Below are 72,089 nucleotides of genomic sequence, written 5' to 3' on the forward strand. Positions count from 1 at the left end.
TATAATCTGAGAAGCCTTGGCATTCAGCAATCTCTTACAATCAAATTACAGGCCTGGATTTAGCTGAACGATCCAGGGGTGGTTGCACATTAAAATCTGATATCTCATTGTAAACAAATTATTTTCCACCAGCCACATGAAGGAGTTTGTACTGTGGTCATTCTAACTGGAATCCACCTGTTGGGACTGAATCAAATCCATTCTCAGAAATTCAACCACACATCTCTCCACTCCCTGGTAGCATCAACAGCCTCTGCCATCAACCCATCTCTTCCATCCAATCCCTTCCACCTCCACCTGATTTCCTCCTCCTCCCCTTGGTCGTTTCTTGGCCCAGGAAGGGGGTCAAAGGTCGCCAGCACGAGTCAGGTGATGTTAACACATGACGGCGTCGACCAAGCCTGCTGGCGGCTGAGTTTTGATGGACGTGTGAATAGGCCAATGATAGCACGTGACGGGTGAGAGGGCGGGACACGCGGTGGGGACGGCCAGCCAATAAACGACGAAGTAAGGCCAGGAGGAAGGTGAGGTGAGCTCGGTTGCACGGTGCGGGAGGCTGAGCGCGAGCAGCGCCGAAACTGAGTGCGGCATCGGGCGGCTTCCTCTCTTTCCTTCTGCCTGCCCGAGCCGTGACATGTCCATCCAGTACGTGGACGAGGAGCCGCTGGCTAGCAGCTATGGAGTGGTGGACTCTTTCCCCAAAGACTTCGGCTACGGAGTGGAGGAGGCCGACATGGAAGGCAGCGAGTCGCAGTCTGACAGTAAGCCCCGCATCCTGTTGATGGGCCTCAGACGCAGCGGCAAGTCCTCTATCCAGAAGGTGGTCTTTCATAAGATGTCCCCCAATGAGACCCTCTTCTTAGAGAGCACCAACAAGATCTACAAGGACGACATCTCCAACAGTTCCTTTGTCAACTTCCAGATTTGGGATTTCCCAGGCCAGGTGGACTTCTTCGACCCCACCTTCGACTATGAGATGATCTTCAGGGGCACCGGGGCTCTCATCTTTGTCATTGACGCGCAGGTAAACTGACTGCAGCCCCAGTACTGACTGAGGGCTTTCCCATTGCACAGAGCCGCTTGAAACCAATGATGTCATCTGTTTAAGATGGAGGGGAGGGAGCTGATAACTTGTTTGGGTTTTCATTTCTGTCCCTCTGGTCGTTTTTCACTGCACAAATCTGAACATTTTCAATCAGGTTGTATTATATTGCTTTTAAAAACATCTCCCTCTTGAGCTGTTTGCCTAAGTCACCAAAACATTGAGGCACCTTTTTTTAGCCCAACCATCTTTTGAAGTGACCTAGGATGACCTAACCAAATTGAGGGGGCTTTGCTAGAAGTAAACCTTAAATCTGTTTTTTCACCCAGTGTGGCAGCACATGCTACATTTAGTACAGGTCAGCTTTCACCTATTCTGTTCTCCCATTTGTAAAGGTGATACATGTTTATCTTGTGATTTCCATCAGCTTTTTGGAGGGTTTTGCTTATTTCTTTTAAAGTGGCTTCATTGGTGCATAGATAAAACAACAGGGACAAGGTACACTGTGTGTGAATCAAATTCAGCTTTGTGTTGTTGCAAATTGTGTTGCAATGCAAGTGTGGAATTGCCAAATGAGTCTTTTTATTCATTCATGTGATGTGGTGTTACTGCCAATTTGTTGCTACATCCCTAATTGCTATTGGGCTGAGCTGCTGCCTTGAACTGCTACATTCCAAATGGTGAAGGCACGGTGCTGTTAGATAGGGAGGTCCAGGATTTTGTCCCAATGATGATGGAGCAGCAGTACACTTCCAAGTTAGGATGGTGGCCAAGTTGGAGGTGGTGATGTTCCTGTGTGTCTGCTGCTGTTGTCCTTCTAGGTGATAGAGGTCATGTGCTTTGGGAAGTGCTGTTGGAGAAACCCAGGTAAGTTGCTGCAGTGCATCTTGTGGATGGTATATACTGCCAGTGTTGGAACCTCTGAAATCCAGTGCCTTTGCCCATTTTTGACCATGGCAGAAATAAGGAGTGGAGCTGAGTGGCCCTGGCAGGATACAGGCTGAGCATTGATGAGCAGGTTATTGCTGTGTAACTATGACTTGAAGGCACTGTCGCCACTCCCTTTCATCACTTTTGCTGCTGATTGGGAGTAGGCTAAAGAGGAAGGGCTAGTTATCCCCATTGGATTTGTTGTATTTTTTGTGGACAGGGTATACTTAGGCTGTTTCTTTGTGGATGGGGGTATGCCTGTCTAATTTTTCATTTGTTGGGTAGATGTCAGTGTTGTAGGTGCACTTAAACATCTGGATTTGAGGCTTGGCTAATTCTGGAGCATAGATCTTCAGCCCTACAGTCAAAATGCTGTAAGGGGCTATAAACTTAGCTGTAACCAGCACCCTAAGCTATTTCTTGATATAATATGGGGTGAATTGAATTAGTTGAATTCTGGCATCTGTAAGGTGGCGACTTCAGGAGAAGATAAGAGAGATCATCCATTTGGCATATAGGCTGAGAGAGGTTGCAAATACTTCAACTTTGTTTTTTGTATTCATGTGCTGGACTACTCCATCAGTGAGAATAGAGATATTCATGGAGCCTCCAACCCCATTAGTTGCTTAATTATCCACCACTATTCACCATTGTAGGGCTGATCCATTGGTTGTGCGCCCTCTTAGCTCTAACTGTTACATGCTACTTTGGCTGTTTAGCATTCATGTAGTTCTGTTGTAACTTCATCAGGTTGGCATCGCATTTTTAGGTGTGCCTAATGCTGCCCAATCTATCCTATTTAGCACAGTAGTAGTGCTATGCTGCACAATGGAGAATATCTTCAGTGTGAAGAAAGAACTTCGCATCCACAAGGATAGTGTGGTGGTCAGTTCTACTGATGCTGTCATGGAAGGATTCATTTGGGACAGGTAGATTGGTGAGGACAAGGTCAAGTAAATGTTTCTCCCTTGTGTTGGCTCTCTGACCGCCTGCCATAGACCCAATCTGGCAGCTATGTCCTTCTGGACTCAGCCAGCTTGGTCAGTAGTGGTGCTACCATCCCACTCTTGATGGACATTGAAACACTCCACCTGGAGTGCATTTTGTCTCCTTGCTATCCTCTGTGTTTCTTCCAAGTGTGTTAAACATGGAGGAGTACTCACTTTTATCAGCTGAGCCAGGGCAGTAGCTGCAATTCAGTAAGAGGCTTCCTAGCCCACATTTGACCTGTTGTTATGAGATTTCATGGGGTCTGGACTCAAATCTTGAGGACTCCCAAGGTCATTACCTCCTGAATGTTAACCACTCTTTCAGCACCTGTGGTGGGTCTGCCCTGTGTCCCAGTGATGGGGAGGTATGGTGGAAAGCTATGATTCGGTGAGTGTGATTATGTTAGGCTGTTCCTTAACTCGTCTTTGGGACAGCTCTCCCAACTTTGGCCCCAGTTGTTAGTGAAGAGGGCTCTGCAGTGTTGACTACTCTGGGTGTGCCTTTGTGTCTGAGTCTATTGGCTAGGTCAAGAGGTGTGAGACATCCTCAAACAGATAATGTTTGCACTATAATTGGAATGAAGCAAATTTAATAGATTATTTGTAAAATATCAAATTGCAGAGAGATCCTACCTATCAGCTCTTTAATATTAAAACTGGGAGATCTTACACCCTACACAACGATGACAACTTATTTTTATATAGCACAGCAGGTTTACATTAATAAAATATTCCACGGTGGTTCACAGGTGATTTATAAAACAATGATACTGAGCCACATAAGGAGATATTAGGCCAAATGAGCAAAAGCTTTGTCAGACAGGTGAAGCAGTTAAAATCGGATGTTCAAGAAGCCAGAATTAGATGAGTGTGGATATTTTGGAAGGTTGGTGTCAAGCTTCTTGAATGCTACAAAGATAGAGGGGTGAGGTGGTGGAGTGATTTGTAAACAAAGATGAGAATTTTAAATTCAAGATGTTGACTGTGAGCCAATGTAAGTCAGCAAACATAGGGTTCATAAGTGAACAAGATCCAGGCAGCAAAGTTTTAGGATGAGCTCAAGTTTATGGAGAGTAGAATATGGGAGACCAGCCATGAGTGCATTGGAATAGTCAGGTTTAGAGGTAACAAAGGCAAGCATGGAACTCACTCTGTGAAGATGCAGAACCTGGTTGTATGCTGTCTGAACAATACTGGTCTCATTGGTGCCTGTAGTGTCCTGTGTTAAGCTAAAATTGAACAGCTGCATCCATTCTTTTTGTATTTAGTTGCATCATGGAAACCCTCTTGCTGTGAGGAGAAAAAAAATGCTGTTAATCTATTATGTAATTGTGAAATGCCACATTTTTCACAACTGCTTTCATAATAAGTGATCCATTACTGTGCCACAAGAGGCAGAGGCTGAGAATTCTGTGACAAGTGACTCACCTGACTCCCCAAATCCTGTCCACCATCTACAAGGCGCAAGTCAGGAGTATGATGGAATACTCTGCACTTGCATGGACTAGTGCATCTCCAACAACACTCAAGAAGCTTGACCCCATCCAGGACAAATGCAGCCCACTTGATTGGCACCCCATCCACCGCATTAAACATTCACTCCCTCCACCACCAACGCTCAGTGGCAGCAGTGCAATCATCTACAAGATACATGACAGCCACTCACCAAGGCTCCTTCAACAGCATCTTCCAAACCCAAGACCACTACCATCTAGAAGGACAAGGGAAGCAGATCCATAGGAACACCACCTGTAAGTTGCCCTTCCAGCCATATGTCATCCTGCCTTGAAACTATATCGCTGTTCCTTCAAAGTTGCTGGGTCAGAATCCTGGAACTCCCTAACAGTACTGTCAGTGTACCTACACCATATGGACTGCAGTAGTTCAAGAAAGCAGCTCACCATCACCTTCCAAAGGGCAGTTGGGGGTGGACAATAAATACTTGCCTAGCCAGCAACACCCAGATCTCACGAAAAAATTAAAAAATGTTGCATTACTGTTGGTTTTACAAACAAAATTATATTTCACATTTGTCAAGTAGGATGTGATCAGTCCAGTGATATATCATTTTGAGCATCAAATAACCAGAATATGTCATTGTCTTGTCCTGACACGCATGTAATTTCCTTTTATTACAAATAACCACCTGCTTATTGCAATTTTATTCTTCTGTACACGTCAGCAGCATGTAATCATGGAGCATTTCCCCAAGATGTGTGCTGTAAGTTGGTGGAACAGATGGTAGATAACAGATTTAAAAGGTTTATGCAGCATTTTGTTGGGTTTTGCATATATCTTTGGATTACTCATGAAGTTCAGTCATTCCACTTGGCTTGCATATGCTAATTACTTTGACCTCTTTGTAGCAATGCAGCATTTCATTTAGTTTGTTAGATTTTTTGTCTTTCTCTTGGCTTGCATATGCTAAATACTTTGACCTCTTTGTAGCAATGCAGCATTTCATTTAGTTAGATTTTGTCCTTCTAAGTCCTAAAATTCCCATTTCTTTAATTTTTAAAGAATGGGACATTTAGATGTTTTTAGGAAAAAATTAACAGAAGTTAACACCTTGGCCTTTACATTCTCTCCTGGTTTCTTTATAATAGATGTTGTGTTGCCATAGCAGCAAAAGCAAATCATTAGTTTCCACTTGCACTGATGACACTCAGCTTTACCTCACCAGCATCTTTCTTGACTCCTCTGTTGCTAAAATATCAGACTGCTTATCTGGCATCCAGTGCTGGCTGAGCAGAAATTTCTTCCAATTAAATATTAGGAGGATTGAAGCCAACCTCCAAACTCCATTTGCTAGCCACTGACTCCATCCCTCTCAGCAACGGTCTGAGATGAAACCAGTCTGTTTGCAACCTTGCTCATGTTGTTCTTTCCAGAGTACTTACCCTGGTCCGGCCATTATCGCACTCTGCTTTCTACTCTTAATGTCACCATTAGCGCTTCCTTCAGCTAGTACCACCACCATTAACACCCCTTTGACCTTTTTGTTTGACATCTTTTGCAACCTCTCCTTTGCCTCCACCTATCGCTGGCCTTCTGTCCAGCTCCACCTGCTCCAACCCCCTTAAACAGTATATATTTCACTGCATTTCTACTTCCCTTTAGCTCTAAAGAAGAGTCATTTGGACTCAATGTTAACTGTCTTTCTCTCCACAGATGCTGTCAGACCTGCTGAGCTTATCTAGCATTTTTTGTTTTTGTTGCAGATTTCCAGCATCTGCAGTATTTTGCCTTTTTATCTTTATGTTTGCAACCTTGATGTCTTGTTTGACTGAGATGAGCTTCTGACCACATTCACACCATTACTGAGACCACCTATTTTCACTCGCAACATTGCTCATCTGCTAAAACACTCATTTCATGTCAATATTACTTCTACATTGACTATTTCAATATGCTCTTGACTGGTCTCCCACATTATACACTGTGTAAACTTGAGATCATCCAAAACTCTGCCCATGTCTTAACTTGCACCTAACACCCCTTTGTTCATTGACCTATGTTGGCTCCTCGTCAAACAGTACCTCAGCTTTAAAATTCTTATCCTTATTTTAAAATCCTTCCACGGCCTGGCCGCTCCCTATGCCTGTAATCTCCTCCAGTCCCACAACCCTTCCAGAGATAAAAACAAAAAAACTGCGGATGCTGGAAATCCAAAACAAAAACAGAATTACCTGGAAAAACTCAGGTCTGGCAGCATCGGCGGAGAAGAAAAGAGTTGACGTTTCGAGTCCTCATGACCCTTCGACAGAACTTGAGTTCGAGTCCAAGAAAGAGTTGAAATATAAGCTGGTTTAAAGTGTGTGTGTGTGTTTGTGTGTGTGTGTGTGTGTGTGTGTGTGTGGGGGGGGGGGCGGTGCGGAGAGATAGAGAGAGGTGGGGGTGTGGTTGTAGGGACAAACAAGCAGTGATAGAAGCAGATCATCAAAAGATGCCAATGACAATAGTACAATAGAACACATAGGTGTTAAAGTTAAATATCTAAATGAATGTGCTAATTAAGAATGGATGGTGGGACACTCAAGGTATAGCTCTAATGGGTTTTTTTTATACAATGGAAATAGGTGGGAAAAGGAAAATCTTTATAATTTATTGGAAAAAAAAAGGAAGGGGGAAACAGAAAAGGGGTGGGGATGGGGGACGGAGCTCACGACCTAAAGTCGTTGAATTCAATATTCAGTCCGGAAGACTGTAAAGTCCCTAGTCGGGAAATGAGGTGTTGTTCCTCCAGTTTGCGTTGGGCTTCACTGGAACAATGCAGCAAGCCAAGGACAGACATGTGGGCAAGAGAGCAGGGTGGAGTGTTAAAATGGCAAGCGACAGGGAGGTTTGGGTCATTCTTGCGGACAGACCGCAGGTGTTCTGCAAAGCGGTCGCCCAGTTTACGTTTGGTCTCTCCAATGTAGAGGAGACCACATTGGGAGCAACGAATGCAGTAGACTAAGTTGGGGGAAAATGCAAGTGAAATGCTGCTTCATTTGAAAGGAGTGTTTGGGTCCTTGGACGGTGAGGAGAGAGGAAGTGAAGGGGCAGGTGTTGCATCTTTTGCGTGGGCATGGGGTGGTGCCATAGGAGGGGGTTGAGGAGTAGGGGGCGATGGAGGAGTGGACCAGGGTGTCCCGGAGGGAGCGATCCCTACGGAATGCCGATAAGGGGGGGTGAAGGGAAGATGTGTTTGGTGGTGGCATCATGCTGGAGTTGGTGGAAATGGTGGAGGATGATCCTTTGAATGCGGAGGCTGGTGGGGTGATAAGTGAGGACAAGGGGGACCCTATCATGTTTCTGGGAGGGAGGAGAAGGCGTGAGGGCAGATGCGCGGGAGATGGGCCGGACACGGTTGAGGGCCCTGTCAACGACCGTGGGTGGAAAACCTCGGTTAAGGAAGAAGGAGGACATGTCAGAGGAACTGTTTTTGAATGTAGCATCATCGGAACAGATGCGATGGAGGTGAAGGAACTGAGAGAATGGGATGGAGTCCTTACAGGAAGCGGGGTGTGAGGAACTGTAGTCGAGATAGCTGTGGGAGTCGGTGGGTTTGTAATGGATATTGGTGGACAGTCTATCACCAGAGATTGAGACAGAGAGGTCAAGGAAGGGAAGTGTCAGAGATGGACCACGTGAAAATGATGGAGGGGTGGAGATTGGAAGCAAAATTAATAAATTTTTCCAAGTCCCGACGAGAGCATGAAGCGGCACCGAAGTAATCATCGATGTACCGGAGAAAGAGTTGTGGGAGGGGGCTGGAGTAGGACTGCAACAAGGAATGTTCCACATACCCCATAAAGAGACAGGCATAGCTGGGGCCCATGCGGGTACCCATAGCCACACCTTTTTATTTGGAGGAAGTGAGAGGAGTTGAAGGAGAAATTGTTCAGCGTGAGAACAAGTTCAGCCAGATGGAGGAGAGTAGTGGTGGATGGGGATTGTTCGGGCCTCTGTTCAAGGAAGAAGCTAAGGGCCCTCAGACCATCCTGGTGGGGGATGGAGGTGTAGAGGGATTGGACGTCCATGGTGAAGAGGAAGCGGTTGGGGCCAGGGAACTGGAAATTGTTGATGTGACGTAAGGTGTCAGAGGAATCACGGATGTAGGTGGGAAGGGACTGGACAAGGGGAGAGAGAAGGGAGTCAAGATAATGAGAAATGAGTTCTGTGGGGCAGGAGCAAGCTGAGACAATCGGTCTACCGGGGCAGTTCTGTTTGTGGATTTTGGGTAGGAGATAGAAGCGGGCTGTCCGAGGTTGGGCGACTATCAGGTTGGAAGCTGTGGGAGGGAGATCCCCAGAGGAGATGAGGTCAGTGACAGTCCTGGAAACAATGGCTTGATGTTCAGTGGTGGGGTCATGGTCCAGGGAGAGGTAGGAGGAAGTGTCTGCGAGGAAGTGTCTACCCTTCCAGATACTTGTGCCCAGTCAATTCTGGTCTGTTGGGCATCCCTGATTTTAATCGTCTGTCTGAACCTTGTCTCATACATAAGCTCTCGAATTCCCTCTCTACAACTGTCCACCTCCTTTCTCTTTCAAGACAATCCTTTAAAATGCACCTTTGTCCAAGCCTTGTCATCTGACCCTATATGGCTCAGTATCATATTTCATTTTATAATGTTCCTGTGAAGCACCCTGGGATGGTTTATGTTGAAGGCACTATAAAATATTATTGGTTTTCTAAGGCTTTTCTTTCTATATGTATGTAAATCATTGCTTTTGTTATCAATGAGTTTCGCACCAAATTTTTTGGGTCTCCTGTAATTGAGATAGGGACTTGTATTTTGACTTTGAGTTAGGCCACATTTGCCATTTCTGTTAAGTAGCATCATTTAACATGTCATATTTGCCCTTCCAGTACCAAACTTTGGTCTTGATGTGTCTCAGCAAGTCATCTAGATTTTCTCTTTGTATTTAACTTCCTGATTAGTGTTGGTGCCCATCATGCAGCTGTGCAGGTAGGGGAATTCTTTCATCACTTTCAGATCCTCTCTTGGTTTTTGAAATTAAGGTAGTAGGAGTAGAAGCTGTCAGAAGTAAAACAACTTTAGCTGAAACGTGCAGTTGTTTTAATAATTAAACATTTTCAACATGCTGGTTCAGGCTTTGGAATATATCAGACTATCTGTGATCTGTTCCTAATTGTACTCTTGATCTCTGACATTCTATTTCTGAATATGAAATGTAGATGGTAAAGAGAGTTACCAGGTTTCATTGCAACTTAACGCTTCAACATTTTTCTGGTAAACTGAGTGATACATTATTTGGTTTTACAATTAGACCGTACTACATTTTTAAGTCATTTCATGATTCTAAATAGTTTCTTTACCAGAGCAATTTGAATTGTGCAGCAATTTGAACTAACTGAAGTGAATAGCCAGGAAATTGGGAACCTAGTGCTAAAAAGAATCATCACTTTGCATTAGGGTACTTGAATCAAGAGCAGACTATAATGTTGCCAGCATAAGTTTTTTTTTTTCTTCTTAATAGAAGCACCTTTTTTGTATCATCTAGTTTTCACTTAAGAGTTTGCTTGTACCACCATTCCATTCTGTCTCTGAGATAAGCTGATAATCAGAAGAAAACACTCTAACTGACTGTTTTAAGTTCATAAATGGAGGTCAGTGATGTGAACAGTTGTCTGTCTCTTGCACTGATTTGTAAATGGTGCCAGCAGTGTAACTGCCAATAAAGGGGTACTGGATTGGAATGCTAGGACAATGCATCCATCTGGAAATTATATTGGAGTGTTGCGTTCTCTGATGACTACATTGAATAAGTATAAGTAGCTATATCTAGCTACTTCTCTGCTTCCCCAGATTTGGTAAACATTTCTCGGTATAGTATCTTTATTCATATTTTATTACACGTGAAATGAGTCGTTGATTCTAGCAGCATTAAGTTACTTTATTCCTTTTACTCTTCATTTTGTTGCACCTGTTGTGTGAGTCAACATTACTCCAGTACTATGAATCTGAGTTTGTGGTTACATGAATCTCCGCTTCAGGAAGGATAGTTTATTGAATGAGTCAATTAATTCTCTTTGTATTTCTCAATCTTTATACTGTAGTTTGTGTTGCTGCACCAAGTTGCAGTATAACACTCCTGACTTTGGAAAGAAGTAGTGAGATCACTCACGAGGCAGTCGCACAATTATAATGCATTAAAATACATTTTCTGACCAAGTAGAGACCAGAGGCAACTTAAATGAAGGTAAGTGTGTTATCTTGTCTGAATGAGTTGAGACAGATGATGTCATTGGAACAGAGGACGTAGGAGCAGTCAAGAAAAGAACAAAGTACAGCACAGGAACAGGCTGTTCGGCCCTCTAGGCCTGTGCTGATCCCATTGCCTGTCAGCTAAAACATTTTGCACTACCGGGGTCCGTATCCCTCTATTCCCTCCTATTTGTGTATTTGTCAAGCTACCTCTTAAACACTGCTATCGTACCTGCTTCCACCACCTCCTCTGGCAGCGAATTCCAGACACTCATTACCCTCTGCGTTTTTAAAAAAAAAAACTTGCCCCGCACATCTCCTCCTTTAGTTTTCTCCTCTCACCTTAAATCTATGTCCCCTAGTAATTGACTCTTCCGCCCTGGGAAAAAGCTTCTGACTATCTACTCTGTCCATGCCATTCATAATTTTGTAAACTTCTATCAAGTCGCCCCTCAATCTCTGTCGCTCTAGTGAGAACAATCTGAGTTTCTCCAACCTCTCCTCATAGCTAATGACCTCCAGACCAGGCAGCATCCTGGTAAACCTCCTCTGCACCCTCCAACGCCATCATATCCTTCTGGTAATGTGGTGACCAGAATTGCAGGCAATATTCCAAGTGTGGCCTAACCAAGGTTCTATGCAGCTGCAGCATGACTTCCCAGCTTTTACACTCAATTCCCCTGCCAATGAAGGCAAGCATGCCATATGCCTTTCTGACTACCTTATTCACCTGCGTTGCCACTTTCAGTGACCTGTGGACCTGTACACCCAGATCCCTCTGCCCGTCGATGCACTTAAGGGTTCTGCCATTTACTGTGTAATTCCTGCCTGTATTAGACCTTCCAAAATGCATTACCTCGCATTTGTCCGAATTAAACTCCATCTGCCATTTCTCCGCCCAAGTCTCCAACCGATCTATATCCCGTTGTATCATTTGACAATCCTCTTCACTGTCTGCAACTCTTCCAACCTTAGTGTCGTCTGCAAACTTACTAATTAACCTAGTTACATTTTCCTCAATCATTTATGTATACCACAAACAAAGGTCCCAGCACTGATCCCTGGGGAACTCTAGTCACAGCTCTCCATTCAGAAAAGCACCCTTCCACTGCTACCCTCTATCTTCTATGACCAAGCCAATTCTGTATCCATCTTGCCGGCCCACCTCTGATCCCGTGCGACTTTACCTTCTCTACTAGTCTGCCATGAGGTACCTTGTCAAAGGCCTTACTGAAATCCATGTATATAACATCCACTGCCCTTCCATCGTCGATCATCTTTGCCACTTCCTCGAAAAACTCGATCAAGTTAGTGAGACATGACCTCCCCTTCACAAAACCATGCTACCTCTCACTAATATGCCATTTGCTTCCAAATGATAGTAAATCCTGTCATGAAGAATCTTCTCCATTAATTTCCCTACCACTGATGTAAGGCTCACTGGCCTGTAATTTCCTGGATTATCCCTGCTACCCTTCTTAAACAATGGAACAACATTGGCCATTCTCCAGTCCTCTGGGACCTCATGAGGATATAAGGATTTCTGTCAAGGCCCCAGCAATCTCCTCCCTTGCCTCCCTCAGTACTCTGGGGTAGATCTCATCTGGCCCTGGGGACTTATCCACCTTTTAATATTCTTCAAGACGCCTAACACCTCTTTGATCTCAACATGTTCCAGGCTATCTACCCACTCTCTTCCCTAGACAAATTGACTGCTAAGTCCTTCTCTTTGGTGAATACTGATGAGAAGTATTCATTTAGTATCTCTCCCATTTCTTCTGGCTCCACACAGATTCCCACCTCTGTCCCTGAGTGGGCCTACCCTTTCCCTGGCTACCCTCTTGCTTTTTACATATGTATAGAAGGCCTTGGGATTTTCCTTAATCCTGGTTGTCAGTGACTTTTCATGACCCCTTTTAGCCCTCCTGACTCCTTCCTTAAGATTCTTCCTACTTTCTTTGTATTCTCCACGGGCTTCAACTGTTCCCAGCCTTCTAGCCCTTACGAATGCTTCCCTTTTTCTTTTTGACTAATCTCACTATCTTTCGTTATCCAAGGTTCCTGAAACTTGCAATGCTTATCCTTTATCCTAGCAGGAACATGCCGGTCCTGAATTCTTATCAACTGACGTTTGAAAGCCACATGTCAGTTGTTTATTTGCCCTCAAACATCTGCCTCAAGTCTAGATTCCTTAGTTCCTGCCTAATATTGTTATAATTAGCCTTCCCCCCCAATTAAGCACCTTAACCCGAGGACTCCTGTTATCCTTATCCACCAGTACCTTGAAACTTACTGAATTATGGTCACTTTTTTCCCAAAATGCTCTCCTACTGAAACTTCGACCACCTGGCTGGGTTCATTCCCTAATACCGGGTCCAGTATTGCCCCTTCCCTAGTTGGACTATCTACACAGTCCATTTAAGCCTTCCCCGCCATTCAATAAGACCATGGCTGGTCTGGTTGGGCCTCACTCCACTTTTTTCTATCGATCTGTCTTCTCCGCACCCCCCCCTCCACATAACCCTGGACCCCCTTGTCTAAAAACTTGTCTAACTTTACCTTGAATAAATTCAATGACCCAGCTGCCACTGGTTTCTGAGGAAGAAAATTCCACCTAGTAACAACCCTTTTGAGAGAGAACATTTCTCGTCATTTCTGTCTTAGACCTTTTATTCTCAAACTGTGTCCCCTGGTTTTAGTCTCTGTCACAAGTGGAAACATCCTCCTGGTATCTACTCTATCAGATCCCCTCAGGGTCTTACGTTTCAATAAAATCACCTCTCATTCTTCTAAATTCCGATAGGTATAGACCCAACCTTTTGTCATATGATAAGCCTCTCATCCCAGGAATGAGTTGAATTAACCTTCTCTGAAATGCTTCTAACGCAATGACACCTTTTTTTTTCAAATAAGGAGATCCAAACTGTGCACAGTTGTAGTCTCACCGAAGCCTTGTACATCTGCAGTAAAACTTCCCACTCTCTTATTGCAAGGAGAATGGAATATAAGTGCCAACATTCCATTTGCCTTCCTAATCACTTGCTGTGCCTGCATACTAACTTCTTGTGATTCATGCACCAGGACACCCGGTTCTGTCTGTACCACCAAGTTCTGCAATCTCTCTCCACTTAAATAGTATACTGCTTTTCTATTTTTCGTGCCAAAGTGGACAAGTTTGCATTTTCCCTCATTATACTCCATCTGCCAAAATTTTGCCTGCTCACTTAACCTATCTAACATATATCCCTTTGCAGACTCTTTACCTGCACTTGACAACTACTTTCCTACCTATCTTGGTGTCATTGGCAAATTTAGCTACCATACACTCGGTCCCATCATCCAAATTATTGGGTTCCTCTGACATGTAAAAGAAACTGTATAAATTTTAAAATGTTATTGCTTATTGCTATTTTTTATTTTTAAACTGGACTTTTTCTCCAGAATAAAAGAATTCACTTCTCAGTTTCTGGAATGTCACACTTATTAAGCCTAGGGAACTACTAACAGACAACCTGGGACTGTTCAGACCAATTTCAAAGGGAGCTGCAGGAATCCCATTTGCATTTGGTAAGCTAATCTTGCTCGCAGAGTTATTGGTCTACTGAGAGCATGGCTTCCCAAGCGCCAGCCTCTCAACATAAATGGTGCCCCTTTCAACCCATAATGGCTGAGACATTCAGTCCTGAAATGAGAGCCAATTCCAGATGTTGGATAAATATCCCTTATGAAGTCATTGTGGAGGAGGAAGGTCACATGATCCAAGAATCTGGCCGCTGGAACAGTTTAATATTACATTTCTGGGTTGCACACCCAGTTTGCTGTTTTACCATCTGACTGGAAAGCCATAAAGAAGTAGGTTGTGTCCAGACAGGACAGCCGGCCCATCTAACCTGTCTCTGCTGGAAGATTTTGTACCATCACCTATAGAATCGACTCAATCTCCGCATGCCCAGTTCATCTTGCAATATCAACCTGGAAAGGCAAACCTTACAACACTGGTCTCCAGCCACCTGAGCACGAAACGTCTATGTGAAAGAATTCCTCATTGGACCCTACTTTTGGACTCTGGAACTCATGTGAGCCAATGTTTAGTTTTCTGTGGTCCTGGTACTGTAAATGTCTTTATCTCTCTTTTTCACCCCCCCACCACAGTGTGAATGTGAAATGGGATATTGTGGACAATTCTTTCGTGGATTTTGAACGTGTGAAACAAGTTAACTTGAGTTAACCCTAACTCAAGTTTGCTGTGGATTATTAGTTAAATTGGACCACACAAAAATTAAGAGGTTAGCAAAAAAAATGCCACTGCTTATTCTTTAAAATAAACTAATTCAAAACACCTGCTTATAGATAATTGATAAGAGGAAAACTGCTGTTTGAACTGACCTCCCTCCTGTCCGTAACAAAATCATTGATAGAGTCATAGTCATAGAGGTCTACAGCACAGAAAAAGGCCCTCTAGCCCATCGAGTCTGTGCCAGTCAAACGCTATTCTAATCCCATTTTCTAGCAGTAGGCCCACAGCCTTGTATGCCATCCATTGCACGTGCACATCCAAATACTTTTAAATGTTATGAGGGTTTCTGTCTCTACCACCTTTTCATGCAGTGAGTTTGAGATTCCCACCACCCTCTGGGTAGATTGTAAATAGTTTGAGACCCCAGCACTGATCCCTGTGGCGCTCTACTTGTCATGGCTTGCCAACCCAAAAAAGACCCATTTATTTCTACCCTCTGCTTCCTTTTAGCTAGCCAATCCTTTATCCATGCCAATTTGTTACCCCCTACACCATGTAATTTTATTTTCTGTAGTAACCTTTGATATGGCACCTTATCAAGTATCTTCTGGAAATCCAAGTGCACCACATCTACAGGTTCCCCTTTTATCCACCTTGTTACTTCAAAAAGCTCTAACAAATTCATTAAAAATGATTTCCCTTTCACAAACTCATGTTGATGCTGCCTGATCAAATTATGATTTAAGTATCCTGATATGACCTCCTTAATAATGGATTCTAGCAATTTTCCTATTAAGGTGTTAGGCTAACAGGCCTATAATTTCCTGCTTTCTGCCTTCCCACCCTGCCATTTTCTTGAATAAAGGTGTAACATTAGCTATTTTCCAATCCTCTGGCACCCTTTTCAGAATCCAAGGAATTTTGGAAGATTATAACCAATGCATCTACTATCTCTGCAACTACTTCTTTTAAGACCTTAGGATGCAGGCCACCTGGTCCTGGGGACTTGTCAGCCTTTAGGTCTGCCCAGCATCTTTTTCCCTAGTGATGGTGATAAAGTTCCTTCCTCCTGTTTGCCTCTTGATTTTCAAGTATGTTTGGGGAGTTTTCTAAGTCTTATACAGTGAAGACACAAAATACTGTTCAATCTGTCAGTATTCTGAACTAACTCTGCAAATGTACAAAAAAGTATCATAGCTTGACTTCATGACCTCTAACAATAGGCTTCTGATGGCATTGCAAGCAGAAATGGCTCAACTGTAGCATATGCCTTTGCTTACATTGCTTCTGCTTTGTTATTCCCAGACCTCTTTCTTTCATGTGATGTTAGCAATTACCTGCTGTTTATTCCCCATCCTGCCTTGGGCTTTGCTCCTTGTATATGATACATCTAAGGTTTGGGTCATTTGGTCTCTGGTGCATTTGCAAGTGCAGCTTCACAGCTGGTGTGAACTAGCTTCACTTTAGACTGAACATGTTCATATACAATTCACATTCCACATCAAATTCCAGGGAATGCCCCGTTCTAGTGTCAGCCTATCACAGCATTTGGGTCTATTTTATAATAAAAGCAACTCATATCTATTATGCCTTTTATTGTAATAAAATGTCCCAAGTGGCTTCATAAGAGCATTGACATTGAGCTATGTAAGGAGATGCTCAGATACTTGATCATGTGACCAAAGACTTGGTCAAAGATCTAAAGTTTTGAGAAGTGTTTTAAAGGGGGAAAGTGAGGTGGTGAGGTATAGGAAGGGTATTCCAGAGCTTGGGGCCTAGGCAACTGAAGTCATGATCTCCCATGGTGGAGCGATTAAAATTGGGGATACTCAAGAGGCTAGAATTAGAGGAGCCTAGATATGAGGGTTGTGGGGATTGAGATAGAGGTGGCCTGAAGCCATGAAGGGATTTAAAAACAAGGATGAGAATTTTAAAATCAAGACATTGACCTAGACTGATTCCAAGTCAAGCAGCAAGCACAGGGGTGGTTGGCGAACGGGATTTGTTGCGAGTTAAGACACAGGTAGCAAAATTTTGGATGAATACAACTTTCTGGCAGGTAGAGTTTGTGAGACAGCCAGGAGTTCATTGAACAGTTAAGCCTAGAGGTTACAATGACATAAATGAGGGTTTCAGCAACCAATGAATTGAAACGGATCCTAAGTTTGGCAATGATACAGAGGTCTTAAGTGATGCTTAGATTATAGGTGGTCTTAGTGATGACATGAATATATGGCTGAAGCTCATCTTGGGATCAAATATGACACCAACATTGCAAACTGTTTTTGTCTCAGGTTGCTGCCAGGGAGAGGGATGTAGTTAGTAACTAGGGAACAGAGTTTGGAGTGAGGACCAATATTAATTTCTTCCCAACAATCAATTGGAGAAAATTTCTGCTCATCCAATACTGGATATCAGATAAGCAGTCTGATAATTCAGCAACCGCGGAGGAGTGGAGAAAGATGGTGGTGAGGTTGAGCTGGATGTCATCAGCTGTGATAACTGACTGTGCTTTTGGATGTTGTCACCAAGGAGCTGCATTTAGTTGAGATATAGGAGAGGTCGAAGGATAGATCCTTGGGGGACGCCAGAGGTAATTGTGCAGGAGCAGGAAGAGAAGCCAGTGTAAGTGATTCTCTGGCTATGATTAGATTAAAATGGAACCAGAACCACCCAGCGGGACGACATTGGAGAGGCATTGAGGAGGATGATGTGGTCAATCCTGTCAAAGGCTGCAGAGAGGTAGAGAAGCATACGGAGGGATTGTGCACCTTTGACACCGTCATAGGGTATCATTTGTGACTTCGATAAGAACTGGAAACCTGATTGGAGGCATTTAAATATGAAGTTTCAGAAAAGTGAGCATCGCCTTGAGAGTTAACAACATGTTCAAGGACTTTGGAGAGGAAGGGGAGGTTGGAGGTGCAGTAGTTTGCAAAGACGGTGTGGTCAAGGTATGGTTTTTTTTTGAGAGAGGTGATTTTTTGAAAGGAGAGGAACAACGCCTGAAGAGAACTTTTAACAATATCAGCTAACAGGGATTGGGAGAGGAAGCTAGGTGGTCAGCAGTTTAGCTGGGAATAGGGTCGAGGGAGCAGGAGTTGGGTCTCTTGGACAGTGGATGTCTAAATTTAGTTGCTTGCAATATCCTTTCAAATCTGCGGCCTTTGGACTTAAGGGAGCAGAGATAAGGTCTGGACCGGGTGGACGGCCAGGGTGAGAGAGTAAGTAGTGAGCAACTGCGGGTTTAGTGCAAAATCCTAATTTACAAATGCACCCTTGTGGGCTTAAAGCCTGCTCCTGGGCTTCTGTTTAACATCCTGTGTGCAAAGACACTGAATTTTCCAAGTATTTGTAAATTTACCAATTTCACAATATCAGATGTGTAACATTTCCAAAACAGTCTCTCATATTTAAATCAATATGTTGACAAAATGTTTAGTTGACTAGTACTTTTTACCTGCCTATTAAGTTGGTCATAATGGTTAGACTCCTTGGAGTAAAACATTTTCCCCCCCTTAAATTGTTACCTTAGTTTTCATTTTAGGAAATTTCAAATAAATTGTATCCCACCTGCAGGCACAAAATTGTAGATTTATGGTTGGGCATCCTCCTTGCTCTTTTTCTTTCGATCCCTCCTGCACTTGCACTCTGAGCTCCAGTTTTTGCAGTGCTGTTTAGAGAGTAACATGCAAGGAACTGTCTGGTATGCTTTCCTCTAAATCGGAAAGAATGTAGGGGTCAGCAGAACTAATTAATACAAATGCTGAGGATTTGAAAGGCACCAATTGCAAGCTCTCCAGATAAAGCGTATATTTGATTTGATACAGAAAAGATTAATTGTTGCTATCTTTTTGGTTTAGTAGTTTAACTCATTTACAAACGTACTTTTTATGTGGATGGTGATCATACTAACATGAGTTAGGAGCAGGATTAGGCCACTCGGCCCTTCGAGCTGATCTGATTGTAACCTCCCGCCCAACACCTTTTTTACCACCTCGTTTATCAAGAATCAATCTACCTCTGCCTTAAACATTCAAAGACTCTGCTTCCATTGCCTTTTGAGGAAGATACTCTGCCCTCAGAAAATTTCTTCTCCTCTCTGTCTTAAGTAAAACTTTCTTTATCTTATCAACATTTAAAAAGAAACTCCTTGATTAACTTGCCTTGCTTAAAAAGCAAGCTTTGCTCTTCAGTACAGCGCAGCTGTGAGAGAATTACAGTGAATGTTAGTTGCAAGATTTGGAAGGATTTGCATCACTTGGGTGTTTAACAATCATACCCAAGAATTAAGACTTGTAAGGTGTTGGTATAATTTTTTGTTGTTTCAATCTTATTTAGAGCAACCTTCAATTCATTTATGAAACAAACATCCACACCTTCAAAATGTCAATTCAATTTACATTTGATACCCCAATTGGAGGAAAAATGCGGATCCAATTTCTTCTGCGGGGAGGTGCTTTCCCAACCACACCGTTTCTCTGCCCCTGCCCCCCACTTCCTTTAGGTATCAGGCCTTAAGAGGGGGTTGGCAACCATGGACTTGCATTGGATTGGTCCATGATTATGCTTGGCAAAGTACGGCAGTGGCTTGTCATTACCTTCTACAGTTTGACTGACCAGGAAACTCTCCTGCTCTCACCATCAGACATATTGGGAAGATTTACAAGCTGAGAATCCTTTTTGGCCACATAAGAAGGCACCTTCTGTGGCCATCAAGTCCTGAAGTGGGACTTGAGCCTGGAGCTTATAGCCCAGTGGTAGGGACACTACAAATTGTGCCACAAGATCTCTGCCTCCCAACCCTATCAGTATTAAATAAACTGAGCTGTGAATTTTTAAAATACTGATCCATGTGGTGAGTTGCATTGCTCTTGCACCACGAGGTGCTGGTTTTCACAGAAGAGTTGATGAAATCCAGGATCACATTCATTAGGTGCATAAGGAGGCCATTCAGCCCATCAAGTTTGCATTGGCTCTCTGAAGGAGCATTCTGCCTAGTCCCCTGCCTTATTCCTGTAACCTTGCATGTTCTCTGTGATAGCGATCCAGTTCCCTTTTTGAATACCTTGATCAAATCTGCCTTCAGCACCCTTTCAAATTCGTTCCAGACTCCAACTGCCTTCTGGGCGACAAAATTTTTCCCCAATGTTATCACTCCTTTTGCCAAATAATTTGAATGTGTCCTCTAGTTCTTGATGCTGTCTTGAGTGGGAACAGTATCTCACTATTTACCTTGTCCATACCCCTCAGGATCTTGAATACCTCTATCATGTCTCCTGTCAGCTTTCTTTTCCCCAAGGAAAGCAGTCCCAATCTCTCCAATATATCTTCATAACTACAGTCCTTTTTATCCCTGGAATCATTCTTGTGAATGTCCTCTGTAGCCTTTCCAATCCCTTCTCAGCCTTAAGTATGGTGCCCAGATCTGGACACAGTACTCCAGGTACAGCCTATTGTCTTATACAAGTTCAATATGACCTCAACAAAAACAGAGTTACCTGGAAAAACTCAGCAGGTCTGGCAGCATCGGCGGAGAAGAAAAGAGTTGATGTTTCGAGTCCTCATGACCCTTCGACAGAACTTGAGTTCGAGTCCAAGAAAGAGTTGAAATATAACCTGGTTTAAGGTGTGTGTGTGTGTGTGTGTGTGTGGGGGGCGGAGAGATAGAGAGGTGGAGGGGGGGTGGTGTGGTTGTAGGGACAAACAAGCAGTGATAGAAGCAGATCATCAAAAGATGTCAACGACAATAGTACAATAGAACACATAGGTGTTAAAGTTGGTGATATTATCTAAACGAATGTGCTAATTAAGATTGGATGGTAGGGCACTCAAGGTATAGCTCTAGTGGAGGTTTTTTTTTATAATGGAAATAGGTGGGAAAAGGAAAATCTTTATAATTTATTGGAAAAAAAAAGGAAGGGGGAAACAGGGGGTGGGGATGGGGGAGGGAGCTCACGACCTAAAGTTGTTGAATTCAATATTCAGTCCGGAAGGCTGTAAAGTGCCTAGTCGGAAGATGAGGTGTTGTTCCTCCAGTTTGCGTTGGGCTTCCCTGGAACAATGCAGCAAGCCAAGGACAGACATGTGGGCAAGAGAGCAGGGTGGAGTGTTAAAATGGCAAGCGACAGGGAGGTTTGGGTCATTCTTGCGGACAGACCGCAGGTGTTCTGCAAAGCGGTCGCCCAGTTTACGTTTGGTCTCTCCAATGTAGAGGAGACCACATTGGGAGCAACGAATGCAGTAGACTAAGTTGGGGGAAATGCAAGTGAAATGCTGCTTCACTTGAAAGGAGTGTTTGGGTCCTTGGACGGTGAGGAGAGAGGAAGTGAAGGGGCAGGTGTTGCATCTTTTGCGTGGGCATGGGGTGGTGCCATAGGAGGGGGTTGAGGAGTAGGGGGCGATGGAGGAGTGGACCAGGGTGTCCCGGAGGGAGCGATCCCTACGGAATGCCGACAGTGGGGGTGAAGGGAAGATGTGTTTGGTGGTGGCATCATGCTGGAGTTGGCGGAAATGGTGGAGGATGATCCTTTGAATGCGGAGGCTGGTGGGGTGATAAGTGAGGACAAGGGGGACCCTATCATGTTTCTGGGATGGAGGAGAAGGCGTGAGGGCGGATGACCTGACCTCCTTACTCTTGTACTCAATGCCTTTTTTTTATTCATTCACGGGACGTGGGCTTCGCTGGTTGGGACAGCATTTATTGCCCATCCCTAGTTGCCCTTGAAAGTGGTGGTGAGCTGCCTGCTTGAGCTGCTGCAGTCCATGTGGTGTAGGTACACCCACAGTGTTGTTAGGAAGAGAGTTACAGGATTTTGACCCAGCGACAGTGAAGGAACAGCTATATGTTTCCAAGTCAGGATGGTGAGTGGCTTGGAGAGGAACTTCCAGGTGGTGGAGTTCCCATGTGTCTGCTGCCCTTGACTTTTCTAGATGGTAGCACGCATGGATTTGGAAGGCATTGTCTAAGGAGCCTTGGTGAATTTCTGCAGTGCATCTTGTAGATAGTACACGCTGCTAATGTGCGTCAGGGGTGGAGGGAGTGAATGTTTGTGGATGTGGTGTCAATCAAGCAGACTGCTTTGTCCTGGATGGTGTCCTGCTTCTTCAGTATTGTAGGAGCTGCACTCATCAAGACAAGTGGGGATATTCCATCACACTCCTGACTTGTGCCTTGTGGATGGTGGACAGGCTTTGGGGAGTCAGGAAGTGAGTTATTCGTGGCACAATTCCTGGCCTCTGACCTCTTGTAGCTGCAGTATTCTGAAACCAGTTCAGTTTCTGGTCAATGGTAACAACAACACCCCCCCCCCCCCCCCCCCCCCCCCCCCCCCCCCCCAATAAGATGTTGATCATGGGGGATTCAGTGATGTTAATGCCATTGAGCATCAAGGGGCAATGGTTAGATTCTCTCTTGTTGGGGATGGTCAATGCCTGACACTTGTGGCGCAAATGTTACTTGTCAGCCCAAGCCTGGATATTGTCCAGGTCTTGCTGCATTTGGGCATGGACTGCATCAGTATCTGAAGAGTAGCAAATGGTGCTGAGCATTATGCAGTCATCAGCGAGCATCCCCACTTCTGACCTTATACTTCTGACCTTATGATGGAAGGAAAGTCATTGTTGGAGCAGCTGAAGATAGTTGGGCCAAGGACACTACCCTGAGGAATTCCTGCAGTGATGTCCTGGAGCCGAGATGACTGACCTCCAACGACTACAACCATTTCCTTTGTGCTAGGTATGACTCCAGCCAGCGGAGAGTTTTTCCCCCTGATTCCCATTGACTTCAGTTTTGCTAGGGCTCCTTGATGCTACACTCGGTCAAATGCTGCCTTGATGTCAAGGGCAGTCACTCTCACCTCACCTTGGAAGTTCAGCTCTTTTGTCCATGTTTGAACCAAAGCTGTAAAGAGGTCAGGAGCTGAGTGGCCCTGTCGGATGACCCCTTCCGTTACTTTGATGATGGAGAGTAGACAGATGGGGTGGTAATTGGCTGGGTTGGATTTGTCCTGCTTTTTGTCTACAGGATGTACCTGGGCAATTTTCCCATATTGCTGGGTAGATGCCAGTGTTTTAGCTGCACTGGAACAGCTTGGGTACGGACGCGGCAAGTTCTGGAGCACAAGTCTTCAGTTCTGTTGCTGGAATGTTGTCAGGGCCCATAGTCTTTGCAGTACCCAATGCCTTCAGCCGTTTCTTGATATCACGTGGAGTGAATTGAATTGGTTGAATATTGGTATTTGTGATGCTGGGGACCTCCGGAGGAGGCAGAGGTGGATCATTCATTTGGCACTTCTCGCTGAAGATTGAGAATGCTTCAGCCTTACTTTTTTTGCACTGATGTGCTTGGCTCCTCCATCATTGAAGATGGGGATATTTGTGGAGCTCCTCCTTCAGTGAGTTGTTTAATTGTCCTCCACCATTCATGACTGGATGTGGCAGGACTACAGAGCTTAGATCTGATCCGTTGGTTGTAGATCGCTTAGCCCTGTCTATCACTTGCTGCTTATGCTGTTTGGAATGCAAGTAGCCCTGTTTTTTAGCTTCACCAGGTTGACACCTCCATTTCTGAGTAACTGCTGCTGCTCCTGGCGTGCCCTCCTGCACTCTTCATTGAATCAGGGTTGATCCCCTGGCTTGATGGTAATGGTAGAGTGGGGGATATGCTGGGCAATGAGGTTACAGATTGTATTAGAGTACAATTCTGCTGCTGATGGCCCACAGCACCTCATGGATGCCCAGTCTTGAGTTGCTAGATCTGTTTGAAAGCTATCCCACTTAGCACAGTTGAAATGCCACATGACACAATGGAGGGGATCCTCAATGTGAAGGCGGGACTTCGCTCCCACAATTACTGTGCGGTGGTCACTCCTACCGATACTGTCATGGACAGATCCATCTGTGGCAGGCAGGTTGGTGAGCATGAGGTCAAGTATGTTTTTCCCTCTTGGTTCCCTCACCACCTGCCGCAGACCCAGTCTTGCAGCTATGTCATTTAGGACTCGGTCAGTAGTGGTGCTACCAAGCCGCTCTTGGTGATTGACATTGAAGTTCCCCACCCAGAGAACATTCTGTGCCCTTGCCACCCTCAGTGCTTCCTCCAAGTTCAACATGGAGGAGCACTGATTCATCAGCTGAGGGAGGGTGGTATGTGGTAATCAGGAGGTTTCCTTGCCCATGTTTGACCTGATGCCATGAGACCTCATGGGGTCTGAAGTCGATGTTGAGGACTCCCATGGCAACTCCCTTCTGACTGTATACCACTGTGCCATCATCTCTGCTGGGTCTGTACTGCCTGTGGAAGAGGACATACCCAGTGATGGTGGAGTCTGGGACATTATCTGTAAGATATGATTTTGAGGGTGATTATGTTCGGCTGTTGCTTAACTAGCCTGTGAGGCAGCTCTTCCAATTATGGCACTAGCCCCAGATGTTAGTAAGGAGCACTTTGCAGAGTCGACAGGGCTGTGGTTGCCATTGTTGTTTCCTGTGCTTAGGTCGATGCTGGGTGGTCCGTCCAGTTTCATTCCTTTTTTTGTGTCTTTGTAGCTGTTTGTTACAACTGAGTGGCTTGCTGGGCCATTTTCAGAGGGCGTTTAAGAATCAACCACATTGCTGTAAGTCTGCAATCACATGCAGGCCAGACCAGGTAAGGACGACAGATTTCCTTCCCTAAAGGACATTAGTGAACCAGACGGATTTTTACAACATTCAACAATGGTTTCATGGTCATCATTGGACTTTTAATTCCAGATTTTTATTGAATTCTAATTCCACCATCCCCCGTGGCAGTATTTGAACCCAGGTCTCCAGAGCATGTTCAGTTCTGTTGAAGGGTCATGAGGACTCGAAACGTCAACTCTTTTCTTCTCCACCGATGCTGCCAGACCTGAGTTTTTCCAGGTAATTCTGTTTTTGCTCCAGAGCATTACCCTGGGTCTCTGGAATACTAGTCCAGCAACAATACCACCATGGGCCATCACCTCCCCAATAAAGCATAATATACCATATGCTTTATTAACTGCTCTCTCAACATGCCTTGCCACCTTCAATGATTTGTTCACATATAAACCAAGGTCCCTCTGTTCCTGCACCTCCTTTAGAGTCTCTTCCTTTATTTTATACTATCTGTCCACTTCTTCCTGCCAAAACAAATCACCTCACACTTCTCTGCATTGAACTTCATCTGCCACTTGTCTGCCCAATCCACCAACACACCTGACCTTTTCAAGTTCATGACTATCCTCATCACAGTTGACAACTTTTCCAATCTTCATATCATCATATTTTGAAATCCTGCTCTGAACACTACAGTCCAGGCCATTAAAGCTTATCACGAAGAGCAAGAGTCCCAACTCTGACCCCTGGATAACTCCACTACAAACTTTGCCCCCATCTGAAAAACAATCATTTATCACTACTCTGTTTCCTGTCACCTCATCCAATTTCTTATTCAAGTGCCTACTTTCCCTTTTATTCCTTCTATGAGCTAGAATTTTGCTCACAAGGCTATTGTGTGGCACTGTATCAAATGCCTTTTGCAAATCCATATACACCAAATCAACAGTCAAAACAACAACTGACAGAGCAAACACTTTTTTTTAAAAAAATGTTCATATCATCTATAGAAATGTCAAATGTAGCCTTGCTTTAAGTTTTGACATTTTGGAGCTTTTTGCTTTGTTTAGTGTACCTATCAGTTTTGCAGTCTGTACCATTAATTGGCCATGAGTGATTCATTCAGACTTTAGATTCTTAAGTCTCCACACAATTTTATAATGAATATGTAAACCAGAATGTTAGGTACTTGTGATTTATTTTTATATCCTGGACGTACTTTGTGATGTCACAGGACTCCATATGAATGCAATTAATTATTTTCTAATGGCTGATTTTGGGCTTTATTCCAAAACTTTGAACTTGTAGCTCAATAAGAAAAAAAGTTTCCATAAGATTTTTTAGGATTTTTGAGCTTTTGCCCTCAAAATAATTGAAAACAAGATAGAGAATTAGTTTAAAAGCTTCAGTTTTTTATACTTAACTATTAACTGCTTAAATTAATTGATTAGGACATGTGTGCTTTATTCTCTCATGGGATGTGGGTGTTGCTGGCAAGACCAGCATTTGTTGCTCATGGCTGATTGCCCTGAGCTGGCAGTTAAGAGTTAATCAAATTGATGTGGGTCTGGAGTCACATGTAGGCCACACTGTTGAGGATAGCAGATTTCCTTCCCTAAAGGCCATTCCTGAATCAGATGGGTTTTTCCAACAATTGATGGTTGTCATGGTCACTGTTACTGATACTAGTTTTATATTCCAGATTTATTAATTTAATTTAAATTCCACCAGCTGCCATGGTGAAATTTGATCCTATGTCCCCAGAGGATTAGGCTGGGTCTCTAGATTAATAGTCCAGTGAATTTACCACTACACCACCATCCCCCTTCGAATTAATTTTTTTTTTTGAATTCTTATTGTAGCTGATGTTTTTCTTCAATGTTAACACCTCTGTTCAATTTGTTTTTCCAAATGACTTGGAAGGTAAATGTAAGAAACTTTTTGAACTAAAATATCATGTTAAAGCTGTTATCACTTGCTTATTTTTAAACTTCAGAGACAATTAAAAGATGATGGTTTCATTTCTCTTTAAAAATTCCAGGATGGTTATTGTTTCTGCTGTGCTACCTGTGGCCAGAGGGTAATGTCTGTCAGTCATAAAATGTAAAAATAACAAAAACTATGGCAGTCAATTTTTTAATGCTTTAGCTTTTTGTACACTATGCCAGGGGAGGGCTAGCCTTTTTGAGCAGAATATCATATGTACTAAAACAGTCATCCAGTGGGTTGCATGTGAGGAATCACTTTGGGCAAGCAATCACAATTAAATATCGTGAATGACTGCATTACTTGCTTATTGAATAAGACATTTGCATGTTTAGTGAATAAACATCCACGCATTCCTTTAGAATGTCACTTTGGATGCAAGTTTATGGCTTTATATTTACAACAAAACACACTTCTCTTCGTCAGACACCACGGGCCAGTTTCTCAGTTATGAGATTGCTTCTGCTCTTCCTGTCCTTTTGTTAGTGGTGCCACTTTCAGCATAGATAATCAAACACATCCTTGTCCTGCCAGATGTTACCAGGAATCCTGCAAGTTCATTTGTCAGAATATTTGCACACTTGCGTGGTACCATAATATGATCACATTACTATGCAAACTTCTCAATTCCTCTCAACAGCTTCATAGAATGGTGGCACACCTATTTGGACTTGATCTTTAACTCCTTCATTCCACTTGACATAGGGCACTGTAAATGTTGAAAGTAAAAAGGCTTCGAAACACCCCCAACCGTGGCAGTCTGTTACAGAAGCCTTGAAATTACTGACAACATTACATCTTCCCTTATTGTTGAAAAGTAGTGGCTGGAGTCTTGACCTTTTGAATGACAGCACCTGAGGGGAAGTACACTAACTTGGCTATAAACCAGCTGGCTGTCTTACAACTGAAGCTCACTTTCTGAATCGCACACATGAATAAATGCTTGTCAAACCTGGCCGACTTCTTGTTAAGAATAGTTGGTGTTTGTGACATGCATCGTCTACCAGCCATATTTCACGTCAGAGTTCTAGCAGGGCTTTTTCCTCCTCTGTGAATAGGTATGTGTATTCAATGGCACAATGAAAAGAACATCTGAAAATTGTATTGTGATTGAGCCAGCATGCATAGGGACAGCAGGATTTTGTTTGTGCACTTGACTTCATTAGATTTCAAAACTGGCAATGGTCAAATCTCTTGCTTGAATGAAGGACCATGTCCATGGCTGGCAATGGGTTGTTGATTCTACTTGGGGTGCTATGCAGTGGAGGTGGCTTGAGCTGGCTCTACAAACTTGCAATACAAATGGGACTATTTAATCCAGCCACTTTCATGGCAGCGCAGAAAATAACAAAAGTCACCTTTATTGGTGGGTGCCATCTTTATAACTTCTTGAGCTCCATGTCTGTCCCTAAGTGCCACAGTAGCAGAACTAGTAGTCAGGCCAGTAAGTAATCTGTGACTGCTTCAGGGATGTAAATGTCTGCTCAAGAAGTGCAATGGATTTTTCATTTGTTGAAATAATAAACACAGTTTTATTTATACCCTTTTGTTTTGTGGTTTACTGTATTTCCCATGTAGAAATAAAGAACCCACTGGTCTGAAGGAGTGACCAGCTGTGGTGTGTCCATACTATTGCTGTTTTAATCTTTTAAGCAAGTCTGGACCATACACAACTCTGGGCCTCCTTCAAACTATTTCAGTGCTGATCTTAAACAGTTGGTGTAATCTCTTTGAATTGTGTTGATGATTCTGTTTTTTAAAAAAAAACTACATCTTCTACAGACAAATATTTGCTGCTGTGCGCTGCTCAAAAACGCACATCTGTTGAGGGCTTTGCAAACTTGTTTACAAAACAATGGCTGGCTATAAACTTATGTTTGTTCCCCCATTACTCTTGGTGAGCTCGCAAATATGATACTGTAGTGAGTTAACGCTTTAACCCATTGCCTATTCATGGAGGAAAAGTCTCCTAAATGTGCCAAATCTTGCATAGTGCCTGGTTTTGTGGTAAATTTGCATGTTGTACTCTTTAACATTGCCTTATGACACAAACTGTGTGCAAAAGAACTGTCTGCTCTGTTCCACAAAATTGCACCCATCTATTTTGAAAAATGCAATCGTAAAATCTATTTTCACTTTTTGGAGCCCCTGCCAGGCATTTAAGTTTGTCAAAACTTCTTTAGGTAAAAAAGAAGTTGCATTTTCAGGGTCCGTAGTAACATTCTCTTTTCGGTGATGAGATTTAGCAATGCACACTGAATAATCCTGTTATTTAAACATTACACAGTAACACAGTTATATGGCTTAGTATTAGCATCACTTGTGATTCAATGTCCAATGATTGTTGGATTTTGCTTTGATATTCATATTTCACATAAATTTAAATGCAAAAGTTTTAATTTTTCCCTTGCCCATTTTAAGCAAAATATGTGCAAAAATTACAGCATGTGAAAGTTCTTTGTGCCTTTTTAATCCTGTTCTGCTCATATGCATAAAGTTATAGCCCATAGTACAATGAAAACTCACTCTCCATCTTTCCCCTAGGCAAAGTCACATAACCTCAATTATACTTGTTTTTGTTTGCCAGTCTGACCTGCCCTGTCATTCACTGGCCTCTTTGGCCCTGTCTGGCCAACTAGTCTCTGCTCCCTTCTGTGAACTTGCCCTCACTGCTGTTGCTGCTCCACTGGCACCCGGCACCATTGTTCCTGGGAAGACCTGTTCAAAATTCAGAGCTCACAAGCTTCAATTTTGAAGATTCCAAGCCCTGATGAAGGCTGCTCACTGATAAATATGTTTAGATCAATGAAAGCCAATCTGGAAGTAGCATTTTCTAATTCATAAGGCCTGGCTAATTTAAATACCAGGCAAAAACTCTTCATTATACTCTGTATAAGATTGGCCTTTTTTTTCTTGCTGTCTATTGTCATGCCAGGGATGTTTCTGCAGTATCCTTTGAACCAGCTATTTCTTTTATTCTAAAGCACAAACATACTCATTTTATATAGCTGCAATGATTAAGCCAAGTGCTATATTGTCCCAAAAATAATCAAAATATTTTGAAGCCTCAGCTTTCCCAAATAAATTATTTCATTGTGCATGTCCATGCTGTACCGCCATACAGCACAGTCAAATTTGGAACAATGTCAACTCTTAACTCACCATGAATAACAGCATGATTATCCTCTGGCATGTGCTACATTTACTTCCTTTCGTATCCTTGTTATATTGGTTGGATGCTGCTGAGGGGTTACATGGGATTAAGTGCTATGGATGGATATTTTAGTCTTGGTCAGCATTTTTGGGATTGGGACATATGCAGAATCTGCTAGTGGAGATCAAATGGGTAGCATAGCGGTTATACTAATTTAGTCTTTGGTTTGTAGAAACAGTTTGGTCTGAATAGGACAAGGAAACATGCTACATAAATAGCGTGATGGTTATGGTTCCTTTTTTCTGCTGACCCCTGAGCTTCTGAAATAAACCTTGAATTGGAGCTTGTGAATAAAAGTGAGCCCCATCCCATGATCCATTTCTGGATAAATCTAATAATGGAAATTCTCAAATGATAGTAACAGATAAGATCCTGTCACTGATGGCTGCCTACAATGTTAAGGACATCAAATTAGAATACTATGCAGTTATAGTTAGTTTCAGGGTCAGGCTAATATGAAGCAGAATCTACATTGAGTCTTCCATCAACACAAACTTCTGGTCATATCTTTGTTCTAAACTGATGTCCGTGTTTGTAATGGAAACTGCTTATGTGAATTTGCCATGCTGTAATTGCACCTTACCTCTGGTGAAGTTAATGTATTTCACCACTGACAGAAGGTGTGATTGTAGCATTTCCATTATAGATATATACATGAGTATTTAAAATGGAAATATAAACATAAGAGCAGAATCATTGATTTTAAAATTGGGATTGATAACATCTGTGCGCCTTGGTTTAAATATCCCCACTGTGCTTTTCCTGAATATAACACTTGGTCTTTACTCCCTATGTGTAAAATGCTACAGGAGGTTAGCTTACCATATGAATGGAGCATCTGGGACCTTGGTGAACGATGGGTCCAACAATATCTCAATAACTAGTGAGATTTTAAAAATTAAGAATGAGGAATGACAAGAAGGAAATAGGATGAGCATTTGAATTAGGAGCAGGAATAGGCCACTTGGCCCTTTTGAGCCTGTTCTGCCATCCAGTAAGATCACGGCTGCTGTGAACGTAACTTCAACTTCACAATCCTGTCTGCCCCCGATAACCTTTCACCCCTTTATCAAGAATCTATCTAGCTCTGTCTTAAAAACATTCAAAGATTCTGGAGTCAAGACTGAGAAATTGAGAGAAAGAAAGAATGAATGGGAGGGTGGTAAGGTAAGGGGGGGGAAAAAAAAGCTAGTTTACATTTTTAAAAAAAAACTCTAGGAATAAATTACTACCTGCAGGAATGAGACTCCACATTTTCAATTGTTCCCTTTCTGTGCCAGGAGAGATCAACTTGGCATTGCAAGGACATAAATCTTGTCATTAAACACTCTTAAGTACAGTTCTAACTTTTTGTGGTGAGGTTAATTTGTTTTAACAGTGTAAATGCAGCAAATTCTTCAAAATCATGGGTAAATTGACAACACACTTCTGTTTTTGGCAAGGCTAAAGGCAGAGCAGCACAAATTGACCAGCAATTTGCAACTCTCACTGTATCTCTTTGTGCCACAAATTTGGGTTATTTGCACATTAACATTTTAAACTCATTTATTTTCCCAACAAATTCTGGGCTTATATTTAAATTATTGATCCAGTAATGTTGTTTCTCAGCTAAACAGTCATGTGCAATTTAGTTTGTAGTAAATAACACTCATGAGATTTGAATCTGGTGTTTAATTTTTAATACCTGGCTTGTCCTTTCCACTTTTCTGGAAAGTAGTGGGCTTTATTAGTTCTACAGGCGCAATTTGTTTTGCCAAATAATCTGTTTTCAATTGGAGAAATGTGTACATTTTATATTGCTATTTTTCATCACAAATGAATTCACCTTATTTTTGTCTTTTCATAGTTAATATACCTTTAAATCAAATTTATACTTGCATAACAAAAATACCTGGAAAAACTCAGCAGGTCTGGCAGCATCTGCAGAGAGGAACACAGTTAACGTTTTGAGTCCGTATGACTAACTAAAAATAGAGGTGAAATATAAGTTGGTTTAAGGGGGTGGGACAAGTAGAGCTGGATAGAGGGCCAGTGATAGGTGGAGATAACCAAAAGATGACACAGACAAAAGGACGAAGAGGTGTTGAAGGTGGTGATATTATCTAAGGAATGTGCTAATTAAGGTTAGAAAGCAGGACAAGCAAGGTACAGGTAGCCCTAGTGGGGGTGGGGTGGAGTGAATTATTTTTAAATGTATTTCCAACCATTGTTTTATCTCTATTACCCCACCCCCACTAGAGCGATCTGTACCTTGTTTGTCCTGTTTTCGACCCTTAATTAGCACATTCCTTAGATAATATCACCACCTTCAACACCTCTTTGTCCTTTTTTTGTCTGTGACATATTTTGGTTATCTCCACCTATCACTGGCCCTCTATCCAGCTCTACTTGTTTTTCCCCCCCACCCCCCAACCGACCAAACCAGCTTATATTTCACCCCCTCTTCTATTTTTTTCTGTTGAAGAGTCATTCAGACTAGAAGCGTTAACTGTATTCCTCTCTGCAGATGCTGCCAGACCTGCTGAGTTTTTCCAGGTGTTTTTGTTTTGGATTTCCAGCATCTGCAGTTTTTTTGCTTTTATACTTGCATAAAACTGCTAAATTATTTTTGAAATTTAGTGGATTACAAAGCATATGGTAGAATGTGAAGTGCTAACAATGTTGCAGCTATGTTTATTCCCCCTTCTCGCCTGATGTGGATGAGTTTAGTGGAAAACCATAGTTCTGTTTCTGTACATGTTCTGTCTAATTAAGAAATTAATAAAAGGAGGTCTACTCAGTGATGCAGTGGGATAGGGCATTGACACACCAAACTATTATAGCACAGAGCTCAAATGTTAACTGTTCCACACAATGTGCTAGTTGTAGAGAGGTATTTGTAGAGACTTAAGAGAAAGTCACCTGTCTCTCCCATCAGAGAGGAAAGAGTATGCGTTCACAAAAAACCTTAAGGAGATAAATAAATAACTAAATGGTGATAAGGCATCTTAAAAGCTACAAAATTGGTCAGAACTTATGTTTATAGGGGCAAATTAATCTTTGTACATTGGTCACTCTACTGAGACATACGTTTTACAAATCTATTATTGAATTAACAGACTGCGCTTTAACCAAAAGCAGCAATCATTTTCACTGAAAAGTTAATTAAATACTGTATTCTGCTGTTCTGAAAAACAATTTTAAAATGAGTGATTTAAAAAAATAAAGTTGTTACTAAATGAGATTTGCACTCTTGTCAAATTCACATTTGATCCATGAGCGCTTGCAAAGATACCTGATGCTGCCAAATGAGCGAGGAATATTCTTTTACCTGATTAGCTCCTCATAACCCCTCACCATTGTTAAAAAGTAAGAGCAGCACAAAGAAGTGAGGCCCCTAGTTTGGTCCTGTATCTCTTGAATTGGCCTCCATTTCCCCATCACTCTCCCACCAAACTAGGAAGTTGTTCGGGTATTCTTGTTCAGCAATGCCTGTCGGATGTATATGTGTGGGAACAAAATATATTGTGTTTCATCCTTTTTAAAAAAAAACAATTTTAATTAAGGCAACCTTAAAACTGTTTGAATGTAGACATTGGGTAGGAGAGAATTTGACTGGATGTTGAATAGCTCAGTGCTGCTCAAGTGGAGAAATGCTTATTTGGGGGTGAGTGCTTTTTGAAATGTGGAAATGAAAAGTGAGTAACTAACTGCCTTCAAGGCAGAGCAGGTAAGAGGAGAAATTTGAAAAGAATGCCTTTTTGAGCTTGCTTTTGTTTTATTTCTTATGTTTGTGGGTTGTGTACTAAAAATAGGTACAGCTCATCTTTGTTTTTATTCATTCATAGGATGTGGCAGTTGCTGGCTAGGCCAGCTTTTATTGCTCATCCCTTGTCGCCCTTGACAATGTGGTAGTGAACTACTGCAGTCCCTAATGGTGTAGATACATCCACAGTGCTGTTAAGGGGATTGGAGTTCCTGGGTTTTGACCCAGCGACAGTGAAGGAAAGCCAATATATTTCCAAGTGAGGATGGTGAGTGGCTTGGAGGGAAACTTACAGGTGGTGGTGTTCCCATGTGCCTGCTGCCCTTGACCTTCTAAATGGTAGTGGTCTTGGGTTTGGAAGGAAAAACTCAGCAGGTCTGGCAGACCTGCTGAGTTTTTCCAGGTAATTCTGTTTTTGTTTTGGATTTCCAGCATCCGCAGTTTTTTTGTTTTTATCTTTGGGTTTGGAAGGTGCTGTCTAAGGAGCCTTGTTGAATTCTTGCAGTGTATCTTATAGACGATGCACACTTGCTATTGTGCGTTGGTGGTGGAGGGAGCAAATGTTTGCAGATGGGGTGCCATTCAAGTGGGTGGCTTTTGTCCTGAATGGTGTCAAGGTGTTGTTGGAGCTGCACTTGTCCAGGCAAGTGGAGAGTATTCCATCACAGTCCTGACCTGTGCCCTGTAGATGGTGGACAGACTTTGTGGAATCGGAAGGTAAGTTACTCGCCTCAGGATTCCTAGCCTCTGATCTGCTCTTGTAGACACGGTATGCTTATGGCTCGTCCAATTCAGTTTCTGGTCAATGGTAGCCCTCAGGATGTTGTTGGTGGCAGATTCATCGATGGTAAAGCCAATGAATGGGGGATGATGGTTAGATTCTCTCTTGTTGGAGATGGCCATTGCCTGGCACTTGTGTGCCCTGAATGTTACTTGCCACTTGTCAGCTCAAGCCCGGATATTATCTGGGTCTTGCATGTGGACGTGGACTGCTTCAGTATCTGAGGAGTTGCGAATGGTGCTAAATGTTGTGCCATCATCAACGAACATCCCCCACTTCTGACCTTATGACGAAAGGAAGGCCATTTGAAGCAGCTAAAGATGGTTGGGCCTAGGACACTACCCTGAGGAATTACTGGAGTGATGTCATGGAGCTGAGATGATTGACTTCCAACAACTAAACCATCTTCCTTTGTGCTAGGTATGACTCCAACCCTGATTCCCATTGACTCCAGTTTTGCTAGAGCTCCTTGATGTCACACTCTGTCAAATGCTGCCTTGATGTCGAGGGCCTCACCTCACTCTCACCTCACCTCTGGAGTTCAGCTCTTTTGTCCATGTTTGAATCAAGGCTGTAATGAGGTCAGGAGCTGAGTGAACCTGGCTGAACCCAAACTGAGCAGGTTACTGCTAAGCAAGTGCTGCTTGATAGCACTGTTGATGATCCTTTCCATCTCTTTACTGATGATTGTGAATGGACTAATGGGGTGGTAAATGGCTGGGTTGGATTTGACCTTTTTTGTGTACCGGACATCCCTAGGCAATTTTCCACATTGCTGGGTAGATGTAGCTGTACTGGAACAGCTTGGCTAGGGGTGCAGCAAGTTCTGGAGCACAGGTCTTCAGCATTATTGCCAGAATATTGTCAGGGCCTATAGCCAATGCAGTATCCAGTGCCTTCAGCTCGAGTTCACTCAGAATCGATGAGAACAGCGGGGGCTAAAAGTGTGGAGAGGTGTGAGGAGAGTTTGAGAGGTGGACCCTGGGACAGGCAGTCAGCAGCACCTAGAGGATCTAGTCTATGTAGAGAATCTAGCATCTAGCCTACACTGAGGAAGGAGTAAGGGTAAAATAAAAGCAAGAGTCCATATTCTATTTAGTTAAGATATGTCTGAAGAGCTCAGTGCAGTGATTTGCATATCCTGCGCTATATGGGATCCTAGTCGCTCCTGGTGGTCTTTTTGACCATGTGTGCAGAGGGTGCCTCTGACTGGAGCAACTCGAGGTCCGGATTTTGGAGCTTGAGCTGCGGCTGGGGGCAGTACAGTACATTCATGAGACTGAGAGGTATGTGGATAGCAAGTTTCAGGATGTGGTCACTGGGAGCAGTCAGGTACTGAGGGGGACCTGAGTGTATCACGCTTGCAAACCGTTTTTTGGCCTTGGGAAAAGGTGAGAGTGTCCAGAGCCAAGGCCATGACACCATGGGTGGTCCAGCTGCTCAGGGGGAGGAAGAAGTGTGGAAGAGCAATAGTGTAGGGGATTTGTTAGGGGAATAGTCAGGCCATAGATGTGACTCCAGGATGGTGTTGCCTCCTGGGTGCCCTTTTCAAGGATGTCACGAATGGCTGTAGGACATTCTGAAGGGGGAAGGGGAACAGCCAGAGGTCATGGTCCATGTTGGGATCAATGACATAGGAAGAAAGAGAAATCAGGTCTTGCAAGCAGACTTTAGGGAGTTAGGTAGGAAATTAAAAAGCAGGACTTCAAAGGTAGTAAACTTCAGTGCCATGCAGTAGTGAGTATAGGAACAGAAGGATAGAGAAGATTAATGTGTGGCTGGAGAGATGGTGCAGGAGGAGGGCTTTAGATTCCTGGGACATTGGGACCGTTTCTGGGGTAGTTGGGACCTGTACAAGTTGGACGGGTTACATCTGGATAGGAATGAGACCAACATCCTTGCGGGGAGGTTTGCTAATGCAGTTGGGGTGGATTTAAACTAAATTGGCAGGGAGGGTGGGATCCTGAAAAGTAGTTCAGAGGGGAGAGAAACTGAGGTGTAATTAGAAGCTATAACGCTAGTGAGTGAGTCTGGAAGGCAGAGGAAATGTAGGCTAGATAAGAATGAAGAAAGTTTAGCAAGGCTAAATGGAATATATTTTAATGCAAAGAGCCTGAGGAATAAGACAGGCGAGCTGAGGGCACAGATGGGAGTATGATATTATAGCTATGACTGCGACTTGGCTAAAAGAGCAAAATTGGCAGCTCAACATTGCTAGTTGTAGGGTATTCAGACCAGGTAGCGAGGGGGATAAAAGCGGAGCTGGGGTCACTATATTGATCAAGGAATCAATTTCCCAGTGAGGAGGGATGATATCTTGGAAGGGCCATCAATTGAAGCCATATGGGTAGAAGTAAAAAACACAAAAGGGGCAAACATGCTGTTGGTTGTGTACTATAGGCTCCCAAACAGTCAGTGAGAGAGGATCAGATACGTAATCAAATTTCAGAGAAGTGTAAGAATAATGCAGTAATAGCGGATTTGAACTACCCAAATATTAACTGGGATAATTTATGTGCAAGGTAGGGAGGGAGCAAAATTCTTATATTGCATCTAGGAGAAAGTAGCCCAACAAGGGAGGGGGCAGTTCTGCACTTGATATTCGGAAATGAGTCCGGGCAGATGTAAGGCGCATCAGTTGGGGCGATTTTGGTGATCGTGATCATAACTCGGTTAGATTTAGGATAGTCATGGAAAAGGGTAAGGTTGGGGAATAAAATTTTTTAAACTGGGAAAAGGCTAGTTTTACTAAGATGAAATACGATTTGGCCCAAGTGGACTGGCATCAGCTACTTCCAGATAAAACTGTCAGAGCAGTGGGAGGCATTCAAGGAGGAAATAGTGAGTACAAGGCAAATATGTTGCTGTAAAGACAAAGATGGGGGCCAAGTCTGGAGAACCCTGGATGTCAAGGGACATAAAGGTTAGGACTAAGAAAAAAAGAGCAGCTTATGGCAGATACCAAGCGCTCAATGCTGCGGAGTCACTAGGGGGGTATAAAAAGTGCAGGGGGATCTTAAAAAGGAAATTAGGAAAGCTAAGCGTGCATGAGAAAGCAATGGTGGATAGAATGAAGGAAAACCCAAAAGAGGCTTTTTAAATATATAAAGAGCAAGAGAATTACTAGGGAAAGGGTAGGGCCAATTAGGGACCATAGAGGCAAGCTTGAAGATTGTGCATTGTATATGCAGGGCTTGGCTATAATCACACTACATTTACCTTCCCCATCCACAACAAGCTGTATGTCAACAACAAATCTGCTTCTCTCATGTTCCTTTTGGGCTGTAACTTAAAACCTGGTGATCTCAATCCTGAACTTTTTTTTAAAATTTTTTAAAGAAAATCATGCTTTGCTTTCTGATCGTTCTAAGTTGTGCATGATTAAGAATGAACATCAAGCTGCATGTCAGTAAAAAAGGACAGCTGATCATTTATGACATACTACTTAGACCCGGAGGATGTGGGTACAGTCCTTAATGCATACCTTGCATTGGTCTTCACAGTGGAAAAGGACGACGCAGATATAGACATCAGAGTGGAGGACTATGAAATATTAGAGGAAATTAACATAGAGAGGGAGGAGGTGCTGGCAGTTTTAGCAGCCTTAAAAGTAGGCAAATCTGCAGGCCCGGATGACATGTATCCCAGGCTGTTGAAGGATGCAAGGGAAGAGATATTAGGGGCCCTGGCAGTAATTTTCAAATCCACTCTGGCCACAGGTGAGTTGCCAGAGGACTGGAGGAGTGCTGATGTTGTCCCATTATTAAAAAAGGGAGGAAAGGATAGACCAGGAAATTACAGGCCAGTCAGTCTGACCTCCGGTGGTGGGGAAGTTACTAAAGAATTCTGAGGAACAGAATATATCTGCACTGGGGGCGAAATGGATTGATCAGTGATAGTCAGTATGGATTTAGGGGAAGGCCATGTTTGACAAATTTGATTGAAATTTTTGAGGAGGTAACTGGGAATGTTGATGCATATAATGTATTTGATGTGATCTGCACAGACTTTAGCAGGGCTTTTGATAAGGCCCCTCATGGTAGACTGGTCAAGAAAGTAAGAGCCCATGGGATCCAAGGCAAAGTGGCACATTGGATCCAAAATTGGCAGAGAGGCAGGAAGCAGAGGGTGATGGTCGAGGGATGTTTCTGTGACTGGAAATCTGTTTCCATTAGGGTTCTGCAGGGCTCACTGCTGGGGCCCTTGCTGTTTGTGGTGTACATAAATGATTTGGATTTAAGTGTAGGGGTATGATCAAGAGGTTTGCAGACGGCATGAAAATTGGCAGAGTGGTAAACAGTGAGGAGGATAGCTGTAAACTGCAGGAGGATATCAATGGACAGGTCAGGTGGGCAGAGCAGCAGCAAATGGAATTCAACCTGGAAAAATGTGAGGTAATGCACTTGGTTAGGGCTAACAAGGCAAGGGAGTACACTATGAATGGTAGGACCCTGGAAAGTGCTGAAAATCAGAGGGACCTTGGTGTGTACATCCACAGATCCCTGAAGGTAGCAGTGCAGTTAGATAGCGGATAAGAAGGCATATGGGAGACTTGCCTTTCTTAGCTGAGGCATAGAATACAAGAGCAGGGAGGTTATGCTGGAACTGTATAAAACACTGGTTAGGCCACAACTGGAGTACTGTGTGCAGTTCTGGTCACCGCATTATCAGAAGGATGATTACACTGGAGAGAGTGCGGAGGAGATTTACCAGGATGGTGCCTGGGTTGGAGGATCTGAGCTATGAGGAAAGATTGGAAAGGCTGGGGTTGTTTTCCTTGGAGCAGTGAAGGTTGAGAGGGGACCTGATGTTATAAGATTGAGGGGCATAGATAGGGTGGATAGGAAGGCACTTTTTCCATTAGTAGAGGGGTCAATAAACAGGGGGCATTGATTTAAGGTAGAAGGCTAAGATGGGAGTTGAGGAGAAATTTTTTAACCCAGAGGGTAGTGGGAGTCTGGAACTCAGTGTTTGAAAGGGTGGTTGAGTTAGAAATGCTTCTAACACTTAAGTATTTAGATATTCACTTGTGTTGCCGTAGCCCCCAGGGCTGTGGGCCAAGTGCTGGAAAATGGGATTAGTGTAGTTAGATCTTTGTTGACCAGCGCAGACAGGATGGATTGAATGGTCTCCCTCTGTGCTGTAAACGTCTGAGTCTGATTTTCTTGATATCATGTTGAGTGAATCAGATTGGCAGGAGACTGGCATCTGTGATGCTGAAGACATCTGTTGCAGGGTGAGATGGATTTTCCACTTGGCACTTCTGGCTGAAGATGGTTGCAAATACTCCAGCCTTATCTTTTGCACTGATATGCTTGGCTCCCCCATCATTGAGGATGGGGATATTTGTGGAGCCTTCTGCTCCAGTGAATTGTTTAAATTTTCTCCACCATTCATGACTGTATGTAGCAGGACTGCAGAGTTTAGACCTGATCCATTGGTTGTGGAATTGTTTAGCCATATCTATCGCTAGCTGCTTATACTGTTTGGCGCCCAGCCAGTCCTGTGGTGTAGCTTCACCAGTTTGACACCTCATTTTTAGGCATGCTTGGTGTTGCTCCTGGTATGCCGTCCTGTACTCTTCATTGAACCAGTGGTGTTCCCCTAGATATGTGGTAATAGGAGGGTGGGGGATATGCCAGACGATGAGGTCACAGATTGTGGTTGACTACAATTCTTCTGCTGCTGATGGCCCAGAGTGCATCATGGATGCTCAGTCTTGCATTTCTAGATCAGTTCAAAATCTTCCCCAAAACCATGGTCATAGTGCCCCACAACACAATGGAGGGTATCCTCAATGTGAAGATGGGACTTTGTCTCCACAAGGACTGTGCAGCGGTTACTCCCACTGATACTGTCAGGGACAGATGTAACAGCGGCAGGGAGGTTGATGAGGATGAGGTCAAGCATGTTTTTCCCTCTTGGTTCCCTCATCACCTGCAGACCCAGTCTAGCAGCTATGTCCTTTAGGCAACTTGGTTTTTAGTGGTGCTACTGAGTCACTCTTGGTGATGGACACTGGAGTCCCCGTACAGAGCACATTCTGCACCCTTGCCACCTTCAGTACTTCCTCTCAAGTGGTTTTCAACATGGCAGAGTACTGATTCATTAGCTGAGGGAGGTGTGGTATGTGGTAAGCAGGAGGTTTCGTTGTCCACGTTTGACCTGATGACATGAGACTTCATGGGGTCCAGAGTGATGCTGAGGACCTCTCTCCTGCTGCGTAACACTGTGCCGCCACCTCTGCTTGGTGGGACAGGGATGGTGATGGTGTTTAGGTCATTATCTGTAAGGTATGATTCTGAGAGTATGATTATCAGGCTGTTGCTTGACTAGACTGAGACAGCTTTCCCAATTTTCTCACAAGCTCCCTGATGTTAGTAAAGAAGACTTTTGTAGGTTCAACATGGTTTGCCATTGTTGTTTTCTGGTGCCAGGCGCTTTGAGTGGTTTCATTCCTTTGGACTTGTCTTTAGTGATTTGATACAACTGAGACAGAGGACATTAAAGGGTCTGGAGTCACGTGTGGGCCAGAGAAGGTAAGGCGGCAGATTTTCTTCCCTTTTAAGGGCATTAGTGAACCAGATGAGTTTTATGACAATTGACAATGGTTTTATAGTCATCATTAGACATTTGTTTCCAGATACTTATTGAATTAAAATTCCATCATCTGCTGTGGTGGGATCTGAACTTGGGCGTGCAGAGCATTACCCTGAGTGTCTGGATTACTAGTCCAGTGACAACACCACTACACCACTGCCTCGCCTCTGCAGATTTGATGGGGCAAATAATTTGATTCAGTACTGTAACATTGTGATTCTCAAATTTGGTTAAGGGCACAACTTGCTGCGGTTAAAAAATATGTAAGATTAGTTGAAAGTTAACTTTTTTTGTCAAAATTGCGGAAGGGACAAGAGTTGCTGTCACCTTGAAAATTAATTTAAACCCAGATACTTCAGAACCCATACTGCTACCTCCTGCTGCAATTGCTATTACTGCCAGACTTGGCATTTTGGCCTCTGGGCAAAACATTTTACATGGTCTGAACAGTGCATGAAATAGTTAATAATAAAATCCACTGGAATCCAATCTGCATTTCTTCGTTTTCTCCTACCCCACACACACACACACACACACACACACACACACACACACACACACACACACACACACACACACACACACACACACACACACACACACACACACACACACACACACACACACACACACACACGAAATGAAACAATTATGTGCCATTAATAGCCACAGCAGTGATTTGAACCACTGCTTGGTTAGTTGACATAAAAATCAGATGTTGAAAAATAGTGGTCACTGTTTCATGAAAGCAGATGACTGGTTTTTGTTTGCTTTTTATTGGTTCGAAATTTATCTTTTTGATGCTGATGGTGTAATGTAGTTTGTGGTGTTCTCCTTGCTAATGTCAGCTTACTGATGAATGTTGTCTTTGGCAGGATGATTATATGGAAGCTCTAGCAAGACTTCACCTGACAGTATCCAGAGCATACAAAGTCAATCCTGAAATCAACTTTGAAGTATTCATCCACAAAGTAGATGGTTTGTCAGATGATCACAAGATAGAAACCCAAAGAGACATTCACCAGCGAGCCAATGATGACCTTGCTGATGCTGGTTTAGAGAAACTCCACCTGAGGTAAGTGATGTGGATGACAGAGTAACTGCTGCATTGCTGTCAGGCTTTTTGATATGAAAGATATATTCCCCCTTGGAAAAAATGGTGCATTTATGTTGTAATTAACCATTGGTATGAAAAAAAATTATTCGAGTAATTATTACTCAGAATCACTGCTTCCAGCATTTGCCTGCTCTAAATCCTAAGGCATTTTATAATTTTGATGTAGAAATAACAATGTGCTGTTATGCACTCTGCTATTAATGTGCAAATTGTCCAACAAATTCTGGGGATTAAGAGATGTCATAAATTGCAACTTCCCAAAACTTCTTGTTCCACAGTTTGCTTCACCTAAACAGAATTTCGTCCTTACCCTGTTAAATTTGCAGTTAATTTAATAGGTATAATAGTTATGATTAAATGTAAGTACCTTTTTTAATGAAGCAGTAATTCTTAATGCATTAACAATGTTCAATTTCTGGGCTACAGAAGTTGAACAATGTAAACTGGATTGTCATTCCTACAGTTGGTAAATTGTTCTTCGTGTAGTACAAGGGTATCTGGCTCAATGTGATGTAAAGGGACACATGATCTGAAACTAGTCAGCTGTGGACTGGACAGACCTGTATAGAAGCAAGCATGGAGTTAGCTCTCAGCTTGGACTATATCTTGTATATATGTGCATAGTTTTGTTTTATCAATAAACACTTACTGTTCAACCATAAAAGACTCAGAACCTCTTCGTGAGACCTACTGAACATAAAATTTGACATTTTTAAAATCTAAAATATTTGCAATTTTTCTTTTTCTTCTCTTAATCCAATCTTTTTCCTCACTCTCCCTTTCTGTACCTGATTTAACTCTAATTCACTCTCCTTGGTCATTCATCTTTCTTTCTCAATACTTAAATTTCATTGGCTAAGCACATCTTAGCCAAGATTCACTCATGTCCCAGATGCCCTGTTGCTTTCACTATGCTGCTAGCAGCTCTTTTCCAGCAAATTATGGCACAAAATCAATGTCACTGAACTGTGCAGAAAAAAGTCAGATGCTGGCTGACCAGAGTTGTATTTCCAACATTTTCCAATTTTTGTAAATACTGAAAATCTGAACTTTTTTTTATTTGACACCTCGGTGTCAGTTATTGTTCATGACTAAACGGAACACCCTCTTTCATAATACTTGCTCTATCGAATTGTTTAAAAAAGCATCAACCAATCTTGAAGTAACTTGCAAGCACTAAGCTTAGTTTTATCTTGTTATGTAAGGATAGCTTTTCCTAATTTGCCTCAATGACTGCTTTAGGATGATTGCAGCCCAGATCTCTTGAACATATTTCTCTACGTTTCCCATTTGTAATGTTTTGTGCTGCCAGCGCATCTAGGGAAAGTCTAATCTGTTCAGAACAACTAGTTTATTCATTTTCAGCTTGTGGCAATTAAGCAAATGCTCATAATACTTTAAGACAGTTATTAAAATAAGTTTGTGACATAGCCTTAAACTACTAAACTAAACACTATAATCTTAATTCAACATTAAATATTTGTTTTTGTAGCACGCTCATCCTCCATTTCTGTCCTTCCCTTTGTATATAGCTTTAGTTTATTTTTTTTCTAACTAATTTAATCCACTTAATGCCTATGAACTAGGAAAGAGACAATGTCAAATGGGTAAACTTGGGCAGTTCCTGGGGACCAATTGTGCCTTTTAACCAGTGAACTTGTTTATGGCACTATAAGGATATTATTTTTGTTGTCTTTCTCTAGTTAGATGATGCATGGAGATCTCCTTGAAATTTACTATTAATGCAAAGGCATATACCTAGCTCCTTATTCTTTTCAAAGCTCGCTTGTTGGAAAGTATATGTTATTTCAAAAATTTAATTTTAACAATTTTTTTCCATGACTAATACAAGATTAGTAACTCATCATGTGAGGAGTTCTGAGTAGAAACCTGCTAACCATGAGTTTGAATACACTGCATCCACAGCACATTTACTTTTGTTACATTAAAGCCTTGCAGTTTATTCAAATTGTGAACCATTGGGTTCTGAAACTGATCATTCTGGCTTAAGTATCTGAGGCCTATCAAAAGGGAGAGGCACTTTTTCCTGAATGGGCCACCTTCTGGTAACCAAACAACAATCTGAAACGATTTCTTGTACAAACTCTTGAGCCTTTTTAGTCACGAGAAGAAACAATTAAGATCTGGTGCTGGTAAGAATAACATGAGTAGTGATGCTGCCATGATCTGTTGACACTAAAATCTAGCCTGGGTTGTTTAGTTGTCGTTTTGAGGGATTTGATTGTGCAGGCTACAAAGAATTTAATCGTGTAATAATTGTGCAGTCGCAATTTCTAGAATTTCTCTGCCACAAATGTGTAGCTTTCTTTTTAAATGAAGGACCGTATTAGCTAAAGTATGTTGGGCTTAAAACCAGGGCTTAATTTGTGAGAAATACTCAGTTTCTGCAGGTTGCATTTTGTTGATGTGCTTGTGGGCAGGTTGAATAGATTTGGACTTTATAGGATTATACATTTTCAATATTACTGATTATCTTTCCTTTCATCAGCTTTTACTTAACCAGCATTTATGATCATTCAATATTTGAAGCATTTAGTAAAGTAGTACAGAAGCTTATCCCACAGCTACCAACACTGGAAAATCTACTTAACATCTTTATATCGGTGAGTACCTAGATTAAAACTGTTTCAATATGGAATAAGGAATGAAGGATAAATACTATTTTTATCTATATTTAAAAACCTGACTGGACATTTCAATATCTGATCAGTAGTCTAAAGCTATCTGTTTCACACTGAAGTTGATCAATTATACCTATCGCATTGGTGGAGTGCCAAACCTGCTTCACAACATTTTAAACAAAGTGTGCAGTATAACTTGGGATCACAAAGATCGTATTGTAATCTGCTGCAGTTCATTTTCTGTTTCTGAACTGCTGTTCATTCAGGAACTTCAGCAGGACTGCAGTAGGAGGGAAGTCCTGTAACTTGATCCGTTCTACTGAAATGTAAATTAAAAATTGTGGTCCTAGTAGACAATTGGTTGAGCTTGTCCTAATTATTTAAATGTTTTTGTTTAAATTTCTTGGTCATTTCCTGTTTTAATATTTGAGTGAGGCCATTTAAGCTGGGACTTGGCCCAATGATTTAGAAGGGATTACCTAGGACATAAAGCCTGGCCGGCACATTGAAACACCCGGAATGTGTTAGCCACTTCCCTAGGAAACAGTGAAGTTTTTAATTAATCTTTCAAAGTTTATTGGAAAATGCAAACCACAATTAAGCACTTTAAATATTTGAGAGTGTAATTGATCAATTAACAGTGTCAATTTTTTTCCTCCCCTTTCTCCTCTTTTCCATCCTTCCCCCTCCCCTACCACCACAAATTACATCAATTAAGTTTTCAGTTGAAGATCTGAATTTTTAGTTTAGTGGGTGTGGTAAGTTTTCTAAATTTTGCAAATCTGCACACTTTCCAAATCTCGTTTTTTAAAAAAAAAAATTTCCATATCTAACCAAGTTTTCCATCCATTGCTTAGTACATGCTGCTGTTCAGATATATGCTTAAAATTATAGTTGTCATCTAGTAATTACTTTTGCACCATAAATAACTTTCCAACAATTTGAGCAGCATCAGTAACAAAGCAAAGTAGGAATTTATTACTGTAGGAATTGAATTATTAGATAATTTGAATTAAGTGAGTTAGGCTTGAGAGGAGTAGATCATATGGCATCCAAGAAATGACTATAGGGGGAAATGTAACAACCAAAAGACGTTGCGGCACTATCCTGATTGCCTTTGTCTGCGTCATAACCAAAGCAGTTTCTGCTGTATGCTCAGTCTGCTGTAACAGTTCAAAAAGAAAGTGTGACAAGTTAAGACTGAGTTGGTGAAAATCACTCTTCTTAAATCAATAGCTTTTTTTTATCAAAACATGATGAGCCAGGTGCTTAAACTGTTGAATTTTTTTTCTACAGAATTCTGGGATTGAAAAAGCCTTTCTTTTTGATGTAGTCAGTAAAATCTATATTGCCACGGACAGTTCGCCTGTAGACATGCAGTCATATGAGCTGTGCTGTGATATGATAGATGTGGTGATTGATGTCTCCTGCATTTATGGGTAAGTAGCTAGGTGCATTAATAAATATATACAGTTTTTAGTACATTTCTATAGCCTCTACAGTGATTCTGATTAGTTTGTCTGGTTTCAGTGTCACTGGAAATATTCACAGATTGAGGGAAAAAATGATAGAATCCAGCAGTTTTTTTCATATTGCTAGCATTTTCATCCATCCTGCTTGTGCATAGGTAAATCGGTTCTCTTGGCAACCCTTGTTGTGAAGAGGTGTTTTCCTATAATCCAAATCATAGAATGGCGCAGCACAGAAGGAGGCCATTCAGCCATCGTGCCTGTGCCAGCTCTCTGAAAAACTTTCATTAATTCCTGTTCCCTTGTCCCTTCCTCACAGCCCTGCAAATTTGCCTCTTTGAAGTATTTACCCAATTTCCTCTTGAAAGTTGTTATTGAATCTGCTTCCAACCCTTTTCAGGCATATCAGCGCATTGTGTAGCATAAAAAAAATGCTGCTCATCTCCCCTTTGGCTCTTGTGCTAATTACCTTAAAATATGTATCCTCTGGTTACTGACCCTTCTGATGCTCTCACCTCCTGCCCTTAAGGTGCTGAAAGCCCTTCTCAAAGCTACACATTCTGATTGGTTCAGATAATTAAAGGATCCTGCTGTGCTGTCTCTGTTAATAGCTGTTTGAAGCTGCATTTCAGACTCAGCAATAAACTCATCAGTTTTCCATTGTTTCCAACTCCCATAGTGAGTATTACAGCCCATTTCTGGGTAACAAGTTCCCACTGAAGTAGAGTGGTGCAGAGTATCACCTTTGAAAAGTGGAGGTCAATACCCTGGAATCATACAAGGCGGCCATTCTGCCCATTGTGCTTGTGCTGGGTCTTTGAAATTCCCATCCCCCATAATCCCATTCCTCTGCACTTGCCCCATAGCCTAGAAAATGGTTTCTTTTCAAGCACTTCTCCAAATCCCTTTTGAAATTTATTGACCATCTTTCAGGCAGCACACTCCAGATCATAGCAATTTGCTGCATAAATATTGTTTCCTTGCATCGCTTCTGTTTCATTTATTAATTGCCTTAATCTTTTTCCTCTGATTACTGATCCATATGCCACTGGAAAGTTTCTCTTATTTACTGTATCAAAATCCTTCTAGATCTCAAACACCTCTGCTTAACCGTCCCTGCTTTAAAGAGAACAACCCTAGTTTGTCTAGTTTCTCTACATAACAGAGGCCCTGTATACCTGGTGCCATTCTAATGAATCTCTTCATTCTCTGTCAGGCCCTCACATCATTCCTAAGGTGTGATGTCCAAAATTGGACACACACCTCCAGCTGGGACCTGATTAATTATTTATTCAGGTTTAGCATAGCATCCTTTTCTTTTTAAAAACTACGTTCTCTACTTAATCTGTCAACTTCAGTCCTGTCTCCTAATTCTATACCTTGTCATCTTCCCTCTGCTCCTGTTTTAAAAAAAAATAAATAAAAACGGCAAAGTGTTTGTCCAATGTTTCTGCAGGCTATGGAGAATGTTGTGATGGCAGTTTTCTAATTCATGGTGTGGCATATATCATATCCCAGATTGGGAAAATATGTGTAACATTTCGTACGCTGGACTTTTCTAGCAATCTCTGCATATTCTGCCATCTAGTGAATGAAATTATGTACTGCAGTAATATGTCAGTAATTTAACTTGAGTTTATTTTCTGTAGATGTATCCTTTTTATATATGTCATTGCTGTTAAATTACATGCTAGGGAAGCAGGAATAATTGACCTATGAAAATAATATATATAATAAATTATCTCTGCAGACTTAAAGAAGATGGCACTGGGAGCGCATATGATAAAGAGTCAATGGCAATTATCAAACTCAATAACACAACAGTCCTGTACCTGAAGGAAGTGACTAGATTTCTTGCTCTTGTATGCATTCTAAGAGAGGAAAGCTTTGAGAGAAAAGGTAAGGTAAACTAGGGTCTGAGTTGCTGCTGAATAAATTCGCTAAATTTCCTCCCTGCAGGATTTGTGGAGGTCACTTTCCTTTCAGTTTTGCTTTTGTTTATCAATCTATTTGGGCTTACGCTTATTTAGTCTTAGCTGCTGGTTCTAGGTATACCTGCATCTTGCATTATCACTTTTAAAGGTGTTCCACTCTACTGAAGTTTAGTGTTGTCTAATATGTGACTATGTATTAACGTAGTTTACCTTCAGTATGATGCTTTTTTGAAAAATTTCCCCTTTCAATCCTGTAACTTCTTTAAAAAATGGTATAAAATGAAACCTACACCACATCAATGAAACTGCTCTGTTGTGTTATGATGTTGCTCAGGAAGTGTAATGGAGGACCAACCCATCCTTTGCCCATGCCAGAAAGTAAATATAGCATACCACAAGAATTATTTGGAGAAACGATTATAGTTAAAAAAAAAAAAGCCAGGTACTATCAGCTGCTTGCCTTGGTCTGGATACAAAGATTTCCTGGCTTGGATGTAGACCACACATGCTATTTTAAGTAACCCCAGTGTGTACATTTTATGGGATTTGAAGCATGTAGTTGTAACATTTCAGAATTTCAGTTGTGAAGAATATTGAAGTGCTCTCTACCATTTAACAGTTTATTAGTGGCTCCATTATTTTGAAAGACATGACCCTACATTTATAGTTCTTACATGTGTGAAACTGAGTTTAATTTACAGCACTTCTAATCAGGAATACTTCCCCTCTTTTACACTCCCTATGTATCTTGGCAAAAGTCTTCTACCTCAATCAGGAAGTTGTGTGGCTGTGGTAAATAATGGATAAAAGTGGGAAACTGAAGACATGTTTCTCAGTGTACCTGATTTCTGTTACAGGTTTGATAGACTACAATTTCCATTGTTTTCGTAAAGCCATCCATGAGGTATTTGAGGTTGGAGTGAGTGCTCACAGACCAAGCAGCCACCAAGTGAATATGCAGAACATGAAGACAGTGACTCACAATGGCACACCCAGAGCTGCTGTGTAGCCCAGCCTTAGGATGACTGTGCCAACCTTCCAGTGATCCAAGTCTGCTGACACAGCAGTAGACAAAACAAAACGCAAGCAGAGTACAACAGGACTTGCATTAAAGATTAGAGTGGTGCCCTTTCTCTTGAAGAGAAGAACATTGTGTACTGAACTTTTGTGGATTAACGCTAAGCGATTCTGTAAGCTGTAACTGTACACTGAGAGGTCTAGCTGTGTCAGTACAGTGGTGGCTTTGCAAAGTACCAAACCCACAATCATGCCAGAATAATATTTCCATTGGTTCAGCCTTTTGATCTGATTTGTACTGTTGTACAAATAGAATAAGATAACACCCTTCCATGGCCTAAATATTTTGACAATTGATTTATTGTTCCAAGTGTTGTCTGCCCATGACCCATCCCCTGCCTCCCACCCCACGCCACAGCTTTTCTTTTTGACTCGTCCCTATCTAAAGGCTTTGGTTTGTGGACCCTAGGTGAAAATTGAGATAATTGTAGCAGTGTATGCTGCTACTGCTAATGTTAAAATAACTATGTTCACCTGCTTTTTTTTTGTGAAAAGACCAATTATTGTTTTGTGAAGGATTTATGCAGGGCCTCAAATAGGGATACTGTCTGCATAAATAACTTCGCCCTCAGAGTTCATGCAGCATTACTTACTGCTTAGAATGGTCCAGAACATGTGCACTAGTGCTGGTACTAATATCATTCCTGCAGTACATTGCAGTTTGGTCCCCCTCTTAATTTCAGTGGAGCCAGAACATTTGAAATATTCCTTCACTGCAAAAGCTTTATGCCAAAAAATGCACAAATGAAATAATGAAAAGCATGGATTTCATTAAAATGGATGGAGTGAAGGGAAATGGAGGCCCTGAACCAGCTGTGTGGATTGGTGTGGTGATTTTCTGCACCCTGCAGTTGCATTGCAGATTCCTGTGAGAAACTGTTATCATAAGCTTATTTAATTTTGATCTAGTTCTGTTTATAAGTGGTGCAGAATATTCAAATAAATCCCAGTAATGAAGTGAATTGAATGCAGAGCAATTGATCCCTGCTGAATAATAGTTTATTCAAAATACTACCAATAATGACCATGGATAACCACTTGGCTTCCATCATTAATTAATGATACCAAGTGAATTGAGTTTTTGCTTTAACAAAAGGCAACTGCACAGTCACATGGAAAAAAAAATGGTCGAGTGGCCAATCAAGTAATACAGGTGAAAGAGGGAGATATTACATTGAGTAGTAGTAATACCAGCATGTGTTTAAATGATTATACTACATGGCAGAGCCTTATACAACAATATTGCATATCCTAATGCACAAAAACTCCCTATTGTTACTACTACTTGTACTGTGTTTCACACACCCTTATCAGTACATCTTTGAATGCCACTGTATATTTTACTTGTATGCATTCAGTGTGATTAGAACTGATACACTCAAAATCACCTGCAGAGTGTGCTGGTATGTTATTGACTTGCTTCAGTATTCACTTAAACCCTCCATATTCCTGATCTGATAACTTGATGCCTTTATATTTATAGCTTTCTTTCACAGATCTGTTTTAAACTTGGGTTATCAATAAATCTGTAACTGGCTTCAGATGTTTTGTCCTTTTCGTGGAATTCTGAATCTGCTGAGAACTATTCTATAATTTTAAATGAATAACAACATCTAAGGATCTATGGAACAAAGTTTGTTTCATTTAGCTGAGGCCAGCACATCCCACTAATTTGTTTCATTCAAATTTCCTGGTGGCCAATGGAGAGACAACACTGTTCAGAGAATGGTGTACAAACTTTTGTCAACACTTTGTAAATCTGGAACTAAATTATATTCACATGATTAAATCTGCTAACCACTACTTTAATAAAATACTGAATAGTAAGTCCACAGAACTTTGGGAGATGTATGACTGAATCTTGTACTTAAATTGATCCAACTTAGGTGACAGCTTATGTAGCAGATTATGTTTAAAATATTATAGAATTATCAATAGATGAAGCACAAAGAAGCATAGCAGATTTAGTTGCTAAATATCCCTTTTTTGTGTAAAGGATATATATCATTGCAAACTTTTGGTAACCTAACCCAAGGGTGTGAGAAACTGCTCCCATACTCGACAAAAGTTTTTTTTTGATAAAATGACCATGTTCTAAAGCAGGTCGAGGAAAAGTCATTCTTATGACCAGCAGCTAGAAGTTAATATATACACATTTAAATGGGGTTATAGCCCTATCCATCTAATGGAAATTTTGACCAAGTCTTAGCCCTGAACAATGATCTGTGAGCTGATCTAAAGCTGTTTGATTTGCCTTGCAAAATGTTGGTGCATTATTGGTTAGAATTGATGAGTGAGGTATTTTCCTGCAGGGGAAGAAGAAATGATTGGAAGATGTGGCTAACCTGAGTTGCTGTGACACACCTAATGTCTAATTTGTGGTGTTTGCAGAGGTTTTGGTGCTTTTATACATGCCTTCCCTATTGTACAGTGGTGGGCAATACCTGGAGATGGGAAGGCTTTTTAAGAACTGCTTATGCATTGGCTTCTACACCAAAATGGAACCTGCTTGGCTACTATCAGCTTCTTTGAAATGCTCTCTTTTAGTCTTTTCACCAAGCTGATTGTTATTGCAAAGGTGCTGTTATGGCTGTTTTTTTTTTTGGAGATTCATTATTGTGTAATGAGACTATATATACACAGCCTACTGAATCCTTGTATTGTCTACAAAAAGAAAATGCACATTCTGATGTCAGAATGTGTGCTGGAATAAACCTGTAATTTTTCATCTCCCAGTGTTGCAATGTTTTCTTGCCCTTTTTTTCCTCATTTTCCCACCCCTCCCCTCTCCACCCACCCCGATCTTGGCAGTCTGTTCCTGATATAAAATCAGATGTTTTTTTCTTTAAAAGCCATGCTGCATGTGATTAAAATATCAGATGATTGTGAATAGCAGACTGTAGGTATTGGTGAATTGAAATTACAAGACAGTAATCCTATTAAATCTTCAGATCATCTTTATATGATGAGAACAGCATTGGTTCTGTGTTCATCAGTTGAAGCCCAAACTGGATTGTCCGTCACTGGCAGCCATCTTATGCTACAGGGTTCTTACCATTTTATTTTTTAAAATTGCTGTTTAAAATTGGCTTGTTTTAGTATCAATTACATTTAATGTTTTGGGTGCAAAATATTCTATTTTGGGGGACTAGGGAATTTTTATAAAATGTAAACAGTTCTTTGGATTTGGGATTTTATGTATACTGGTGGTAGCATTCTACTTGCATGTACTAGTGTGATATCAGGACGAGTCCACATGTGCCATTAGACCTCAACATCAGAGTGCATGTAATGTAAATTGTTCACAACACCCAAAAGCATTGTGTGGAATTATTCTTCCATTCTTGCTGTATTCATTTTTTTTAGTACTGTGGGACATTAATATGTGCAATTCAAAAGAAGGCCTTTTCAGAATCCAAAAACTGGACCCGGAAGGGAAGAAACTTAAGGTCTGTTCCAAATTGCAGGAAATGGACGTGAGCCACCAATTTTTCAGAACAGTAGGTAATGCACTCTGCCTTTGGTGCTTTGAACTCTTTGGATATGTACTGTTTTGAATTTGCAACTGTAGTTGAGGGAAGTTATTTTATTTTATCGAGTGCCTATATGCCAAGTTATAGCTGGTGTAGCATATGATGGAAGTAAGATGGGTGAAAATTTGGACATTTGGCCTTGGTCTTTTGATGTTTACCTGAAGTACTTCTACACTGGGGGTTGAACTTCTTTTACATGGGTCTGATTTAATAGCCTAACGCTTAATGTGGGCCATACTTAGCAAAAGGCTTTTGGACACACTTGGTTAGAAATGAATGTTTTACTCTTATATTTTTGGACATCTACCAATTTCTGGGTGTGCGGCCCTGAACCTAATCTGCACCATGCTCCTCACTGCATTTAGATGTCCCTGGCAGCTGCCTGACGCCAGTATTGAATTAGTTTAAATATGTAACAATTTCCTGTGCCTGTTTCAGGACGCTTAAGCAAAATGTTTTATGTATATTTAAAAAAGGACCACTGTAGGAAGAAGTAGGAGAAAGTGATCCTATTTGCTTCCCCATGGCAATGCTATAGGCTCAAATTTGATCTCTCTCCTCTCCGCCCCCCCCCCCCCCCCCCCCCCCCCAAAAGTGTTGGTTGACCTGTCTGGAGGTGCGACATGTCAGTGGCTCACCTCTTGTTAAAATGAGGTCTGAGGCCGAACTTTGGATGAGCCTCTGGGCCTTGGCAATAAATTCAGTGAAATCCATGACAGTTGAAACAGGAGCATCAAGCTCAGGGTTGTTTGGGCTCAAGGAGGATCTGAAGGAGCAGGACAGCAGCTTGTTGCAACTAGTCGCACGTTGTTCCCCTTCTCTTCCAGCCTGATGTGAACAGTGGCAGTTGGAACTTGCAGTGTAAAACCAGGATGTGCGTTTCCTTTAGCACTGTGAAAATCCTTAGTCTCCATACATTTTGCTCCTCATTTCACGTGATAGAATCAATTTTTTCACTATTTACCCACAGTAAGTCCCGAAGGTTTATTTGCTTTTTTTGGCTTCTCCCACTCGATGCTGCTGCTCCAAACTCAGTGGAAAATTCTGTGTGCTATGCCCAAACAATCCTGCTACGTTTCCTAGTTCTTTTCCCTCTTGCAACCATCCCCAACTCTTGTTCCCTCTTATTCTCCCCTATCCCTCTATGGCCTCTCTTCTGAGTCCCAGCCTCACCAATAACGATTGGAGTGGAATTTCTAAATATTTCAATGTACATAGGAGGTTGAGGCAGAAGGCCTAACCCAGAGAGATTCATGTAGGAGCTGATGATTCAGTTTACAACTTTCTATGTTCAAGGTAAACCTTGCTAATATTTTACTGGTGTTTTCCTGAATAAGTAAAGCCAGCAGCTATAAGCTCACTAAAAGCAATACAAGTATATAAAGCTGAATGAAGTGTCCTGGAAATGTGCACGTGACTCTTCACCAATCTGTCAGTGTCTTATTTTAATTCTTCTACGAATATTGACATTTACAGTCCCAGAATTTGGAGACGGTGTTTTTGTACAAATATAAAGCACACTTTTCCACTTAATAATTCATTAAGTTCTAAAAATATAACTTTTGTATTGGGATTGTTGAATATTACAATGTACTAGCATATAAAAAAAATTGTAGTAACTTTTATAGATTCTTTTTGTTTATGCACTAAAACATACTCAATTTAATCTTTGTTCCTGGGAAGTGCTTGGGGCTTGAGACACCAGCAGAGGGTAGAATATGCACAAAAAGTAAAAAAATAGTTACGTTTTGTTTGAAACTGAGCGTTGGAAGCTTCTCACAACGAGAAATAGTTGATTTTAGGATTTTCGGACTGTCTTTGTATTTCATGGTATGACTGACATCGATCAGGCTCACTTTCCTTCGGTGAGAGCAACTCCTTTTTCAGAAATTCACCGAGCTAAATCTTTGTAGGTTATGTGCAGCTCGCGAGTATTTTTGATAACAAAGCATTGCAGGTAGAGACTGCTAACTCTCTTTATTATGCATGTCAACTGTCATTCCCTTTAAGCTCTGGATGTCTCATTCCATAATGTTGCTTTGTAACATCTCTCTTAGGCTTTAATATGAAAATAACCTATGGAACCATTTATTTTTGTCCACAGATTCACCCAAACTCACTCCCAACAAAATTGATGGCACGGGATCAGAAATCAGGTGACTTGATTCATGTTTACTGAATGTTTTGGGCTGGTTTCAGCTGTGTTCAATGTCCGTTGTGATTCACTCCCAATTTATCACGGTTCTGAAGCAAGATCATTTATAATATGCTGAATTTAATCATCAACTTTCCCATTTCACTCATTGATTCTCAACTTCCACTAGAAAAATCCACTTCATAATTGTGAGGCAAATTTCTTTTCAGTGGTTAGAAATGCAACTATTTGCTATAACTGTGGCTTGGCCTGAATAGCCAAGTGGTTATGGTACTGGGTTTGTAACCCCAAGATCAAGAGTTCAAATCTCACAATGGCAAACAATGTAACTTCATCTGAAACAGATGGAAACGTGTTTGTACTCGAAAGAGTTATTTGCTATAACTGAGTTTCAGATGAGCAGCTGGTGAGCAATCAGATTGATTGATTGTTAACTTGAGTCCTTTTAGTCAAATCCATCTCTGCTTGGTGACAGCTTACTATATTTGTATGCCTATGATTTCAATAAAAATGATTAGGCTAATTTAGATATAGCTCTTAGAACCACAATTTTGCATCATAGGAGTCCATTTGATTCATCACATTTATGCCAGCTCTCATCCTACTGCCCCGCACTCTCCCAAGGACCATATACCATTCTCTGTTTTAAATATTTATCCAATTTTCTCATAAAAGATGAAATGGTGTCTGACTCAACCAGCCGTGGTAAGATATTGAATGCTGCCACTGTTCTAAATAAAGAAATTTCTCAATCTTTCTACTTACTTTAAACTGTTTCTATAATTTAAATTGTTGCCCACTTGTCATTTGATACATCAACCAGAAGAAACGGTCTTTTCTATTCACTGCAAATGCTTCATTATTAAAAAACTCTTAAATTTGAGTATTTTCTGCTATAATGGAAATGGTTCCTGTCTCACCTTTTCTTCATACTTTATCTACCCATGCTTGGTCTCCACTCGGTGAATCTCTGCTGTCCCTTCTATAATGTGGTGCCCAAATCTTTAAGTGTCGTGCTCTGTGATCCAACAGAGTGTGTTTTTTGTATATTTATCATTATTTCTTGGTTATTCTCTTCCCATATTTATAGGACCCCCAAATGCTGTGTTGGCCTTTTTAAAGCCTTATGCAATTAAATTCTTGCTTTCCATGAATTATGTACTGAAGCCCTTAGGTTTATCCACACTGTTATTGGGTTGGTGTCCAGAATACAAAATACTCTTACTTCCTTTCACTCCCAATGCAGTTTTCTTCCTTTAAAAAAATCTTCCTGGAAAAGGTGCTATTGGGTGACAGTGCACCTTTTCAGTATGTTTTAAACTGACTGCATTTAACTTGTAACAGCTTTTCAGCCTTTTACAAAAAAGCCTATCTTCATTTGAGATTGAGAACTATCAGTATTGCCCATTTAGAACATTTGGAATGCAGGACTGGTGGTGCACTGGTTATAGTAACAAATGATCCAGAGGGTGAGAGAGCCTATTCCCCCTCTATCAAAAACCCTTCTGTAGTAATCTGATGTGTAAAATACCTTACAAATGTTGTAATGTAAAATCACATGATACCCAATAGCAGAGTAGTGTGGGCTACCTCTCTAGTCAGTACCTTGAGTTAGTCTGAATAGTAAAGACAGTGTGATGAGTTGTAAGCACAAGTGTAGCTGCTGAGTTCCTTTTGTAAATAAACAATGTGATGCTTCCAAGAATGGTCTACTGATGATCTCTGTCTTGGTACCAACTTGGTCACCCTGAAACAAGCGTGCAACCCATATCAAAAATAAAAATAAAAATACCTGGAAAAACTCACCAGATCTGGCAGCATCTGCTGAGAGGAATACAGTTAACGTTTCGAGTCCATATGACTTTTTAACAGAAGAGTCATACGGACTCAAAACGTTAACTGTATTCCTCTCAGCAGATGCTGCCAGACCTGCTGAGTTTTTCCAGATATTTTTATTGTTTTTGTTTTGGATTTCCAGCATCTGCAGTTTTTTGCTTTTATCTTAGTGCAACCCATATCCTTTGACTCCAACAAACCAGGGCACTGGATCCAACACCTTCATTATATGAGTTTGTGAACTTGTGTGAAATTTGTGCATGAATCGGAGGCAGATAAATATTGATATGAACTATTGGTTTCTGAGTCATAATTAGGTGTGTGACTTCAAGTAGTATTACTCTGCTTCTTTTCAACCCACACTGCCCTCAACCCCACCAATGAAGTTTAACATCACAAAAAATAGCTGTTAAATGGAACCTTTAAAGGCATGTTACTTTTCTCGTATACACGGGTGTGCCAGGCGGTTGTCTTCAGTGAAAGTATTTTTTTCAAGGCTGGATGTAACTGATTTAGATAGGGGACTTTTCTAGTTTGAATGCATTAATTGCTTTAATTGGAGCATTCTTGGCACAGGCAAGGATTTCATAAAATTGGAACTGGGTTTGAAATTGTAATGAGTTTTATTTGCAAGAAATTATTGAGATTGTAACAAGCTCAAATGCCAAAAATTGCACTGAGGAATACAGTTGTAAAATATATTTCAAGACTTAAGCATTCTCTCTAGTAATTTCTAAATCCACTTCTGTTGCAAACTGCATTTTTTTGTATTGCAAAAAAAATTGTTGTCAAACAGGTAATTTATGACAAGTACTGCTGCACCTTCAATCTAACTTCCCTTTATGTACCAATGATATCTTTCTGGGGCTGTATTGATTTTGTTTTAAATTGAAAGTCAATTTTTTTCTTTCAGCTATGTATATATGATCTTCTGAGACCTGTCAAATACCTTGCAGACTAAGTATCAATAATTTTTCTAGTCCTAGCTGATAATCTAGGATACCCAATTCAGTTGTTCACTAGCTGAAGTCTGGCGAATGTAATAGGTTAATTATTCATTTGCTGCATATGTAGGGGCACTCTACTACCATTTCTCAATTTACAATTATAAACAAAAAAATTATAATTGAACACACTTTCAAAATGCTGCATGTCCCCTTCCATGCTACATGCCAATACACAGGTTCCTAAGGTTATCTGTGCCTTACCCCACTTTCTGGGATATTTTCAGGAGATATATTCCGGTTTAGCTTAAAATACATTTTATTGATGATAATGGATCCAAAAATTCATGATTAGGATGAGCGAACATTAGAGGAATAACAAAGGTGCAACCAGAGACAAGTATACTCATAGACGGTTACAACATAGAAGGAGGCCATTTGGCCCATTGTGTCTGTGCTGGTCAACAAAGATCTGACTAATCCCATTTTCCAGTGCTTGGTCCATAGTCCTGGAGGCTATGGCAATGCAAGTGAATATCTAAATACTACTCAAATGTTATGAGAATTTCTGACTCGACCACCCTTTCAGGTAGTGAGTTCCAGACTCACCACCCTCTGGGTTAAAAAATTTCTCAACTCCCCACTTAGCCTTCTACCTCTTAACTTAAATCTATGGCCCCTGATTATCGACCCTCTACTAATTGAAAAAGTGCCGCCTTATCCACCCTAACCATGCCCCTCATAATCTTATATACTTCTATCAGGTCCCCTCAACCTTCACTGCTCCAAGGAAAACAGCCCCAGCCTATCCAATCTTTCTTCATAACTCAGACCTCCAGCCCAGGCAGCACCCTGTACCCCCTCCAGTGCAATCACATACTTCCTATAATGTGGTGACCAGAGCTGCACTTAATGCTCCAGTTGTGGCCTATCCAGTGTTTTATACAGTTCCAGCGTAACCTCTCTGCTCTTGTATTCTATGCCTCAGCTAATAAAGGCAAGTATCCCATATGCTGCCTTAATCACCTTTTCTACCTGCCCTGCTACCTTCAGGGATTTGTGGATATGCACACCAAGGTCCCTCTGATCTTTCAGTACTTTTCAGGGTCCTACCGTTCATAGTGTAACCCTTTGCCTTGTTAGCCCACCTCAAGTGCATTACCTCACTTTTTTTTCTGGGTTGAATTCCATTTGCTTCTGCTCTGCCCACCTGACTAGTCCCTTGATATATCTCCTGCAGTTTATGGCTATCCTCCTCACAATTTACCACCCTATCAATTTTCATGTCATCCATGAGCTTCTTGATCATACCCCCTATGTTTAAGTCCAAATCATTTATGTACACCGCAGACAGCTAGGACCCTAGCACCGAGCCCTACGGAACCCCACTGGAAACAGACTTCCAGTCATAAACTTCCCTCTACCATCACCCATTGCTTCATCCCTCTCTGCCAAATTTGGATCCAATGTGCCACCTTGCCTTGGATCCCATGGGTTCTTACTTTCTTGATCAGTCTGTCATGAAGGACCTTATCAAAAGCCTTGCTAAAGTCTATGTAGACCACATCAAATATGTTACCCTCATCAATACTCATGGTTACGTCCTCAAAAAATCGAACAAATATGTCAAACGTGACCTTCCTTTAACAAATCCACTTTGACTATCCCTGATTAATCTGTCTCTCCACGCCTCTCAGAATTCTTTCTAGTAACTTTCCCACCACCAAGGTTAGACTGACTGGCCTGTAATTTCCTGGGCTTTCCTTTCCCTTTTTTAATAATGGGACAACGTTAGCAGTCCTCCAGCCCTCTGGCACCTCACCTGTGGCCAGAACAGATTTGAAAATTACTGCCAGTGCCACTGATATCTCTCCCCTTGCCTCCCTCAACAGCCTGGAATGCATTTCATCCAAGCCTGCAGATTTATCCACTTTTAGGGCCGCTAAGCCCGCTAGTACCTCCTCTCTCTGTTAATTTCCTCTAATATTTCACAGTCCTCCACCCTGATGCCTATACCTGTGTCGTCCTCTTCCATTGTGAAGACCAATGCGAAGTGCTCATTGAGGACTGTACCCATGTCTTCCAGGTCCACACATGCATTACCTCTATGGTCCCTAATTGGCCCTACTCTTTCCCAAGTTATTCTCTTGCTCTTTATATATTTAAAGGAAAACCCAGAGGGTTTTTTATTCTACCTACCAATGCTTTCTCATGCACTCTCTTAGCTTTCCTAATTTCCTTTTTAAGTTTCCCCCTGCATTTTGTATACTCTAGTGTTTCTGTAGTATTGAGCCCTCGGTATCTGCCATAAGCTGCTCTTTTTTTCTTAATCCCAACCTTTATGTCCCTTGACATCCAGGGTTCTCCTGACTTGGTCCCCACCTTTTTGTCTTTACGGGAACATACTTGCCCTGTACTTCCCTATTTCCTCGTTGAATGCCTCCCACTGCTCTGACAGAGTTTTATCTGCAAGTAACTGATCCCAGTCTACTTGGGCCAAATCGTATTTCATCTTAGTAAAATTAGCCTTCCCCAGTTTAGAACTTTTTATTCCTGGTCCAACCTTATCCTTTTCCATAACTATCCTAAATCTAGCTAAGTTAGATCACTATTGCTAAAATCTCCCCAATTGATGCGCCTTCCACCTGCACAGGTTAATTTCCAAATATTAGGTCCAAAATGCCCCCTCCCTTGTTGGGCTTTCTACGTACTGGCTAAAAAAGTTCCCCTGGATGCAATATAAGAATTTTGCTTTCTCCTATCTTGTACACAAACTATTCCAGTTAATATTAGGTAGTTAAAATCCCCTACTATTACTGCCTTATTATCCTTCTCTGAAATTTGATTACATATATGGTCCTCTATCTCTCCCTGACTTTGTTTGTTTGTTTGTTTGGGGGCCTATAGAACACACCCAACAGCATGTTTGCCCCTTTTGTGTTTTTTACTTCTACCCATGTAGCTTCATTTGAGGACCCTTCCAAGATATCATCACTCCTCACTTCTATAATTGATTCCTTGATCAATATTATGACCCCCCCTCCGCTTTTATCCCCACCTCTTGTCTGAATACCCTAATAACCAGGAATGTTGAGCTGCCAATTCTGCCCTTTTAGCCCAGTCTCAGTCACAGCAATGCTATCATACTCCCATGTGCCTATCTGTGCCCTCAGCTCGCCTGTCTTATTCCTCAGGCTCCTTCCATTAAAATATATTCAGTTTAGCTTGCTAAACTAACTTTGTTCTTATCTAGCCTATGCTCACTCACTAGTGTTATAGCTTCTAATTACATCTCAGTTTCTCTCTCCTCTGAACTACTTTTCAGGATTCCACCCCCCTGCCAATTTAGTTTAAATCCACCCCAATTGCATTAGCGAACCTCCCCGCAAGGATGTTGGTCCTGTTCAGATATAACCCATTCAACTTGTACAGGCCCCACCTACCCCAGACACGGTTCCAATGTCCCAGGAACCTAAAGCCCCCTCTCTGCACCATCTCTCTAGCCACGCATTCATCTGCTCTATCTCTGTTCCTATACTCACTACTGCATGGCACCAGAAGTAATCTGGAGTTTACTACCTTTGAAGTCCTGCTTTTCAATTTCCTACCTAACTCCCTAAAGTCTGCTTGCAGGATCTGATTTCTCTCTTCCTAGGGTCCCAACATGGACTATGACCTCTGGCTGTTCCCTTTTTCCCCCTTCAGAATGTCCTGCAGCCGTTCCATAATATCCTTGATCCTGGCACCCAGGAGGCAACATATACCATCCTGGAGCCACATCTTCGGCTGCCTGTCTACTCCCCTCACTAACAAATCCCCTGCCACTATTGCCCTTCCACACTTCCTCCTCCCCTGAGCAGCTGGACCACCCATGGTGCCATGGGCTTGGATCTGGTCACACTCACGTTTTTCCAAGGCCAAAAAAATGGTTTGCAAGTGAGATGCACTCTGGGGACTCCCCCACTACCTGACTGGTCCCGGTGACCACATCGTGAAACTTTCTATCAATGAACCCCTCAGCCTCATGAATGAATTGTACTGCCCCCAGCTGCTGCTCAAGCTTCAAAATCTGGAGCTCGAGTTGCTCCAGTCGGAGGCACCCCCTGTACACATGATCAACAAGACCGCCAGGAGTGACTAGGGTATCCCACATAGCGCAGGATGTGCAAATCACAGGACTGAGCTCCCCAGACATATCTTAACTAAATAGAATATGGCCTTTTGCTTTTATTTTATCCTTACTCCTTCTTTAGTATAGACTAGATGCTAGATCCTTCGAGGTGCTGCTGACTGCCTGTCCCAGGGTTGTCCTCTTGCATTCTCCTGTAGATGCTGCCAGCTGCCTGTCTAAGGGTCCTACTCTCGCACTCACCAGAGTTTGTTATTGGTTCTAGGGATTACTCAATACTGAATTTGTGCTGATATTTTCTTTACGGTGGCCAGTGAAGTTCAAGCCTCAAGAAGATTAATCCTGTGATTGCATTTAATGGACTGTGTCAGCAGGTGGCAGGCTTGATCAGATCTTTACAACTGGGTTGGCCAATTACCATGGCAGATATTGGCAAAGGATTGTTAGATTGTTTAATTTAACCTCAGCAGCCATTCTTCTGATCCTATAAAAGTTCTATTTGGATTTTCAATAAATATTATTGGAATTTGGTGCAAAATCAATTTATTACAACAAAATCTGAAACTTAAAGATTCAACTGAATTCATTTTGTGTAGATTTTAATTTAATTTCAAGGACTGAAAATATTCTCACATGCAATGTCAGAAAAAATTAATACAGAGCTTTAGATATTGTCATATAAAATATGTTCATGAAAACAAATTGAAATTCTATGAAAGAAAAGGATATTTCTGCTTAGCGAAATATCAGGTCAGTATTCCTTGCTGCAGAGAATAGTTTGAGTGTGATGTACCTTTAATAGGAAAGCAAAATTGTGGCCCTTGAATTATATACAAAAAATCACTAGTAAAGAAAACAAGGTGGAATATGCTGATTAACGAAACATTGTTCCATGATTTGCACCCATTGCCATTTTCTAGTGAAATCTAACCTTCTGACAGATATCTACATTCTACTCAGCCTGTTATTGCAGTACTTCATAAAGATTTAAAAAAAAAACAATTTATGCCAAAAAGTATTAGTAAGTCCCTGAGGTCTCATTAAACTGGTGACATGACATTAGAAGGCAGCATCTATAACTGATGTTCAAGCAGCTCTCCTGCAGCTGGTCTATAGGAAACCACATTGACTGGGCACACCTTAGGTTTGTAGAAGCTGTATTCTATTGATGATGCTCATTTGTTTTAATTGCTTTGATATGATGTGGGCAGTCTGAGATGGCACAAAGTACATCACAAAGCAATTCTGAAAAGTAGAGTTCATTTGCTGATCTACCCATTATCAATATAATTTGCTGATAATCAAATAGTTTATTTTTATGTATTCAAATGCCTAGTAGCAACATTTCTTGACAAAATAAGAGTGTCATCTTGAGCACTTGGCATATCAAAAGCCAAGGCGAGAAATGACACTTCGATTTTGTCAAGGAATGCAGTTCCCAGGAAAATAAATAGTTTCCAAACTATTATATATGTTTAACATTTACAAGCTGGTTTTAAGAAAATCTGAGAAAGCTAGCAGAACTACACAGGTCAATCATTAAGGGTGGGGAGAACAGGCTATCCATGTTTTGTTTGCATCCCTCAAAATTGAACAAGTGCTTGAGAAACACAGTGTGGGGTACTTGGTGGGGGGGGGGGGGGGGGGGGGGGGGGGGGGGGGGATGGAAATAAACTGGTAAGCATGAGAACAAGTATGAATGTAATGATAGGGTATTATAACAGATCTTTTCAGTCAAATGATGGATAGAAGCATTACAGTAATAAAAGATGATTAAAAAATGCATAAATGGTTTAGGAAAATGGGAGATCATGAAAGTGGAAATCCTGAGGACCAATATAAACATAAGTTCCTGGCAAAGCACTGCAGGTTCAAGCCGAAAAAAATGGAAGTATGTGCATCCCTCAGCAACTTTCTACCCAGCATTCCCCTGCCCATGCTCTGCCACCCTGAGATACCCTTCATCTGAACCCAGTGCTGATGCCTGAGTGATTGCATCTTTCACTGTTCTGTTCTTTTCTCTTTGAAGCTGTTTAAGATGATGAGTAATCAAGCCAAAGGAACATCCTAGTTGGGTTCCTGCTGGTTCGTGCGTTAACTGATTTCAGGAGTAGGTTTTAGCATCTTTGGATGGGAGAGGGGGTTATGATATTGCTCCAGGAGTCTGCTAGAAATGTGTGTATTCAGAAAATTACCTGGACCATCCACATAAATGCTGTGGCCTTGAGAGCGAGTCAGAGGCTTGGCATTCTATGGTGAGTGACTCACCTCATGCCCCAAAGCCTTTCCATCATCTACAAAACACCAGTAGTAGGTTGCTGCCATATTCTCCACTTGCCTGCCTCCACTTACCTGCCTGCACTTAAGCTTTACACCTTCCAGCACAGAGTATCCGCAGTATATACCAGCTCTAAGATGTACTGCAGCAACTCGCCAAGGCCTTGAGAGCACTTTCCCAATCTGCAACCCCTACCACCCAGAAGTATTGTAGTAGGTATCTTAGATATCCACCAACTGCAAGTTCTGTTTCAACTCACTTTTTTTCATTGTTGCTGTATCAAAATCCTGAAATATTATCTAACAGCACTGTGGTTGTTCTTGCACCACATGTACTGCAAAAGTTCAAGAGAGCGGTTCAACACTCTCAAAGGGAAATTGGAGATTGGCAATAAATATTGTCCTTGCCAGGAACAACCAATCCTATGAATGAATAAATAAATTTGAAAAGTATCTGAAGTGTGAGAATATGAGCAGGTGCCTCTCTGATGCCTCTATGGTTGAATAGTTTCAACAATGAACACTTGAATGAAGTATTGAAGGGTGATTGGTGCCTGTGAAACTGTCCAGCACAGACACTCTACCTTCAGGAGGGGAGGTGAAGAAGAGAAGGAGAAAATTGAGGAAGCTAAAGGTTACATATTAGGCTTTCTAGAAGAAATAAGACATCTCATATTGCAAGTTAGAATTCTCTGAACTATTGTTCAATATTAATGTAATGTTTAGGTATGATCTTCAGGCCAAACAAATAAGATTTTTACTTATTTTGATTGTTGCAGTTGTGAAGTGTTTGCCAGTATAGTTCTGTAGTGATGTAAATTATATGAAATACTTTGGCAAAAGTAAGGCAGGAATACCAGGAGGTTGATTTGACACAGGTGGGAGCAATCATTCAACAACTCTGTAATGAAACTTTAGTAATGCTTGTAGTTGAATCTGATATATACACTATTTGGTTTCCTGAAGAACCTCTGAGAGAATTGTGATTATATTCAGATTAGCACTCCTATTTGTTGCAAAGCAATGCACCACAGCCCATTCAATCATCCGTTCAGCCTCTCAAACCTGTAAACAGGAAACACTGAACAAATGCATAGTTTGGATAAACATGATTAAACTTCTAAATAATGCTGCTGGTCTCCAGGTAACTATATTTCATGGACAAAGTATTAAAAACAGGTCAACAGGGCAAACATTTACAGACCAGTTAGAGGACATGTTTTACATTTTCAGTTCTCCAGAATAACCACAGTGACAGTCCACATTGTGAATGGCCTCTTACAGCATTATTTCCTCAATGATTGACTTCAATACAAACTAATATTTTTAAAAATCCAGTTTTCTCCTTTATAAAGCAGGTACATGATAGTGTACCACCTCAATATATTGTAAGCAACAGCAGCCATATACTGAGTAGTATTGCTGAGTTTTTTTACAAAATTGTAATCGTTATTCAGAAGATAACATAGGAATCAAATTTAGAATCTAATTCATGGTCCTATCTTCACCTGTTATTTCCTGTGTGAGAGACACTTAAACTGAACATTCATGTTTGTCAAACATGTAAAGACAAGCTCATGTAGATAAATAAGGAAAGGGATTGGTAATAATACAGACAAAAATTTGAAATTTCCTTTTGCTTTGATTTAAATTCTTATGAATTTAAGAGGTTTGATTAAAATGTTACAAAGGAAAAAAAAATGCACTTAGAAATTTTCTGGAAGTTTAAGGTGCTATTTAAGTGCTCTACACCCAATGGATTATTCTTTACCGAGTATTGTTATAGAGGCAAAAGCAGCACCCCATTTTGTGCACAGCAAGGTCCCACAAACAGCAAGTGAACAGCAAGATACTTTTTTTTTGACAATAGTATCCAGGGAACTGGAAAAGGTCTTTACTTTCCCACAAATAGTGGGATTTTATAGTTGAGTAGGCAGATGGGTCCTCTGTTTAATATCTCACCCAAACAAAGGCCCTTCTGACAATACATACTTGCTCAATACAGAACAGAAGGGACAGTCCAGGGGCCCATCTTTTGAGCTAGAAAAGGGTGGCAGCAGTTGGCCGCCTGTTTAACACTAGCCTGACTCTCCTTTCTGTTGACTTCAAGGGAAAGGGAAATCAAATGGGGTATAAAATGGATGGCTAATCCACTACCACTGTTTCCCACCTGGCAGGGTGGGCACAATTATAACTAGCTCCTTAACTTGTGTTTAGCTTTGCCAGGGGGCTTGAAGATGTGAAAACAAGAATGAAATCCAAGTGGATGATACACATCACCTGAACCTTGAGATTGGAGCTTTTAACTTGGGCATCTAAGGTGGATATGTAAATTTGTGCAACTTTACAAATGATTTCAATGAGTCTTGAACTCTTCTGCATTTGGATCATAGAGTAGATAGAATAGAATTACATTTTGGTTGCAGCACAGAAGGAGGCCATTCAGCCCATCAAACATGTGCTGGCTCTCTGCAAGAGCAATTTAGTTAGTCTCATTCCACTGTCCTTTCCCCATAGCCCAGAAATATTTGTCTGTCTTGAAAACCATGATTGGAATGCAGTGAAAGTTCAGGAGGTGGATTCAGATTGTAACCATTCACTGAATTGTGAAATTTGTCCAGATTGTAGTGAAATCCTCAGTAGGTATTGGTATACTTAGATTTACACTTAACAAAACGTATTTGATGCACCACAAGGTTTGGCGTCAGTGGTTTCTTCTCCGTCCAGAAACCTTTAAACAGAATGAAAATATAACATTTTCTGGCAACTTGAGCTCCAGTCTTGCCTTGAGTTGGGACGAATTAGCAGCCCAGCTCCAGTCATTATTCATTGTCATTATGTGTTAGGCACTTAACTCCTGTACTACATAATTTAGATCCAATAAAAAATCCATGACAGTATTCTTAGCCACTTCATTAGGTCACTAATTTCTTGTAAAGAATTGTACATTAATCCTTTTCACAGCTCCTTATAAAATGGCATATTGTTATTTTATGCTAGTAATGGGATACTCATGCCCTGGCACCCATTGCATGCCTAAGAAGCTTTTCCATTAGAGTTCAGCATAATTTCACTTGGAGTGAAACATATTGCATGTTCACATTTTCATAGCTCTGTTACTAACCAACAATCTTTTAAGCAAATTATGTCGTTTAGACAATTATTTAGATACAATTTTTAAAAAAATATATTTTTGCCTGCTTTATGCCATGACATTATTTAATGATTTTTTTAATACACGTTTATAGAATTGGTAGATATACTGATACTTAGCAATTGGTAGATCATCACCGATGACTTGACACTCGTGTGCTGATATTTAGATAGAACGGACATTGAGTGCAGTTCTTTTGTTGAAAGGACAATCCCTTGCATATTGGGCTGGATTTTGTGCTCCTATTTGTGGCGAACTCTGAGACATTTGCCACGATTGCGGGGTGGGGATTGGGGACCGCCATGTGCACTGCAACCTCTGACAGGCACACGTGCTCCCTAGCGCCGAAAATTTAAAGTAGCGCTGTGCGCGAATGCGCTCTGGGGGTGCCATCAGGGTTGGTCGTGCCGACCTGGTTTGTAAAGCGACACTTGTAGTTACGTTAATTTGGACTAATTGCCCACAAAGAATCTTGACTTTTAGGTTTGTTTCGAACTGCAATTATCAGACACACAGCCTACTCGGGAGAGTTTTTTTCTCTGTTTGTGTATTGCAGCTTCACGTTCGCGGGAAAGTGTGAGAAGGAGGACACTTCCAGAGATAAGTGCAGACATTTTAACTTGAGTTTTATTTGTCAATACAACTTTTCCAGCATGACTTATCAGGCTACTTAAATGGCGTGTATTTATAACTTAATAATATTGAAGTGACTTTTAAAAGATCTTTACATGTATGTGACCTTTTCCATCAATATTTATCTGACTTCTTTGATGTTTCAATGTAAAAGACTCTTACAAGATTGAAGTGATTTTAACTGTATATAACGTTTTAACATTTTTCTGACTTTGATGTTTCAATACAAGATTATTTAACAAGATTGAATTGACTTTTAACATTTTTTAAAAGTCAACATTTATCCGACTTGTTTGGTGTTTCAATGTAAAAGACTTTAACAAGATTTAAATGACTAAAAAATATCTGATGTTTTAAAAATCCTGCTTACACGCGTATCTCATTCTAAGACGACTTCAAAATAACTGAGACTATATGGGTTTGATTTTTAGCTCTCGTCAGGATCCGAGCTAGAAACAGCGGCGTCGGCTGGCATCTTGGTTCCCTAGCTCCATCTCGCGGGCCATTTTCGCGAAGGCGGGCTAGGGATGAGGCAGGACCAATTTCGGTGCCTGGATGTGTCCTCCCAGTGGTAAACCAGGGAGGTGAGGCTGGGCAGTGCTGCAGGCAGACCCAGAAGTCCGTCCTGCCTGGGTGCTACAGAAGACCTATAACGCCTTGCAGAGTGGAACTCCCCCTGCTCCCACCCCCACTTCCCAACAGTGGTGGCTGGGCTGCAAAACCCACTTTTTTTTAAATATAATCTTCAAAATGGTTGGAGAGAAGAGTGCCTTTTGAAGCACACTCAACCTTTCACATCTATCTGCCTTCATAGCCTGCTGCTCCTTTAAAGCTGGAAGGCCTCTGATTGGCCTTCCAGCTTCGAGACCCCATTGTCAGCGAGCCTGTCCTCTGGCAGTTAATTCACCGCCTTGGGGAATATCACAATGAGTGACCGTTTCCCACACAGTTGGGCTTTTGATCCACACTTCAGCCTGATGCTGGGGTTTAGAAGCCCATAATCCTGCCCCATATTTCTAACAGGAACTGTAATATCTTAACAATTAAACCTTAGAAGTAGAAACATGTCTTTTCCACTCTGCGCACATGGTTTTTGTTATATGACAGCCCAATAAGGAGTCTTCAAAGGGTCAAGCACCATTTCCGTAGGCTGATCAGGAAGAACTATTGCACAACTTTACTCTACAGGAAGGGCCCACAGTCAAGATTGTGATAGGAATAGATGAAATGGAGTATTCCAACTTGGATGTCACTGGAGCCAGCCCTCATGGACCAATGAGGAATCCCTGCCACTGGGGCAGCTAGAGAGCAGCTGTGCTGACGCATTGGACATTGAGAATGAGCAAATTCCTCTCCCTCCCCCAGGAAATCAGACCAAAGAAGATTGTGGATGGGAAGCGAAATAATATTGGCATTTTAGTGGCAAATACTCATTGCAAGACTCTTGAGGTGGTTATTGCCCAACAATATAGACTTAAGGTGCTTAGAATAAGACTTTTAATACCATTTGTGTAAGCTAGCTATTTTTCTACTTTGTAAACCATTGTAAGGCTAAATGGTTCACAAATTATTTTGAATGCTTTTTAATGACTATAGGCTAATGTGTAAATACAATAAAAGACTCAAAACACAAGCAGTAATTTATAAATATAACTGTCAGTAAAACAACATAGTGCCCAGTTCTCTCTTCATTAAGATCCTCCAAAAAGGCCACAATACCCCTGCTAAATGTGTATGGTGAATATAGGTTGCCTAGAAATGTTACCATCTTGGTCTGGATGGAGGTCACAGAGCCTGTGACTGTTGACAATGCTTTTCCATGGACCATGGAACAATGTCACATGAAATTGAATGATTGCCAGGGTTTGTAGCATTCTTGGAATTTTTTTCATTTAAATTTTCATTTCATGTTTAAAAGGTTATGCAGTGTAAATCTTTTTTGTGGGTGGGGTGTTCAATGAATGCCCCTGGGCATTATGAGCCAACTTACTTTAAACAGACAGGTAAAATAAATATCACTTTGTGCTTCTTTGTTGGTTTGAATAAGACTTGGATGGCTTGGAGACAATTTCACATTTGCATGCTGTGGGGTGCAGATAAGAGACCTTTGCAGGCAATTTTTGATCAGCCCTGGATAGGCAACTGACTTTTATGATCATTTCATGGCATTTAACCCTGAACTTCCCCCATCTACCCACAAACAAGATTTTCACTTCATAGCCTTTTACAAGGAAATGAAATTTAAATGAAAACAAGTTCCAAGAACTCTACAAACCCTGGCAATCATTCAATTTCATGTGACATTGTTCCCTGGTCTGTGGAAGAGTGCTGTTAGCAGTCACAGCCTCTGTGCCCTTCCGGGCCAAGATGCTAACTTTTAGTCATAGTCATAGTGGTCTACAGCACAGAAAAAAGGCCCTTCAGCCCGTCAAGTCTACGCCGGTCAAACAGGTACCTAACTATTCTAATCCCATTTTCCAGCACTTGGCCCATAACCTTGTATGCCATGGCATTGGAAGTGCGCATCCAAATACTACTTAAATGTTATGACGGTTTCTGCCTCTACCACTCTTTCAGGCAGTGAGTTCCAGTTCCCACCATCTTCTGGATGAAAAAATTCTTCCTCACATCCCCTCTAAATCTCCTTCCCCTTACCTTAAATCTATGCCCCCTGGTTATTGATCCCTCCACCGAAGGGAAAAGTTCCTTCCTATCTATGCCCCTCATAATTTTAAACACATCAATCTGTCCCCCCCGAATCTCCTCTGCTCCAAAGAAAATAAGTCCAGTAGTCCAGTCCATCCAATCTCTCCTCATAACTAAAATGCTCCAGCCTAGGCAACATCCTAGTAAATCTCCTCTGCACTCTCTCTCGTGCAATCAAATCCTTCCTATAATGTGGATTCCAGAACTGCATGCAATACTCCAGCTGTGGCTTAACCAGCGTTTTATGCAGTTCCAGCATAACCTCCCTGCTCTTATATTTTCTAGACACTCTATGCTTATCGTTCCCATTAAGCCAGTGACGCTTCATCTCAACCTCATGAAGAATGTATTTCTATGACACCTATTTCTCTCATCTGACTTTCACACTGCCATCCTATCCGGAAATGAGAAAATAAGAGTTTTTCAAACTGTTTTTAGCTTATCTTTTTATTGACTGCCCATTGCACTTTCCCATTTATTTTACAATTTTTAAAGTTTTTAAAGGTTCATTAATTGTCAAAGTTTTTTAAGATTTAGAAGTTTATAAGGTTTATAAAAGTTTTAAAACGTGCTTAAAAGTTTTTTTTAATAAAAATCATTATAAAACACTCATCTGTCTTTCAGCTGAAGACTGACCTTCATGGGCATGCTTTTGGCTCATACTATCAGAGGTCAGTGGCTTTGAGAATGCACTTTGTAGTTGGCCTTCGCTGTTCCTCCCATCGGCAGGCCATGCTGCAGCAGGAAGTTAAAAGCCTTGTTGCAGCTGTCCAACCAAGTGAGTGTGAATTTTTCAGTCGAACACCACCCCTTCACCGCTGACTGCAAAATCTGGGCTGTTTTGTGTTGTTCTGGGCACTGTCACAAACAGGGACATCCTTCTGTTCTGGGAGCACAAAGAAAGCTGATAAATGGGGTTGCACACCTGTGCAACGAGGAAAGACTTTGGGTAAAGTGGATGTTTATACTGGAAGAAGCTAGTTTGGAGATGATTATTTGGCGCTATTCCAGCTTCTAAACACATGGAGAAACTGGATTCTCAAGGAAAGTTCAGTATTAACAGAAGTCAAGGACAGCAGACTCAAGATGGGAAAAGATAAGTGAACTGTCAACATATAACTCCAGGCAGGGGGCAGCGAAGATGTTGAAAAGCTTACTTGGAGATGGGTATTAAACCAAGGAGGTTTCAAATTTTGAGAGGGTGGTGGTTGCTTGAATTTAATTAATGAAACACTTAGTTGTAGAAGGATGATTACTAATATCACCCTGAAGAAGAGTCGTATGGACTTGAAACAGTAACTCTGTTTTTCTCTCCACAGATGCTGCCAGACCTGCTGAGTTTTTCCAGCATTTCCTGTTTTTATTTCCGGTTTCCAGCATCTGCAGTGTTTGCTTTTTATCACTAATATCACATCTGTTTGGCTGTGCATTTGAGGGGGAGAGGTGGGAAGACAGTTACAAGAAAGTGCGTGATGAGTTATATAAGCTTTGTAACACTGCTGTGAATGTAGTCCATTGAGATCCTCAATTGTTCTACAATTTCCCAGTGAACACAGCTGTCCTTAAGAATGATTGAGGTCTTAAGATGGGAGAGAGCTCCCTCAAGTTTTGAACTAGTCTTATGATA

General features: G+C 41.5%; 1 protein-coding gene across 1 annotated transcript; it reads left to right on the forward strand.

Moving 5' to 3' along the window:
* The first annotated feature begins 512 nt into the window (after positions 1 to 512).
* On the forward strand, positions 513 to 51,825 carry rragca (Ras-related GTP binding Ca). Its single transcript, XM_041213168.1, has 6 exons — positions 513 to 1,024; positions 41,732 to 41,931; positions 44,483 to 44,597; positions 45,912 to 46,054; positions 47,835 to 47,983; positions 48,876 to 51,825. Exons 1-6 carry the CDS (start codon positions 635 to 637, stop codon positions 49,025 to 49,027), a joined length of 1,149 nt encoding a protein of 382 aa, XP_041069102.1. The 5' UTR covers positions 513 to 634; the 3' UTR covers positions 49,028 to 51,825.
* The last annotated feature ends 20,264 nt before the right edge of the window (positions 51,826 to 72,089 follow it).

This window comes from Carcharodon carcharias, chromosome 19, assembly GCF_017639515.1.
Source record: "Carcharodon carcharias isolate sCarCar2 chromosome 19, sCarCar2.pri, whole genome shotgun sequence".
Classification (NCBI taxonomy): domain Eukaryota; kingdom Metazoa; phylum Chordata; class Chondrichthyes; order Lamniformes; family Lamnidae; genus Carcharodon; species Carcharodon carcharias.

Coding starts and splice junctions, on each gene's coding strand:
- rragca (XM_041213168.1), top strand. CDS start 635: ATGTCCATCCAGTACGTGGACGAGGAGCCGCTGGCTAGCAGCTATGGA. Junction 41,932..44,482: donor TTAGAGAAACTCCACCTGAG/GTAAGTGATGTG, acceptor TCCTTTCATCAG/CTTTTACTTAACCAGCATTT. Junction 47,984..48,875: donor GGAAAGCTTTGAGAGAAAAG/GTAAGGTAAACT, acceptor TTTCTGTTACAG/GTTTGATAGACTACAATTTC.